General features: G+C 35.9%; 5 protein-coding genes and 1 pseudogene across 7 annotated transcripts; 2 read left to right on the top strand and 4 right to left on the bottom strand.

The window, feature by feature from the left end:
* Nucleotides 1-24,089: 24,089 nt before the first annotated feature.
* Nucleotides 24,090-29,140, bottom strand: LOC145568646 (uncharacterized). Its single transcript, XM_081628078.1, has 3 exons — nucleotides 28,949-29,140; nucleotides 26,734-27,603; nucleotides 24,090-26,086 (listed from the first exon to the last, which is right to left on the bottom strand). Exons 2-3 carry the CDS (start codon nucleotides 27,470-27,472, stop codon nucleotides 24,543-24,545), a joined length of 2,283 nt encoding a protein of 760 aa, XP_081484204.1. The 5' UTR covers nucleotides 27,473-27,603; nucleotides 28,949-29,140; the 3' UTR covers nucleotides 24,090-24,542.
* A 3,835-nt stretch (nucleotides 29,141-32,975) lies between these two features.
* Nucleotides 32,976-35,426, top strand: LOC145566358 (uncharacterized). Its single transcript, XM_081625802.1, has 3 exons — nucleotides 32,976-33,564; nucleotides 34,218-34,426; nucleotides 34,932-35,426. Exons 1-3 carry the CDS (start codon nucleotides 32,976-32,978, stop codon nucleotides 35,424-35,426), a joined length of 1,293 nt encoding a protein of 430 aa, XP_081481928.1.
* A 3,560-nt stretch (nucleotides 35,427-38,986) lies between these two features.
* LOC145566357 (uncharacterized) lies at nucleotides 38,987-40,286 on the bottom strand. Its single transcript, XM_081625801.1, has 2 exons — nucleotides 40,154-40,286; nucleotides 38,987-40,011 (listed from the first exon to the last, which is right to left on the bottom strand). The coding sequence occupies exons 1-2, from the start codon at nucleotides 40,284-40,286 to the stop codon at nucleotides 38,987-38,989; spliced, it is 1,158 nt and encodes a 385-aa protein (XP_081481927.1).
* Nucleotides 40,287-45,652: 5,366 nt separating this feature from the next.
* Nucleotides 45,653-51,205, top strand: LOC145568645 (thylakoid lumenal 17.9 kDa protein, chloroplastic-like). Its single transcript, XM_081628077.1, has 4 exons — nucleotides 45,653-46,076; nucleotides 46,171-46,285; nucleotides 50,433-50,502; nucleotides 50,779-51,205. The coding sequence occupies exons 1-4, from the start codon at nucleotides 45,772-45,774 to the stop codon at nucleotides 50,997-50,999; spliced, it is 711 nt and encodes a 236-aa protein (XP_081484203.1). The 5' UTR covers nucleotides 45,653-45,771; the 3' UTR covers nucleotides 51,000-51,205.
* A 581-nt stretch (nucleotides 51,206-51,786) lies between these two features.
* LOC145566356 (rust resistance kinase Lr10 pseudogene) lies at nucleotides 51,787-54,244 on the bottom strand (annotated as a pseudogene).
* Nucleotides 54,245-54,482: 238 nt separating this feature from the next.
* Nucleotides 54,483-68,813, bottom strand: LOC145567435 (SART-1 family protein DOT2-like). Of its 3 annotated transcripts, XM_081626707.1 has the most exons (14): nucleotides 68,629-68,813; nucleotides 67,906-68,039; nucleotides 64,669-65,639; nucleotides 64,346-64,487; nucleotides 64,183-64,237; nucleotides 63,862-63,975; nucleotides 63,660-63,756; nucleotides 63,060-63,126; nucleotides 62,884-62,943; nucleotides 62,157-62,772; nucleotides 60,831-61,240; nucleotides 59,868-60,088; nucleotides 59,472-59,556; nucleotides 54,483-54,811 (listed from the first exon to the last, which is right to left on the bottom strand). In XM_081626707.1, exons 3-14 carry the CDS (start codon nucleotides 65,580-65,582, stop codon nucleotides 54,737-54,739), a joined length of 2,856 nt encoding a protein of 951 aa, XP_081482833.1. In that variant the 5' UTR covers nucleotides 65,583-65,639; nucleotides 67,906-68,039; nucleotides 68,629-68,813; the 3' UTR covers nucleotides 54,483-54,736. The 3 variants fall into 3 exon arrangements, with proteins under 3 accessions (XP_081482833.1, XP_081482834.1, XP_081482835.1); XM_081626708.1 differs by lacking the exon at nucleotides 67,906-68,039; XM_081626709.1 differs by lacking the exon at nucleotides 68,629-68,813 and having other exon boundaries at nucleotides 67,781-67,908.
* Nucleotides 68,814-72,089: the final 3,276 nt, after the last annotated feature.

Raw genomic sequence — 72,089 nt, 5'->3', positions numbered from 1 at the left:
ATTAAACAAAGATTGGCGAACAGATTGGAAAATACTTGAGATTACATAGAAACTCTAATTTCCAAATTACAATGCTTGAAACTCCAAATTCACAACAAATAAAAACAAAAACGTGCTCTTATATTAAGAAAAAAGACTTACATAAGAGAAGGTAAAGAGCAAAGGTTATTAGAGCATCCTTAACAATGAACGATTAAAATTATTTGTGTTACTATTTGAATAAAATAATGTTTAAAAAAATGAATGAATTATGAACAGTTCCATAAACAATTGTGAATGGTTTGTTTTCCAAAAGGTTTATGAAATTTGTTTTTCTGACAAAAGTTCACTTTTGATGATTTCTTGTGGTCCAAAAGTGAGAATTTTTTATCAAAAAAAAGTGGTAAGGTAATCATTTTTTTTTTTTTCTGATGAGATGGTAAGGTTATTATATTGTAAAAGTATATATTTTAATTTTTAATAAAAGATAAATTGAAGTTGGGTAGATGAATAGTACCATGAACAATTTTTTTTTTTTTTTTTGGTTCATTGTTAAGAGGAGGAAGTTGAAAATTATTTGTTTGGTTGATGTATATGAGACAGAAAAGGTTTTTTTTTTTTTTTTTTTTTTTTTTTTTTTTTTTTTTTTTTTTTTGGTAGATAGTAACATGAACAATTTGTTTTTGGTTCCTGAATAAGGATGATCTTAGGGCCTGTTCTATTCAGCTTTATTTCAGTACAGTTTAGTTTAGTTCATAATCTCCTTCTCTCGTAAACAATTTGTAGGAGTTTATAGGTACTATGCAGCGGAAAATCATGAATCATATTCATAAAAGTACCTAATCCCAAGAACACATGCATAACACACAAGACACATAATTATACCTTTGAAGCATGAATTACACGTAGCAATTTGATTGACAAATCAGGGAGAGAATAGAGCCCCAAGCGTTGCTCCTCTACTTAGTACGCGAGCTTAGAACGAGCCATCCACCAATACTAGATTGGTCGAGTGATTGAGGAAAACCGCGATCACCACCTTTAATGGACTAAGCCGACCACCACGATCCACTACCACCACGAACCACCACACTGGCGCCGAGGGAGGAGAGAAAGCCGTGAGAGAGAGGAGAGTTTGAGAGGGATTAGTCTCGTGTTTGCTAATTAGGGTTTGATCACACTGATCAAATAATTGCATACTCTAGCAAACCCTAGGCACCTAGTCTATTTATAATCACATTATAATTAGACTAGGGTTAGGAAGCCCAAAACCCTCAACCTTACTCCTAATGGCCGACCATACTAGGGGATGAGGCCCATCATGGGCATCGTCCTCTCGTGCCAGATCTAGACCCTTTGTGTGATCTTATAGGATCCGTCCAATTAGGCTTTGGGTTATTTTACTAGCCCAAAGATCGTTAGTACTTCTAGCTATGATAAAACGACGACCCAAATGTCCGAATTTAATTATCTCCATAATTTGATCCATTTATATATCTAGTAATTGCACACGACGAAGACATAAATCCTTCAATCTCCCACTTGTCTGAGACAAGTGTGCAATATTCAATTTCCTTAAGTCAATATGTGTCGATTTGATAATATGATTGCATCACATGTCGAGATCGTATTAATCTACAAATTATTTCTTGAAATCTGATTTAGAATTACAAAACCAAATTATTATTGAGTAATGCATTTGAATGCGGCCACGTATTTTCTGAATTCTCCCTCTTCAAGCGGCCATGACACATTCCCTAATTTAATAGGTAGACTCAATCCAATCTTGTGGCAACAAGGCTCCTACTCAACTTTTGAAATAACCGGGAAACACACTTTATAATCTCCAGTTACGGGCAGACGTTTGAGTGTACCACAGTTAAATCAATCATTGAATGAAATCAATGTTCCACTCATGTCAAAGGAATCCACTAATATATCCGGAAGCTCTATACTTGAACTTCAAGGTAGGTCAATAGTTCGATCATGCATCATTCATGTATATCCAAGTGACTGACCGAGCATCACTATGCCCCTATAGCCCATGAAACTGCGCTATCCAATCAATCTTACATGTTAGTCCATTTATTGAAATCATTTATGTCCACTTTAATGATTTCGATCTAGGAACTTAAATAATATATGAATTTTGTTTACCTGTGGGGTTTCATTCACCAGGTCATCAACCTGATGAGCCCATCAATTCATAATTATTTTGGACATTTTATTTAATTTCCAAAACCATAATTAAATAAGAGAAATAATAATTTCTATTTAAACATAATTCTGCAAATTGATGCATTCCTTATGTAACATGTTTTCTCAAAACATATACAACTTGAATTACATAACTTGCTTCAAAGTCTTTAATATGACTCTCATATCTTAGTCTTTGGAAGGGGTTTAGTGATTTCTCACACTCATAATCACTACTAGAATAAGCTCATTTACCGATGGGAAATACCGATGGCCAGTAAAAGCCATCGGTAAAAACATAATTTACCGATGGTTTTTTCAAGTCATCGGTATTTTTAGAAATACCGATGACATAACCATCGGTATAATTTTTCCGATGGCTTTCTTCCATCGATAAAATATTACTTTTTTACCGATGGCTTTTAGCCATCGGTAAAAAATAAATACCAATGGCTTTTTTCCATCGGTATTTTACTAAAAAAAATTTTAAAAAAATAAATAATCCGGGTTTTTTACTCCCAAACCCTAGCAGCCAACTTTAGTTTTCTATCTCCCTCACCCGCCTCCTCCTCTCTCTCCTTCTCATCCTCACGTTTCTCCTTCTCCCTCCTCTCTTGTTTCTCCTCTCCTCTTTCTGTTCCTGTCTCCCTCTCCTCTCTTTCTCTCTCCTCTCATGTTTCTCCTCTCCTTCTCTCTTCTAGCAGTGAAATAAGTTTGTTTTTGTAGAAAAAACAAGTTTGCGAATGAAGTTTTCGAAGTTTATGTTGTTTTTGGTCAAATTCGACCATGAAAATTCCAGATCTGGAGTTTTCATGGTTGAATTTGACCATTAAAACCTAAATTCAGATGCAATAATTGAAGGTATGTTAATTTTCATTGATGTTTTGTGGGTTTATTTCGTGGGTCTTTTTAGTATTGATTATTGTGGTTGCATTTCGTTTTTTTTTTTTGGGTTGATTTGTTTAATTAAATTTCTAACATTTTCGTAGTATAGGTTTGTTTAATTTCGTATGTTCGTTTTTTACTTTAATTTTCGTTTATGTTTGATTTTTTGTTGATTTTTTGTGGTTGATTTTTGTGTGTTGATTTTTTGTTTATTTTTTGGGGTTTTTCGAGTGGTGATAGGTGGTGTTGAGTGGAATTATGGTGGTGGCGGTAGGTGATGCTGGGTTCTTGTGGTTTAGGGTTAGGTTGCGGTGGTGGTAGGTGGTGTATTGGTGTTGGGTTCTTGTGGTTTACGGTTGGGTTGCGGTAGTGGTGGGTTGGAGTGGTTTACGATGTGTTATGGTGGTGGTGGGTTGGAGTGGTTTACGAAGGGTTGCGGTGGTGGTGGTTCTGGGTGGTCGGGGATGTAGGCAGTAGGGCAGGGGGGAGTCGAGTGGGGTAGGGGTTTAATTTTTTTTATTTTTTGTAAAAAATTATCGGTAATCGAAAAATGCCGATGGCTTTTGACCATCGGTAAAAACCACCGATGGTTTTTGCCATCGGTATTTAAAAAAATTTCGATGGGTTGTTGCCATCGGTATCAAGTTTACCGATGGCTTTTCCGATGAATAGTTATCCGATGGCCAAATACCGATGGCAGCCATCGGTAATTGGAATGCCGATGGTATTTTAGCCAATTACCAATGGTTTTTGACCATCGGCATTTGGCTCATTTCTAGTAGTGAATAAAACTTTGCAGATCTTAACATTCCGCTTGTCATTGATCTCATAAATGAGGTGATATCTCATATCTATTTGTTTGGATTTGTGATGTGACCCTGACTCCTTTGTTTTGGCAAAGGTATCCTTTTAGTCACAGGACAGTTTGATCCAAACTTCGTCCTTAACTACTCTTAGTGTAGCTAAAACACATATTCTGACAATGAGTATGCGATTGTATTCTGCTTTGAACTCTTTCAAGCTTACTGTACCTCTCCATACAAACACAAAATGTATCTACATCAACATCTAAAGTCATCTTGCCTGTTTGGAAACTTGCATCCGTATAACCTTTTGAACACTTATTCACTTTTAACACCATTAGCTAGAAAAATTCCTTTAGTTCTTCTCAAGTACTCAAGGATTTGCTCTTTACAACTTTTAATATGCTTATTCTGAGTTTACTTGAAACTTGCTACACATGCACTAGTCATATGTAACATTTTGCTTTGTACATATCATGGCACATATAATGGACCCTTCTGCAGAAGCATAAGATACATTATCCATACAACTCAACTCTATTAGCTTTTGAAAGCACTGAGTTTTACTGAGCCTACTACCATGAAACATAGGAATACATCCTCTCTTAGAATCTTGCTTCATGAACTTGTCAAGAACCTTATCAACATAAGTCTCTTGATTCATTCCAATCATTCTTCAAGATTCACTTCATGGATCATGATTCCCAATATGTACTCAACATCTTTCATATTGAAACAACTCTCTAACCACTGCTTGACTTATTCACGCATTGATATGTCATTTCATATGAACTGTATGTCATCTACATATATGACTAAGAAGATTAATTGCTCCCACTAAACTTCTTGTCTCTACATGATTCCTTTTCGTTCTTTGAGGAAATCAAACTGTTTGATTGTCTAATCGAAACAAATATTCCAACTCCCTTATGCTTACTTCAATCCATAAATGAATTTCTGAGGTTTGCAAAAATTTCTAGGATTTCTGGATTTCAAAATTCTTAGGTTGTATCATATACATATCCTCCATTAAGAACATTTCAAGAAGGTGATTTTGATCTCCATTGCTAAACTTCGTAATTGAAATCAGCAATCACTAGGAGAATCCGAATAGGCTTACCCAATTTATAGGTTTGACCCTATTTGTAAGACTATAATTGACTAACATATCTTTACAGACATGGAGTCCATACTGGATTTCTTGGCTTTAAGCCATTTCTTGAGTTGGCACTAATCCAAAGCTTACTTGTAGGGCATGGATTCCAACCATTCCAATAGGAAAATTTTAGAATCCACCTTTTCTCAAAATTTCAACAAACTATTTGTTTTGATCCCAAGTAACCTACAATAGGTATGAGCAACAATAGAATTATTCTCTTCAACTCTTTAAAGCCTTTCATTCAAGTTGGGACGATAGAAGCCTTGCTACTGGAATTAGCTTGCTTCGTCACATGGTTTATCAAATTAACTGATTTCATATGCCTTCGTCTCTGATGTGATGTTATTCACATCCTTTTGTTGCTCGTCTCGAATCTTATCGAGATCTAACTTTACTCCCATTTGGCTTTGTAGGAAGAGATTTCTCTCTATAAAGACATTATCGCGAGCAACAAATACTTTGTTTCTACGCGATTGTAGGAATAATACCTCTTAGTTTCCATCAGAAAACCCATGAAGAACTATTGTCTGATTTAAGATCTATTATTTCATCTTTGTAAACATTTTACATTGATTTCATAAACCTTAATCCTGTTTAGAAAAGATAACTTTTGGAACATTTCCAAATCATAACTCTTATGACATCTTTTCTACTGCTTTGGTTAAGTTTTCTGTTTAGTATATTCGCAATTGTTCTTGTAAAGAGTATCCTCAAAACGATATTTGTAAATCATTAAATCTAATCCAGGATCGAACTATGGCAAGCAAAGTTTGATTCCTTCCTTATAAACATACATTGTAATGTTTCTGGATTGTGAACTAATTCAACAATCCCCTTTAGATGATCATTTACTTTTTGAGTTAAATATTTATCACAACAATCATATTGTGGTGTTAAATTGTTCATCTCAAACTGATTTTACATTTCATTTTGGAATTTTGAACATTTCAATGATTCCATGCTTTACTTCATAAAGTGTGTTTCCCGGTTATTTCAAAAGTTGAGTGGGAGCTTTGGTTGCCACAAGATTGGATTGAGTCTACCTATTAAATTAGGGAATGTGTCATGGCCGCTTGAAGAGGTAGAATTCAGAAAATATGTGGCCGCGTTCAAATGCATCGATATATTTACTTAAATCGTTAGTAAAAGCAATAAAATAGTTAAATCTCTTTGCTAATTCTTGAACTTATGGTCCACACACATCATATGTTTGTGTTCCAAAAGGTCATTAGCTCTTTTACCCTTTCAACTAAAAGGCGACTTGGTCATTTCACCTTATCAAGCATGACTTCTAATTCTCAAGTGATTCATAATCAATTGGAATAAGAGTCCATCCAATGTAACTTTGGATGTGCAAATGGTTTATGTGACCTAATCTTACTTTGTTATAAGCAAGTTTAATTTAATCATCTAAAGTTGTTTTTGTGATCTACTTATATCAATGTCATAAAGCAAAATAGCTCATATCTAGCAAAATGAAAACAATTTATTACCTTGGTCATGGATTAACACTTGTCCAAGCCAAGTAAAACCCAATCAGTTTTCAAACAGGAAAACTGAAATATTGTCTCATCAAAACTGGAAATTGTTCTAAAATCATGATAAACTAATCATAAAATAAAACTATGAAGCTATTTTTGGCCACTCGAACACTTCTAGTGCACCTTCAAGTTTCACTTCCATGCTAGCTTCACTTACTTGCAGTCCCTGCGCAACATTCATAATGTTAAGCACTGCAACTTGGTATCACATACCTAAGTGAAAGTTAAAATGTTTATAACATAATACCTGAGGTTGATGCTCCATTCTTTTTAAGGAAGTCAAGGTATTTCTGGCAATTGCGTTTCCAATGCCCCTTCTTCTTACAGTAAAAGCATTCGCTTTCACTTGCAGCTTTTGGTTTTGGATTCGCCTTAGGCTTCTCAGGAGCCTTGGCAACTTGCTTTCCCTTGCTCTTAGCACTAGCCTTTTGCCCCTTTTTCTTGAACCCCTTTCCCTTTTGAATCATAAGAACTGCCTTCTTAGGTTCCTAAGGGATTTGCTTTTCAGCACTAACCAGCATTGTGTGCAATTGATTCATAGTCTTTGCAGTCGCAGTCATGTTAAAATTCATGATAAACTGGTTAAAAATTTTTGGAAGTGAGTGGAGAATGATGTCTGTTGCCATCTCATCACTGTATGGGTGCCTCAGTTTCTCCATAATTTGAATAAGGCCGATCATTTTGAAAACATGATCATGAACTGTGGCACCCTTCTCCATCCTACAATCCAGAATCTCACGATGAAGTTCGTACCTTTCAACTCTTGCTTGTTTCTTAAACAAGGCTTTGAGTTCTTGCATGATTGTGTATGCATCCTGATCCTCAAAATGCTTTTGAAGACTAGGTTCCATGGTAGCAATCATCAAGCAAGTGATAGGCACAGCTCTATCATGAGCTTCCTTGTGCCTCTTGACTTCTGCCGTAGTTGCAGTTTCTGGAAGAGGTCCTGGCAATGGGGTGTCAATGACATCCTCTCTACCTTCAAATTTCAGAACGAGCCTTAACATTCTTTCCCAAGTGGAAAAGTTTTCTCCTGTCAACCTATCCTTCTCAAGGAATGGTCGAAGATTGTAAATGTTGCTGTCATTGTGATTACGGCTACCCATCTATGTCAAATAAGGCAAAGTTTAATAATTATGTTTAATTTAACATTAAAGTACCATATACGAATTAATTAGGTAACTTTAAAGCACTTTATTCAATATTAATTGATCCCAATTGAATTTTAAGTGATTCCAAGATCCTTTATTTGTGTAATAGTTGACCGGACTGAGGCCCTACCATCAAGCATTACATTTTCAAGGTGAGTAAACTCTTTATTGATTACAACTCTTGTAACTCTTGGTTAAATAATTAACCATCACATGCTTAATTATTACCCTTTGCTTCAAAGTTCTAAACTTTTTAGGTAACCTTGTTGAGCGTAACCAATTAAATATATAGAACGTGATCCACCCTAAATTACCTAAAATAACAAGTGACACTCTGCTAGGTCGACCAATCACTTACTATTAAAGGATTGTTGAGTATCTAATTGGAAAAACAATCTCAATATTACTGGGACCTAGATTCATTTATGTTGTGAATATTTAGTGAACTCTAGCGCATCATTAATCAACATAAATAGAATCTAACCATGCATAATCTACTAATGCAATAAAACATGACATAGTATGGCCCCTTAGTCCTAAGAAAACTAGTAATGAAAAGCTCCCACTTGAATCATCATGGATCTCCATCCACCTTGCTCCTTTGGGCCTTCACTTCATGAGCTTCTTTGGACTAACACTATTTAAATAACTAATCTATTTACTTTAAATAAGAAGTTACAAAAATACTTAACGGTACGCAGACCGTATTTAGATTACAAAAATATATCACGATGCGCAGATCGTATTTTAGAATCTATGGGCCATGCTAGTTTATATATACAGCAACACAATATCATATATATAAAAGTGCCATATATTAAATCACTCAACATGCTTGTCTAAACTACAACATCGAATGTTCATAATTAAGGCAACGCATTTCCTAAAATATCTTATATTTTAATCATAATTAGATAATATCGCATATTATTCATGACCAATCATAAAATATCATATATTTTAATTTAGGCATGAGATAGAATCAAATCTTATTTTAATATGGAAAGATTAATCATATTTAATCTTCCGTGATTATCCTAACAACTTTAGGAGATTCTATCCTAATTATTGGCCAATCAAATAATTTTAAAATCAATTATCCTAATCTAATTATGGGACGTTTCAAAAAAAAAAAAATCTAATTATGGGATAATCACATTATTTAAATCAATTATTATCCTTTTGAAATATGCTCAGAATATCCTAATCAATCTTATCCACAATTAACCACTTTAATTATGGATAATTACCAATTTAACAACTTTAAATATGGATAATATCAAATATAACAACTTTTGCAAGATTTGATTTTATCCTAAAATAAAAGATTTTATCCAAAATAAAAAGATTTTATCCCAAAATAGTTTTGTAATTATCTTGAAATGTTTTTCAAAATAGAACTTTTTTTTTTTTGAAAAATTCGTACTGTACGGCTGCTGGCCACCGTGGTTGGCTAGCCGGAGCTAGCCACGGTGGCTGGCTGCTTTGCAGCAGCCACTGCCGCAAGGCAGCAGCACCCATAGCAGTGGCAGCCACAGCAGCAGCGTGCAACGCTTGTACAGCTGCTACCCCAGCCACAGGACCGCCACCCTCCCCTTCCCCTCCCTCTTGGACCAACACCAGGTCGGCAGCCGCTCCTGCCGGCCTTAAAACAATTTTTTTTATTTTTTGATTTTTTTTTTATTTTTTGATTTTTAATTTAATTAAAATAACATTTATCAAAATTAAATCAAATCAGTCCAAAAAATTAAAATTAAATTAACATTCAACTTTAAAATTAGGGTTCATCATAAAATTAATCCCAATTTAATTCTAACTCTTAAAATTAAATCAATGATCATACATAAAAAATTTTTATGCATAAATCAATCCGATTAAAATTGTGAAACATAAAACAATTCGAATTAAATCAAAAATCAAGCACCAAAATCATATTTTAGGCTATAAATTTTCGAAAATCCGAAATTAGGGTTAGGGGTTTCGAACATTTTAGGGCTAAATTTCGGTCCTCTTCATGACTATTTGAGCATAATTAAATCGCATTTAATCAATTCCAAAAGTTTAATCACATTAAATATAACAATATTAATTACTCCCTCTTAATTGATTATAAAATTAACATGGACTTCAAATTAATTGTATTAATATGATCAAGCGCGTTCATGCAAGAGGCTAACTGATACCACTGTAGGAGTTTATAGGTACTACGCAGTGGAAAATCATGAATCATATTCATAAAAGTACCTAATCCCAAGAACACATGCATAACACAAAAGACACATAATCATACCTTTGAAGCATGAATTCCACGTAGCAATTTGATTGACAAATCAGGGAGAGAATAGAGCCCCAAGCGTTGCTCCTCTACTTAGTCCACGAGCTTCGAACGAGCCGTCCACCAATACTAGATTGGTCGAGTGATTGAGGAAAACCGCGATCACCACCTTTAATGGATTAAGCCGACCACCACGATCCACTACCACCACGAACCACCACACTGGCGCCGAGGGAGGAGAGAAAGCCGTGAGAGAGAGGAGAGTTTGAGAGGGGTTAGTCTCGTGTTTGCTAATTAGGGTTTGATCACACTGATCAGATAATTGCATACTCTAGCAAACCCTAGGCACCTAGTCTATTTATAATCACATTATAATTAGACTAGGGTTAGGAAGCCCAAAACCCTCAACCTTACTCCTCATGACCGACCATACTAGGGGATGAGGCCCATCATGGGCCTCGTCCTCTCGTGCCCGATCTAGACCCTTTGTGTGACCTTATAGGATCCGTCCAATTGGGCTATTTTACTAGCCCAAAGATCGCTAGTACCTCTAGTTATGATAAAACGACGACCCAAATTTCCGAACTTAATTATCTCCATAATTTGATCCATTTATATATCTAGTAATTGCACACGATGAAGACATAAATCCTTCACAATTCATTTCAGCCATATAAAGTTCAGTTCAGTTCAGTTCAACCTCAATCAATTCAGTTCAGTTCAGTTCAGTTGTTTTCAGTAATTCGGAACTGACCCTCAATTCTAAAAAAAAAAATACAAAAAATAAAATAAAACAATTCGTAAGAAACCCTCACCGCTTGTGTTTTGACTTTTGAGTAGGTGAAGCATAAAAAATGTTAAACTAACTAAAGTAATATGCAAGTTTGCAACGCACGGATTAAACTAAATTATATAACAGGATTACAATGTTATTTGATACAAGCAAAACGTGCTACTCCTAAATAGGCATCATAATTTAGTTTGAACCCGATGTTAATCTGATTTGATTCGAATCTGAAGAAAGATTAAATTCGAGCCAAATTCGAGAAAAAGTAATTTGAATCCAACTCTATTTAAAAAAAAAAAGACTCAACACTTATATTATTTTATTAGAGAATTTATGGTTTTGTAGGTCTTTGACATTGATTATGTATTTGGTTGCTATTACAAATCAGGTCGAATAAAAATTGAAAGAAAAATTCGATGTAGAATCATATTAGAGTCAAATGTGGGACTTTTAGTCGGTTCAATGTCGGATTATAAGAGACAATTGTCGGAGTCAAAAGAGAATAAAAAAAACTGATAGCTGGTAGGGTCAGAGTCAAATTATGCATAATTCGATCTGAATCTGATATGTTGTCATCACTACTCCTAATGTCTTGCTTAGTACTCCCTCCATTTGAAATACTTGCTCCACTTTTCATTTCCGGCCATTTTTAAATACTTGCTCCATTTCTTTATTTGGAAAGCTTTTACAATATTTAATTCATTTCTCTCAACTAGTGGACCCAACATAAATTATATTTTATTAATTTCATATTCTATCTCCTCTAATTCTCTCACCTACTTTTGCTTTTTTTATAATTTTTTATTCTTCCATCAACCCCACTACCTCCATATTTTATTACTTTCTCCAATTTCTCCTAAAACTTTTCACATGGAGAAATGGAGCAAGTATTTGAAAACGGAGGGAGTATAAAGTTATAGATGGTTGAGATTGAATATTTGGTGATTTTGCAAACATTGTGTTTCATATCTTTTTCGTTATGGCTTGGAATTAATATTATAATATATCATTGGAAAGATAATTTCAAGATCTATCCAGCCATATAAAATTTGGATAAAAAATATGAGGCACGAAAATAATATCTGAACATATTCCAATTCGCACTGAACAAGGACTCTAAAAAAGAGGAGTTTTATTCAATTTCAAATTCTTTGATCTTATCTTTTCAAAAAGGATAATTAAGATCTTTTAGAAACATATAGAAGCTTTTAATTAATCCTACTTAGTTTAGGAATGGGATTAAAGCCTTTGGACCCTCCACATGATCATTGGGTCGTAGGTAAAATCCGGTTTGGGCCCAATTTAGTATTTTGGCCATAACTTCCTCATGATTCATTGGAATTGGGCTTATAATATATCTTTGGAAAGTTCTTTTCAATCCCCATCCAAATACACAGTTATTGGACCCATATTATGGACCAAACTAAATTGGACTAGACGTTTTTCATAAATAGGGTACGAAAAGAAAGATTTTCAAAAACAGAAAGAAGTATTTTTATTAAAAATAGAGAGATTCACGAGACTCTTTCACATTTCACCTTGTTTGATAATCAATGACGTGAAAGGTATTCATCACCGGGTTTGGTTTTTGGGGAGACACAATCAGGTGTCTACAGAAGCCCCCACTTTGACTGAGTTTGGAGAAACATAAGTTCGAAAACAAAAGTCAAAGTAGCGATAGGGACGGAGAATTTAATGATTCGAAACGTTTTGCGATCCTAAATCATTCTTTTAACTCCGATACCTGCAAACTAGCGTTAATTAAACTAATAAAAGAGTTACGAAACGCGTATCTTGCACCGTCGAGTACACGTCTCTGGGGTAACCGATTTTTAGTGCTGCATTTTGTGACGATCTTCCTCAAGCCAGGTGAATATCACTAAAGACCGCTCCGCTTGTAGCCGTCTTCACCTTTTTTTTGCTCTAACAGTCCTTCACAAGCTAGGGAACACCGTCGAAGATTGCTCCGCTTGTAGCGATCTTCTGCTGTTTTGTGACCATCTTCCGCAAGCCAAGGAACATAGTCGGAGATAAATCCTCTTGTAGCCATCTCTTATTTTTGTGACAATTCTCCACAAGTTAGGGAACATCGTCGAAGGCGACTCTGCTTGTAGTCATCTTCACTTGTTTTTGACAACCCTCCACATCTTAGGGAACGTCGTCGAAGATCATTCTGCTTGTAACGATCCTTATTTTTGTTGTTGTGACAATCTTCCACATCCTAGGGAACATTGTCGAAGATCTGCTGCTACATCACGAGCTATTTTCTTGAATTATGGTGACAACCTTCACAATCATAGCGAACGCCGTCGAAGACCGCCTCATCACGAACCGTTCTTCTCAAATCTAGGTGACGACTTCCACAATCTTAGCGAAAGCCGTCGAAGATTGCCCATCTCGTGCTATCTTCTCAAATCAAATGATAACCTCCTCAATCATGGGGAAAGCTATCGAAGACCGCTTCATCTCGAACCGCCCTTCTCAAATCGAAGCGAGAGACTCTTTAATCTTAGAGCCTCCCGTCGAAGGCTTCTTTATCTTGAGCCTTCAAATCTTCTTGTCTTTACCCTTAGGAGTAATTGACCTTTCCATCTTTGGAAAAATCATTTTAAGAACCATATCTAAGATTCTTAAAGTCTTCAAATTGATTTATAAAAATCTTCCATCCTAGGAATTCTTTGTGATTATAATCAATCACTACCCAAATGTTCTTAATCTTTTTTTCAAATCTGCTTCATTTGATCGTCATCAGGCCGATCATCAATCAATTTGTAATCGAGCTGACTACTAATCAAAAGTGTAATTTTTCAAAGGTGTTCATTTAATCAAAATATGATCGTCATCAAGCCGATCATCAATCAAGACTGGAATTGGGCCGATTACCAATCGAACACCTATCGATTGCTCAAATGCTCATCAAAAGGCTCAAATGGATTAGTCACGGATCGACCAATCCAAATTAGAGACCATCGAAGGCTGACACGGGTGATTCAGAGCCATCGCGCAACGACAGGTATATCGCGCCGTTTCAAGAAGCTTCGTGCTGCGCCAAGGTGCATCGTGATGCGTTGGAGTGCATCGTGCTGTGTTGTTTACTTTGCAATGCGCTTGAATCCTAGTCAAAGCTTTTTTAGCTCGTTTAGCTTTGGACTTAGTGTACCTGCATCTATATTTTGGACTATAGGACTTTGCCCATGTTTTTCTTAGGGTTGATCAAAGGCTTGGTGCTATTCAATTCATTGTGTGAACTCGACTTAATGCGTTTTGACACATACGACTCAACATGACTCAAGGTGCAAGACTCCACTCGATGTGATATGACATGACATGACTTAATGTACATGACTCGTGTGTGCATTGTATTGTGATTGTGCTTGTGCGACTCGAAAATGCAGAAAAGCACAAATTTTCCGTCATTTTTGTGGAGGGTACCGACTTTCTCCCAAAAAAGAAAGACACGAAAAGGAAGAAGTGAAGTGTTTGAGAGTGCATGTTGAATGAGTTTAGTCAAATGTATGTGTTGATGTTATATCTCATGGTGCAAGGATTATAACATCCTAGGCTATCTCAATTGTTGACTCGAAGATGAAAGTATTTAGGTAACTTAGGCACGGAGGCTAAGTACTTCATACTTTATGATGCAATGATGATTATGATAATGAGTGATCTTGATATGACAAGGGGTGCTTCATCGTTGTGTAAAGATTTCGTGACAAAGGGTTCCTAAAGGAAGGATTATTTGGTCATGTATCTGTGATGTGTGTGAAAGTGATACTAAATTTAGGCCGCAAAAGCTAAGTGTACGGAAAAATATTTTGAAAAGAGTCAAACAATGGTGACTCTTAGGCTGGGTAAGCTAATGATGTAGGGATCAAGCCCCCAAGTCTAGCTCTAAATGGATAGGGATGAGCATTGGAAATCACTTGATATGATCATGTATGAATATGAATGTGAATGAATGCATGATTATTACGGCCGCACCCTAATGTGAGGTTGCCTACGTATCCGTTAGGAATCAGGCCGAACGTAGCTCTGGCCGAACCTCGCACAAGTGTGTGTATACCTCAAAGAGGTCTTTTGAAAGGTTGTAACGGGGTTAGGCTAAAGGTTAAAGAAGAAAAGATAAAGGCTCAAGACCCTTGATAAGCCCCCAAGGTGTGCAACCTTGCTTTTGAATCTTTGTATTTGTATGCTTGAGGTTTCCTCACTTTTGAACTCTCTTTTGTTTATATTTTTGCTCTCTCTTTTTTTCTTTTGCATTTTTTTTTATTTTGATAAGTGTGGGTAATCCCAATCATGCGGTCTATCACTCACTTGGCATTCATGTTTCTCAGGCACAGTACCGAGCGCTCGATAAGAGACGCAATCTGAGACGTGTTCTTATCAAAGATATTGGAATACTTGCCCTTTTACACACTATTTTTTTCTATTTTAATCTTTTGAAATTTTTATAACATCACTCAAGCTTTTGTATTTGAAAATTGCATAGATTGCACACTATCCCATCCCAAGGTTAGGTAGTTGTGGGTTGAAAAAAGAAAGGTCAATCGTTAGACGAGGCTCAAAGTGTTTTATCAAGAAAGGATTGTGTATTCGAAAGGGGTAAAGGTGATATGATATGGCTACAAGGGGTGCCTCAAATCATTAGTATAGCTTGTGCTTAGTCCGACGTGGATTTTTTTTTTTTTTTTTTTTTTTGTAATACAGTGCGATGATCATATGCAAGAAAAGAAATGCTCATTTTATTAAAAGGAAAAAAGAAAAAATCCTACAATATAAATCTAAGGGAAATAAAAAAAGGTGTCTATGCTAAACTGATTGGGGAAAGGAGGGAAAAAAAAAGGAGAGGAGGTCACGAAATCTTGCCGTTGAAGCCCGCCTTGTGTCTTGTGCTTTATCATCACTCGGTCTTCTTGTCAGCTGGAGGTATGGGAAGCTTGTTATTATCAATTAAATATTGGATGACCTCTTTTAGCTTCCAACAACTTTCGGTAGCATGATCCCTACCTTGATGGTACTTGCAGTGTTGATTTGGGTTCCAACTAGGCAACCTCTTTTCAGGTGCGGGATCTTGAATAGGTCCAATGGGAGTAATGAGTCCCTTGGCATGGGGTCGATCGAAGGCAGTATCATAGCTCATCCCAATAGGGGTGAACTCTTTCTTTAGTTTCTTTTTAGGTCCTTGATTATCCATGGCTAAGACTTCATTGAGGTCAAAGGTACTAACATTGTTACTAGAGTAGGTGTGTTCGGAAGAAAAAGGATTTTCGTTCTTCTTTCCTTTCCAGCCACCATTGTTACTATTGTTAAGAGCTTTTTGTTTTGCAAGGTCATCTTCAATGTCAATGCCTATGTTATAGACGGCCTTGAAAGTATTCAAGTTGTGTTGGTATTTCAAATGCTTTGAATACTTCTCTTAGAGGTTCTTGATGAACATTCTTACGGACTCCTTTTCGGTAGGAACCTCTACCATCCTAGAGGAAGTTTCCCTCCACTTATTGAAGAAAGAGGTGAAACCTTAATTTTCCTTTTGCTTTAGCATCTCAAGTTCCCTATGGTCATTTTCAACTTGAATGTTGCACTTATATCTATCAATGAAAGCGTTTGTTATAGAATCCTAAGAAGAGATTTTCTCTTTGTCAAGGGAGAAGAACCATTGTTGACAAACGGTTTCTAGAGATAATGAAAACAACGAGTGGAAAGCTTTCCTATCAATTCCCTTAATATTCATTATAGTTTCGAAAGCTCTTAAATGAAAATAAGGGTTGTCCGTTGGCTTGAATCTAGGGATGTCGTTGGCATTGAACTTCTACGGAAGAAGTTCCTCCACTGAGACCCTTTGTGAGCTAATCCCCTGAAATTTATAGTCATTGGAAATGTTGCTCAAGATTTCTTCCATTCGCTCAAGCTGTTGTTGCTTAGCAGGGTCATTGACTTGGAGAGCGAGAGTTTTGAACATCTCGGTCAAGTTAGTCATGTTTTGCCTTAGTTCATTAACTTCTTCTTGGGATACCATTTTCTTAGCTTTCCTTTTGTGTCGAATCGGTTTATCAAATAATAGTACTTGAATGAAAGTGTTGTCCTTGATTAACCACCCTTCTCTCCTTGACCAAGTGTTGTGGCGCAATAGAATTATCGCGTCGCAATAAAAAATAGTTTTTTTTGCAGATTTATAGAAGCGACGCGATAAAAACAGTTTTTTTTGCAAAATCTGCAAAAAAACTGTTTTTATTGCGCCTCGATAGTCCTATCGTGCCGCGTTAAAAGGAATTTTATTCCGATTGGAATTCTAAGATTGTATGCTTGATCACACCTTCTCTTGCAGGTTTAAAGGGAATTTGTACTTGAAATCACGCTTAATAAGAATTAATAATTTTATTTAGGCTAATGTGATTTTAATTCAAGTGATCTCCAATAATAGTTTTGTTTGTGCATTAATATTCAACCAACATAGATTAAACAGGTTTAGGATTAATATATTGATTGTATGTTAGTCAGAAAGCTCACATGAATATGAGAAGAATAAAGTAGAGGCCTATTTTTAGGGCAGGTTCAATCTCTTTTAGGTTGGATTTATACCTTCATCCCCAAATATCCAGTCATGATTAAGGACCACTATGGAGTTAGCGATCTCATGGATCGTGAAGGGGTGTAACCTTCACCCTGTGAACGGTTTACAAGTTCCTAAAACTTGTTGGCGACTCTTTTGCTCTAGCTTCCTTCCCTTTGGACGCCACCATACTTAAGTGTATGATCACAGTGGGGCTCAAGTGTGGGATGCTTGAAATATTCCCTACACTTTCACAATCATATTATACTAGTATTTCCCTCCTATATAAAGCATTGTGAATATCAAATTGGTAAAATTAAATCAAATTCATTCATGTGGGTTTAATAAACCAATACACAAAATACATAAATTCTCTCTTTCTCTCTCTCTCTAGATTTTCTGTCTCAACTTAATTGATTGCTTTTGTGAATAATTAACTAGGGGTTTTCTTCACATCCCGGGGTGTGAGGGCCTGGGGAGTTTGCTTTAGTTTCATTATTTAAGTTGTTCTCTTTAGTTTTTAACACTTCCTAGTTATGGAAGAGGATAATCACACTAAATCACCACCCTCAGACAAATCCGATGATGATATGGTTGAGGATCATATGGTTGAGGATCATATGAATGGTCATGTTACTTCAAAGCAATCTTTTGTGATGGTTGGGAAAGGTATAACTACACCGTCTATTTCCTTTAGGGAAGTTGTTGCTTCATCGTCTCAATGGTTTAGTGAAGCACGTAATATTGCTATCATAACTTTAGATTGGGAAAAACAAGTAGATGAGTTACCTAACACTGATCTTGCTGTGAAATTCACTTATCAAACCCTATCAAGGCTACGTGAGCCTTGGAAGCTCACACTGATGGGTCGTTGCTTAGGGTTGAATATAAGGCCCAACCTCATGGTTTCACGTGCACGTATCATGTGGAAGGCTAAGGGCTCTTTGGAGACAATTGATGTAGGGAATCATCTTTATCTCTTTCGCTTTTCTTTCCTGGATGATTATGAACGAGCTTTGTATGGAGGACCACGGTTTATATTGGATCATTACTTAGTTATCACTAAGTGAAAGCCTAATTTTAGATCGTCTACTAAAAACTTTGATGTCATGTTTGTTTGGATTAGGTTCCCTGAATTACCAGTTGAGTACTATGACAAGAAAGCCTTATTCCAAATTGCAAAAAAAGTTGGTATACCTATCCGTGTTGATTATGCAACCGATAAGCTATCTAGAGCTCGCTATGCAAGGGTTTGCATTGTGATAAACATGACCAATCCCCTCATTACAAAAGTTTGGGTAGGCGGTGGATGGCAACATACACTTACAATATGAGGATATTCATTCTCTTTGCTTTTCATGTGCTTAGAGGATTACAAACAAATGTCTAATGCAAATCACACTGATAAACTGCATGGATCAAGCCCACAAAAAGGTTTGGCACCTTCTATGGAGCCCACAAATATAATTGTGCATGAACATTCTCAGGGTGAACATGAGCAACCTACGCCAAATATTTCCAAAATCAATGTAGGGGCCCATATTGAGAAATCAGATGAATATTCTGATGGGTATAGCCCATGGACTTTAGTAATAGGATCCAAGAAATCAAAAGGCAAAGTACAACCCAATACTAAAAATAGCGCCAATACTCCAAGCTGGAAGAATAAAAACCAGAGCACAAAAATTCAAAATCAGAAGCAAATAAACTCCAGCATTAAATTTGCTCAGGGCTCAAGGCATTTATGGAAAGTTTTGGATGAAGTCATTTTGGGAGATGAACAGCTCCAAATTGCCACTATTGAACATTTATTACAACCTAATTCTAGCCAATGCAATAAAGCTAGTACTTCTCATTCACTCTCTAGTTTGAGCTCTGGTTGTACTTTCACAAAGCTAGTGTTAACTTCTTCATCTCAACACTTAGATACAGTGTTAGAGGAAAATCTAGTGAAAGATATTCTATTTTACACACTTCCTCTTCTCAAGTTTTTTTCCATAAAAGAAAACCTACTCTAGAATTAAATACCTTAACCACTGCTGTAACTCTTATATGCATTCCTGCTACAAAAATTTCTTCTACTGTCTTTTCATCATCTTTTTTGTTTTCTCAAAAGATTGTTAAAAATGAAAAACAAGAAAATAATTGTTCCGTCCTCCCTGACAAAGACTCAACCAGCATCATCTCAATCAACAAGGACATCACCTGTATGGAAACCAGTTCCATCACGACATCACCCAATCCCAACCCTACCACCAAACATAACACCTCCCCCAAACCCTTATCAAACATCACCTGCATTGATGAACCTAAATCAACTACCACCACAAACATCACCACCACAGTCACTAACTTACCCGTTCCAAGGCCCTGCTTTGATCCGAAATTGGACTTACAAAGCTCAACCCTCACTTCAGTCCCAACCATCCACTCTTGCCCTCTTTCCCCTAATCCCAACACCAATTTGCACCACCATATGAATTCCAACCACGGTTTCCCCTCAGATAACTTCAGCATTGACAGCCATGGATGCCTTGAGGAGAAAGGAGGAGGAGTTATATTTCGCATGCCATGGATTAGGTTAGGATTCATAAGCCTGATATAGTAATTCTGCTTGAAACTAAGTGAAATGCAGGTAAGGCATCTGATATTAGGAAGCAACTTGGTTTTCTTGAAAATAGAGTTATTCCAGCTCATGGTTTGAAGGGTGGAATTTGAGGTTTTTTGGAAGGCTACTTTGGATTTGGTGTTTTACACTGATGATGAACACAAATTTCATGCTCTTTTCAAGTTCCACAACCATCAGCTCGAAGTGCTAATTACGGGCTTGCATGCAACAAGTAGTGTAGTTAGGGAAAGACATGCATTATGGAATGATATGCAATCTCATCTCCCTCCAACTACTACACCTTGGTTGGTTGTTGAAGACATGAATGAGGTTACCTCTCAAGGGGAGAAGCAGGGAAGATGAGCTTGTAGAGCTTCACAGTGTAGGGACTTTAACAATTTTACAAATGAGGCTAGTCTCATGGACTTGGGTGTTGTTGGTAACCAATACACTTGGGAGAATTCAAGGTTTAGAAGGCTTTTGATCAGGGAACATCTTGATCGTGCTATTGCCAATGCAACTTTTGTGGAAATCTTTCCTAAGGTAAAGGTTACTAACCTTGTTAGAACATATTCTGATCATAATCCCATTTTGATTAGTTTATGTGATGATTCTATCAAAGGCCCTTTTTCTTTTAGACGTAAGGAAGTCTGGTTACAACATGATAGTTTCAAAGATTTTTTCATTTTTAATTGGAAGAATTCCAATCAAAATCTTCCTTTTCTTGTTGGTAGATCTAAGTTTATATGTAGCATCCCTCTTTAGAATTCAAATGTTTTTGGGAATTTACATTAAAAAAAAAAAAAGTGTTCTTAGCTTGAATAAATGGCATTCAACTTTCCTTATCTAAAAGATATTCCAGATTTCTTGTTAATTTGGAGTATGATCTTATTCATGAGTTGAATTTTATTTATAAGATGGAAAGAGTAATCTGGACACAAAAAGCTGGAATAAATTGGAGAAAGTTTGGGGATTATAATACCAAATATTTTCACATTTTACCTAAGGTAAAGAAAAGTAGAGGGGAAATTGCTGCTTTAAATCATTCTTTTGGTACTTTGATCAGTGATCAATTGCTTTTGAAAACTCTAGCCAGGAGTCATTTTACCTCTCTTTTTAGCAATGGACCTTCTATGCCTTGTTCTCACATTATAACCTTACCTGATTCAGAACTGTCCTTACTAGCTTCTATTCCAAGTTATGATGAAGTTAGGTTAAATTTGTTTAGAATGGACCCTATTAAGAGTCCTGGCCTAATGGTATACAACCCTTCTTCTACCAACAGTTTTAGGAGGATCTTGGAAGTTCTATTCATGAGTTTGTTGTTCAAGTCTTTACTGATTCTCACATTCCTGATGACGTCAGTCATTCCTACATTTCTCTAATCCTTAAAAAGGATCATCCAATTTCAATGTCTGAGTTTAGGCCTATAGGACTTTGCAATACCATCTATAAGCTTGTAACCAAAATAATATCTTCTAGGCTTAGGAATGTGTTGCACCGTGTTATTAGCGCTTTCCATCCAACTTCATCAAAAATAGATGCATGGGTGATAACATCATTCTCATTAAGGAAGTTGCTCATCTTTTTCACAAAAGTAAAAAAAGGCAAAAATTTGATGGCTTTAAAGCTTGACTTAGCCAAAGCTTGTGATAGCTTAGAATGGTCTTTCATCACTAATACTCTTTCCTGTTTTGGTTTTCCTCCTTCAATAATTAAGCTGGTAATGCATTGTGTCTCTTCCACACAAATTTCTGTTCTTTGGAATGGTAAAATCACTGACATTTTCAAACAATCTAGAGGAATTAGGCAGGGGGATCCACTCTCTTTTTACCTCTTTGTCTTATGTATGGAAAGATTGTCTGTTTTAATCGAGTATAGTGTGAGAAAAGGAGATTGGAAGCCTCAAAATTTCGATACACTATAGCCTTTCTCACCTCTTTTATGCAGATGATGTGTTTCTTTTTGGAGCAGCAAATATCAATAACCTTAACTCTATGATGAGTACCCTAGATGAATTTGGAGTTTTGTTTTTTTTGGTCTAAAGGTTAATGACATTAAATCTAGTATTATTTTTCCAGCTAAAATGGATTATAATATTAGACATCAGCTTGTTAATTTATGCAATTTCAAGTCTAGTTTTTCTTTTGGCAAATATTTGGGAATTAACATTTGTCCTATTAAACTGAAGAAAGGGAATTACTGGGAGTTAGTTTCAAAAACTTTGGATAAAATCAAGGGTTAGCAAGCTAAGTTGCTAAATATGGCTGGTAGATGCACCTTAATCAAGTCTATTTTAAGCTCTTATCCTGTTCATGCTATGCAGCATAGTCTTTTGCCTATCTCTATCTTGAATGATATTGAAAATCATTGCAAGAGATTTCTTTGGAATAGAACTGACTCAATTAGGTATACTCCTAGAACCAAATGGAATAATGTCACCATTCCAATTTCAATGGGGGGTTTGGCATTGAGATCATTAAAAGACTGGAATCTTTCTTTCATGGATAAATTAGGCTGGACCTATTTGACTAAACCTGATAAGCTTTGGGTGAAAATCCTGAAAGATAAGTATGCTAGCAGATCTAACTTGCAAAATTGTTTCCCAAATTCTTCTCAATCTTCAATGTAGAGGGATATTTTAAAGGGTAAGGATATGTTGTTAAAGGGCATCATCATTAGAATTGGCAATGGCGAGGATACTTCTTTGTAGTATCATCATTGGGTTGGGGAAGCCCCTCTTTAGAAAAACATTCCAACTGATATACCTCAATCGAAGTGCCATTGGAGAGTTTCTAACATCATAAGAAATGGGAAATGGTACATTGATGATATCAAGTATCTATTTCCAGATCATATTTGCACTTTAATCTTATGTACTCCTATCTCCACTTTTGATCCCATTTCTTCTCTAGATCAAATTAGATGGAAACATCATGTGTATGGGCTTTTCACCATGAAAACATCCTACTTTATTTCCAAATTAAGATCCTTCCCCTTTCTCTCTCCCATTTGCTTTTAGCTGGAAGTCATTTTGGAAGCTTAAGGTGCCATTCAAGTACAAAATGTTTATGTGGAACTATATTCACTCAATAATACCATCTGCTTCTCTCCTTGCTTCCAAATTCCCAGGGTTTGATTCCACTTGTTCAAGTTGTTTGTCAAATGATGAAACTTACATTCATCTTTTCAAAGATTGCCATACCTCTGGGATTCTCTGAAAGATGATTTTCTAAAAGATTAAGCCACCTCCCACCTTCAATTATTCCAATTTTATGAATTCATAATGGAATGATTGGTTGATATATAACTTCTCTCAAACTCCAAATTGAAGTCTATATTTATCATGGGTTTATGACATCTTTGGAAGCTGAGGAATGGATTTATTTTTAATGATGAGGTCTATAATTACAACTATGTGTTCAACAGATTCATTATAGGTTATCAAATCAACTCCTTTGTTTGGAGGATGCAAGGGAAAGAATTCAGATGGTGCAGATCCTTCAATTGTCAAGCCTCCTTGCTGGCGCCTACCAAGGGATGGATGGATTAAGCTTAACACAGATGCTGCTTAGATTTTTCCCGAGGAAGGTGGTGGAGGAGGAGTTTTCAGAAATGAAAAGGGAGAATGGTACTTTGGCTACTCCAGTAAATACAATGCTCCAAATGCTTTAGGTGCAAAGCTGTATGCTTCAAGAAAAGGACTTAACTTTGCTCGAGCGATGCCTCTGCAATATCCAGAAATGCAACATCTTTCTACTCAGACGCCAACGGATCTATAACATCCTTCTTATACATCCACCAAATATAAAATTGTCCATGCCTCAGCCATAAGGAGTCCACACTTGAAACATCCTTATACATCCACCTACTATAAAATTGTCCATGCCTTAGCCATAAGGAGTCCACACTTGAACTTAGAGTAAAGTCTTGGTAGAATTGAACGAGAAAGTGGACGATACATTCGCAACCAATTGAAAAGATTATATGAAATTATTTAGTCAAATTACAACTTCTGATGTCTTGATTTCCTAATTACACCTGTGCTTTGAATTAAGATCGATCTTTCAGATTTATGCTTTTAGTTTAGTATTATAGAAGAGAGAAAGCAAGTGAGACATAATTGTATGCTGTTAGCTGCAATATGAAACTTAGTAAAACAAAATGGCAATGTGAATCAGAAAAGTCTGTAATTGCAAGGGTAGAAACAGCAAAGATTAGCAGCGTAAAAAAATAAAGAATTGCTTTCACGGACAGCTCCCAAAAATTAGTATCTTGAGTTTTACTTTCTGGACTACCCTGATACTAAATTAGAAGGTTGAACTTTTCGAGTTTCTGTACCTATAAGAAAAAAGACCTGTTTGCCTGTGATAACTGAAGCTGTACACTACACAATTGATCCCCTTTGGGTCAGTCTCAAAAAAATGATCACGCCATTGATTCCGTCGAGCAAAAAAGTGAAGAAAGAAGACTAGCTTCTGCACAAAAACTTCCACAGCAATGTCTCAACTTCCTTCAAATCTTCAGCAAAAAAGATTTCTCAACCAATATTATGTTCAGAATACTACGATAAACCAGCACGATGCTTCTGTTTTTATCCAAAGTCTATCAAATTGAAGCACCCACCTGAACACTTACCCCATCTTCCATCTTCCGTGCTTCACTTGTTGCAATGTTACTCCAACTCACTTCTTTCGGATCAGGTACACCAATTCTGGCAATTTTCTCAGTATTTTCCTTCCTCACCTCCTCTGTAACTTCTGTCGCTACCTCTAGTAGTTCCACTGGAGTAGCAGCTGGGTCAAGCTCCCAGCAACCCTTGGGGGCAGTAGGAGATTCTTGACCAGTAAGCAAGAATGAAGGAACTTGATGGGAAAATCTGAACATTTCTTCTCGTGGAATCATCCTGACATGATCCTGATCCATGTATTTGCGGAACACAGTCTTGAAACCAGTAACCTTCACCAGTGGAGTGACTGTTGCTCCTATTTCCGGGTTGTAATCATCAAGGACTTCCACCATGTCATATTGGTGTATTACCTCATCAGGGGTATGCTCATTCCACTCAGGTGACCAATTTCGGTACAGAGCCCAAACATCTCCCTTACTAGGATATATACGGATTACCCCCCTTGCACCTTTTGTCCACTTTACTCTATGTGAGAAAGAGTTAACACTTTTGTTGAGTTCATACCTACCTACTCTAAAATCGCCATTAGTTTTGTAGAAGCCACAGCCAACCCAGTTTAAGGCCCCAAATTCAGAGGTGCTTTTAGAGTTAAGCCAACTAATGCGCATCTTGAATGGCTTCCTCGAGATCACACTATGAATTATGGCATAGTACCGGGGCATACCATCTTCATTGTCATAAGCAGCCCAAACTTGACTGTCACCAAAAGATTTTTCAGTTCGATCGCTGTCAAAATCATGGAAATCTGGATCTGGAACAGTCATAGACAATGGCACATTCTCATTTGCCTCGGGGTCAATTTCAGAACTGGAGGGTGAAGAGGTCTTGAGGTTTACATCTGTATGCTTGTCTCGTGCAAATATGTCAGACTTGCTTCCAACAGTTCTTGCTCCATTTACATCAGGATTAGACCGAGTTTTAGAGCTAGATGCTTTCTCTTTTGTTTCTTTTGGACCACATTCCTTGATTAAAGCCTTCAGTTTGACATCCATGTTCTTCCATTCATTCAGCTTTTTGCGAATTTCGTTCTTTGCTTTTTCCATCAACATATTACGAGTCTCAAGTAGTGACAACTCTCTTGAGACATCTGGCAATCTAGTCCCAAAGGAAGATACCTTCTCTGTTTGAGTGATACCATTCTGACATCCATTTGGATTCCCAAAGTTAAAAGCTGCGGTTCCCCTCAATAGTACATCATTTTTTGCAGTTCCACTGTCATTCATCTTATGTTCACTTGATCGTCTTCTTCTTTTAGGCTTTTCACCCTTCCCTGAAGAACAGGCTCCATTAGCTTCACCAGCATTAGCCTTAAAGGCATTGGTTTTACTCTTGATTACTGCCTCCATGGTAGCACTCACTTGTGAAGTTTCATGCACTCTCTTTGAATTCCCACGTGGTATCTGCATACCATTCATGGCTTGTGCAGCTGAGGAAGCTGCTGCTGGCATGCTTCCTGCATTTCCTGAAGTATTTTCACAATTGCTAAGTTACTTATTTTCTCAATTTAGGACGAAGACAGAAAGAAAAACTAAAGAACTAGTAACTACAGTTAGGCATCAGCTTGGTTTGCCATAGATTAAAGCAAAGAACATACAAATTTCATCCAGAAAACAGTACTGAAACTCAACTAACCAAAGGCTAGGAAGACAGAAAGAAAAACTAGAGAACTAGTGATTACAGTTAGGAATTTGCTTAATTTACCACAGATTATGGCAAGGAACATACAAATTTCATACAGAAAATAGAACACCTGAAACTCAACTAAAAAAAAACACACAATTTCACATTCAGTTGCAAACAAAAGAAGCCTCCTCAATTGAATAGGCAAACTGAGTATTTCTTAATTCTGACCACCCTTTGCCCATACAAGACAAGATCCTTGTTAGAGGCGTTGAGTTGAATATATATATATATATATATATATATATATATATATATATATATATATATATATATATATATATATATATATATATATATAGACGTACAGTGTGGAAATGTACTAATGTTACAATGTAAACTAATAGAACACTTGCGCAGCTCTTGGCATAATAATTCGGTCTCTCTACGCATTAAATAGTTTAAAGCCAAGCAGAATCATATTCATACCTGAGGCAAAAGGGTAGTTAGAAGTGTCTTGGGGCAATTGAGCAGCCTGTGATGCATTAGAATTTGTCTCCGGAGGTGGGATTTGTATTGCCAGAAAGGGATCCTTGCAGTTGTAGCACTCAAGCTTTTTGTTGAGGTAGAAAAGAACATACTCAAATTGCATTTTGCAACTAGTACACATAGTCCAAAATGTATTACGTTGTGGTGGACGTACTGAATTTAAATGGGGATTTGGGGCATTCTGACTCATATTAAAATTACCATTGTTGGCAGATCGGTGAAGACTGTCACTACCAACTGATTTGGAAGGCCTTTTTGGTACAACTTTCTCAAACACCCTTTTTGCACTTCTCTTTTGATCATATACTGTTCTCCTGGCTTTGTCAGACAACAAACTCCAAGCTTCTGAAAGAATTTTAAATGCTCCCTCTGCACCAACTGATTTGTTTTTGTCAGGGTGGAGAGTAAGGGCAAGTTTCCTATACTGTTTTCTCACTGTTTCATCATCACTTGATGGTTCAACACCAAGTACTCCGTACCAATCAACTTCCCCATTAATTTTTCGCTCAGCAGAGAGGTAAATGTTTAGAGTTGCCAGCAATGGTTGAAGGCCCTCCAGTCCAGGAAACAAATTATGAGCCTTCATTGCAAATTTCCTAGCTCCCATTAAATCCTTTGCCTCAAACTTTTTCTCAGCAATTAGTTTAGCCTTAGCAGCCTCATCTTTGTTACATTCCATAACTACAGTCCTCGTATCAACTTTTATAGTTTAGATCCTTCCTCACAATAAAGTCACGGAATCAAAAGACTGACTTCTCCTGATGCTATTGTGTGTATAATAACTAAGTGTCTTCTATCACCAAGAAGTTCCTGTATAAGAGATCACAACAAAGTTAAAAATTGAAAACTAGATGAGATAAGACATTCTTACCTCTCTATCGCATCAACTAATCACGCACATAGTTGTAAGCATTAATAAAAAAAATAAAAAAAATAAAAATAAAAAAAAAAGAGAAAAAAAAAAGAGAGAAAGAGATGAAAAGAAAGAATGGAAACAGCATTCCTCTATAGCGAGAGACAGAAGGCTATTTGGGAGAAAAGGGCCGTGTTACTGGTGTGGTTGATGAATTTGCAAGGGTTCGCTAAAGGGTTTAATCTCAAAAAGCTCTACAAGTCAAGAGTGCAATACTAACCAACATCATCCAACAAGACAGGCATAGACAGAGTAGATCAAAAGACTGCAACTCTGCAAGAATATCAAAAAGTTTCTACTGCCAAACTTTCACATAACTACCATGCCCTTAACATCGCATCGTTTCTTGCATCCAAGTCTAAACATGTTTAAGTTGAGAAAACAGGTTTGGACACCAAATTTCTACAATTACAAGGAAAAATTCAGGGAGATCACTACACCAGCTAGTTTGACATGTATTCAACTTCCAGTTCGGACCCATCATATAGGTCCCTATTCATTGCATAAATCACCTAATAATAAAATAATTTATTTATTACTTCAAACTAAGTATCAGAAAAAGGCATGACGAACTGATTTCTGCAATCTATTTCTCAATACACAAAACAAAATGAACAATGATGTCACTGTAAGACACTAAAACAACTTAAAACAGCAAATTTCACCATACATTATATTTTAAACTACAATTGAGGCCACAAACAAATTTAACACAAAAATGGATAAGATTACATTGATCCTAGCTATAATCTTCACTTCCAAAAGAGATTTAGTTCCCGATTGGATCGCCTCGTTAACAGCTTCACCCTCGACGATTCTTCCTAGCAACTAACTCCTCATCTCACACCTCAAACCCATTAATACTAGATCAGAACACAACAAACTAAGCAGACCCATCTTCCTATAACCATAATTTATGGCCTCAAATACAAAATTCGCAAACACAAACAGCAGAAACTTCAAATTTTATCAGCACAAATTGCAACAACAAAATCTCACACTTACTCAGCTCAAATCAAACTATACAAAATCAAAATTTTAAACAGACCCTTTAGCGCCAGATCTATAAAATTGAAATCCCAGTAAAAGTTTATACTAAATTCACGCAATTATAGCAGAAACAGTAAGCAAAATTTGACTAGCATTGAAGTTCACTAATCAATCAAACCCTAATTACAATTTTAAGATGAAATGAAACAGTAACAAATTAAAAATTAATAATTAAAATTTTCGATAACTTACCCATATTTAGGAATTTTGATCATCAATAATAAATACCCATTTTTTCTCCAAAGTATGTAGATGAAGATCTTAATTTTTTTTTCACCGTAAAATTACGACTTCTGAGAAAATACACAAACCCTAAAGAAATTATTTACAGGAATATCCAAAATAATTTTATTAAAATTGGACCCGTGATATTCATTATATTTAAAGGTATTTTGTTAGCCTAAACCACATTATTTATTTATGAGATGGGTTAAAACCCTAACCATGGTTAAATTTTAACTCGGGTTAATAAATTGCACATGTCAAGTTGGCTAAAAATGTAAAAAAAAAAATCACTAGGAATTTTTCTCAATCACAATTTTCTTGCCTTATAAATAATTATAAAGTACCTTTTCTCTAATTTTGGAACATAAAGGTGACCCAAAAAATAATAAATAGAAGTATTACATAATTCTCTAAGAGGAAAAAAAAAATTACTCTATAGTAAATATACGTCAATACATTATACTAGTATATGTTAAATCTTCATTTGTCAACAATTTTTAGATCAAGAAAGTATTTGTCACCAATGAAGATGACCAAGATGTAATTCAATTAAGCAACCACACATTAGAGCATATGTAAATGCATTTTTTTTTTCATACGGTAAGATATGAGGGGTGCCTCTCCTGCCACAGGAGGGGTGGGGTGAAAATCGAACCCAGTTCACTCCTGGTCTCCTAGGGGAGATAGAGGGACAAACCGTCCCTCAACTCCATGATCCTCAAGTCAAATCCCATCTTAACAAAGGAATAGAGCATCAAAAATGCAAATAATCCTCAATGCTCATAACATCACAATTCACAAAAGCTATTTGGCTAGGTGAAGCAAATACTAATTTATTTTTTTAAGATGAAGGACTAAGGAGACATATGATGATTATGATTTATGACCCACATAATTAAAAGTTCTTTAAAAATTAAAACTAAATATTGTCTTGGGTGATTATGGGAAGAAATAGTGTCTATCTAAAATTCTCAATAGATATGTCTTTATTATTTCACCAAAACATATTGACTAGTGGAGTCTAAAATTAAATCACCAACATTAGAGTGCAAGTCATGATATTAATTTAAAATTAAAGTATACTATTAACATAAAAGGCAAATAAGCTCAAACTGTAAAAAAAAAAAAAAAAAAAAAAAAAAAAGGAACGTTAACCAAACAGTTGTGATTGGTAATCTTTTTTTTTTTTTTTTTTTTTTTTTTCCCTACTCAAACAAATTATGAAACATAATCACATATTGTATACGAAGTACAAGGTAAGACAATCACACAAATTATCTATGGCTCATTCAACAGATTTAACAACATACTTGGTCAATGTTTCATTATTGCATGATACACAAAGCAGATAGACAACAGGTTCATTGTGCACATTTGATTGCATGCAATAGATAGATAACGATTTCATCTGTGCACATTTTAATTTTGCATCATATGGACTTTTACACTTTTTATATGCTCTTCCTTGACTATCTATTGTAATTTATATATAATGAATATATAATATTGTCATGTGAAATTTTGACTTGTTAAAAACGTCTTAATTTGTACTTTCAAAAATTGCAACATACACATCTCTGCCGTCACATTCATCCTATGCACGTGAAAATGTTTTACAACCCAACTTTATGTACCATATAACAAAGCAAACCTTATTGTTGTTTGGTAGAATTTGCCCTTATATAATAAGATACATACTATTACACACAAGTTTAAAAACTCAAACATAATAGAATAATGATACATGTACAGTTCTCAACTTTATACGTCATATGATGTAATATCCAACAAATACTAGGAGTATTAAGTTATTAACAGCTTAACACTCATAAAACTTAAAAATTAACCCAACAATAAATAATTACATGTATAATACTATACTTGATTTAAAATTGATTAACAATTGTATTGTTCATACAACCACCTGAGACATTACATTGCTCGGATCCATAAACTAATATTACGTATATATTTGATTTTAAGGAAAAAAAAAACATAGAGATTATTACAATGAAAAAAAAAAAAAATATATATATATATATATATATATATATATATATATATATATATATATATATATATATAGCTAAATGATCGGTTAGACTACGAGATAGTGATACTTAACATTCCAACTTTTCATCAATTGTCACGTACCGTTACATGTATTTTAACTTTTTGCCAAGTGTCGTGTCATATAGGCGACAACTATGCATAAACATGTTACGTTATATGCCAGTAAGTGATATCAAATAGTAATTTTAGGATAAAAAAAGTGATTGTAGAGTTTTATTTTTGATAAACTTCTAATCTTTTTACGTGATATTTTAAACTAATACGGAGTAATAACTATTTAATCCGTGCAACGCATTAGACTAAACTAGTACGAAGAACATAGCAAAATGAAGGGATTTTAACAATATAACGTAACATTATAAACACTTTATCTATGCATATAATCATGTAAGAAACTGTGATTAATTAAAATTTTATTCTTTTATATTTGTAACTCCAATACTTTCATATATTATTATATTTTAGGAAAAAAAAATTGACCAAATATCATTAAATTATGGTTATTATTTATGCCCATTAGGTGTAATACATAATTTTAAATACTTTTTGGTTTATAAAAAGAAAATTGATACTAATTATATATCATTGAATTTTTAAAACACTCATATGGTCTAACATGAAGTTTTAAATCCTTTAATATACTTATTTGTCTAATAGACTCTTTCTTTATATTTCATGTTTCATTTCGTTATATTCGCATAATAAAAAGATAATAAATATGTTATATATGTATTTTATCTATGTTATTTTTAATACAATTTTTATTTCTTTTATTGACTAAATGTAATGTAATAACCATGCATGGCACAAGACCTAATTTATTTTATTATTTTTAAAAAAATAAAAATAAACTTGTATGTAGAGATTGATAGAATGACACAATAATACTTCCTCACTCAGTCCCTAAATGATCAGTCGGTTTCTCATATTTCACGGTAATTAAGGAAATTTGAGTTTTTATATATTGGAAATAAACTTATGTTATATTTTCCGAAATTATTTATGACGACATTATATCCTATGAACTTAATTTTTTTTTTTTCTGTATATGTTTTATTCAACATCTACCAGATACCAATAATTGAATACACCAAATTGTTTATCTTAAGATTGTACGATCTATTTCATTATAGAATTTTCGCAAAAAGTCAGAGTTGTGGGCTAGAATTGAAGGGATACAAGCTGAGTTATCGAAGGGTAGGCAAAGACATCTTGTTAAGCTTGAAGCTAAATTGAGAAGGGAGATGGAGGATGTTCTCAATGATGAAGAAATGCTATGGTTTCAAAAGTCTAAAATGGATGCAATTTGCGATGATGATCGTAACACACGATATTTTCACCTCTCTACAGTGATTCGTAGAAGGAGAAACCGTATTGAGACAATCCAGAATGTGCATGGAGATTGGGTGGGGGATCCAACCAAAGTTCGAAATATTGTCCACGATTATTAGCAGGGACTATTTCGTGCTGAAAATAATGAGGAGGTGGATGTTCGTCTTTTGTGGGATTATTTCCCAGAGATTGCTCCTGATGATTTTAAGAAATTAATGCGGCCGGTGATGTGGAAGTGTATAAGGCACTGGGGCCCGACGGATTTTAACCATTATTTTTCCAGCAGTTTTGGGATCTTGTTCAACCTAATGTTGTAGCTTTGGTAAAAGATGTTCTAGAGGGAAGGGAATTTCCTTAGGGACTTAATGATGCCTTTCTCGTTCTCATCCCTAAAATGGAGGTTTCGGAAAAAGCACACCATTCTTGGGCTATTGGGTTGTGCAACATAGTGTACTAAATAGTGACCAAGGTAATTGTAAATCGGCTTAAACCAATTTTTCCTTCATTGATCTCACTAACACAGTGTAGCTTTGTTCCTAAAAGGCAAATCACGGATAATGTGATAATTGTTCAAGAAATGCTTCATACGATGCGTCATAAGCAAGAGAAAGTTGTTATGGCGGTGAAGATAGATTTCGAGAAGGCTTATGATAGATTGAGGTGGGACTTTATCAAAGATTCACTCAAGAAGCTTCATTTGCCTTACCACTTGGTCGAAATAGTTATGACCTGTGTTAATTCGGCTAAGTTGCAAATTCTGTGGAATGGAGAACCTTTGGATGTCTTTAAGCCATCTAAGGGTATTCGTCAAGGAGATTCATTATCTCCATACTTATATGTGATTTGCATGGAGATATTGACACATTTGATTGAACGAGAGGTGAAATTGGGAAGTTGGAAGCCGGTTTTTACAAGTCGAAAAAGTCCTCCAGTTTCGAATCTTGCGTTTTCCGACGACTTGATTTTGTTTTGTGAAGCGAGTGTTGACCAAGCAAGAGTGATGCAGGATTGTTTGGATAAATTTTGTAAGGCATCGGGAAGCAAGGTGAGCATCGACAAGTCTCGGGTTTACTTCTCTGGCAACACAAATTTGGATGTTCGAGATGCAGTGTGTAATTGTCTTGGGATGGAAGTCACTAAAGACTTTGGAAAGTACCTCGGTGTCCCTACTATTAATGGTAGGACCTCGAAGTGAGAATATCAATACTTGGTTGATAAAATCAACGACAAGCTTGCTGGATGGAAGACCAAAACATTATCTATTGTGGGTCGTGCCACATTAATTCAGTCCACTCTGAATTCAATCCCGTGTTATCCAATGCAGTCCCCGAAACTACGTAGGTCGACATTTGATGAAATTGATCGCAAGACTAGAAGCTTCTTGTGGGGAGGCTGTGAGGGAAAGAGAAAGATACTTATGGTGGAGTGGGATAAAGTGGCGAAGCCAAAGTGTGAAGGAGGGCTGGGAATAAAAGCAATGCGCAATACTAACACTGCTTTCCTCGCTAATTGGGTTGGAGACTCTTAGCGAAGCCAAACGCTTTATGGCCGAGAATCCTTCGAGCGAAGTATTGTGATAATCGATGTGATTTAGATATGTTCAAGGAGAAAGCTAATACGTCAAATGCTTGGAGAGGCATTATGAGTAGTATGGATGTGGTGAGAAAGGGGATTAATATGGCGGTGGTAAATGGGAGTAGGACGTTTTTCACGCACCACCGTTGGACAACAAAAGACCCTCTACTCTCTTATGCTAGTCTAGAGCCTCCAATTGATATTTAGGACCTGACCGTGGGTAAGCTATGGTATTCAAATTTGGGTTGGATGACAGAAAGCTTTGTGGATTACCTCCCTGAGAATACGCTTGGGGAGATTACAACACATGAAGTAATTGAGGATGAAGAGGCGGTGGATTCGATTTATGGGGATGGGAATCCTTTAGGTGGTTTCTCCTTGAAGTCAACTATAGAGATTATTAAAAATGAAGAAGTGACTAGTATTGAGGAGATAAAAGGATGGAAGTTGATTTGGCTTGTGAAAGTACCTCAAAGAATGAGGTTTTTTATTTGGCTTGCTATTTAGGAGCATTTAATGAAAAATTTGAATCGTTTTCTTAGGACTCTTACGGATGATCCTTGATGCCTTGTTTATGGAGAAATGGAAGAAACTATGGAGCACATTGTTTGTTATTGTCCTACAACGAAGTTGGTCAGGAGAAAAATCAATATTTAGCAGCATTTGGTGCAAAATAGTTTGACTTGGAAATAATGGATACTCAAGAATATTGAAGAAGGAAATGACGGTATATGTAATGAATGGCCTCGATATATTTTTTGTCATTAATTATTTGTTGGTAGCTTTGGAGATGGCGTAACAAGAGATGCTTTCATGAGCACCCGTATATTCTTATAGACCAAGCTAGCTTCCTTACTCACGACTGGGAATGATAAGAGAAGCCATGGATCGTGAAAATGGAGGTGCAGGGACTACTGTTCGAAACAAGAAGGAGGTGTATGTTCGATGGGTGTGTCCTGGTGTTGGCTAGGTTAAATTGAATACAGATGGGGCAGTAAAAGGGAACCCAGGAAAGGCGGGTGCAGGTGGAGTAATTCGTGGTTGCGATGGGGAGCTGTTCGATCTTTTTGCCATGAATTGTGGGGTTTGTACTCGCACCAAGGCTGAGCTCATGGCTGTCTTGAGGGGTTTGATGGTTGCTTGGGATGGGAGTCATAGAAAACTAGAGCTCTCGGTGGACTCTGAGGTGGTGGTTCGTTTGTTGGTGGGGGAAACTCCTACTAACTCTCCATATATTCATATCATTAGAAGATGCAAGGCACTTATTTCTCGAAAAGATTGGGAAGTCTCTATTTCTCATTGCTATAGAGAGGCTAATCGGGTGGTGGATTGGCTTGCTAACTATAGTGTTTCTTCGACGGATAAGTTGGTGATGTTTGAGGTGGTCCCTTTGGATCTTCGTGTTGTTTTATTAGAGGAGTTGAGTGGGGTGGCTTGGGCTCGGCAAGTCCCAGACAAGCCTTAGTCTTAGTGCTGTAGTTTAGTAGTTTTTCTTTTCGCATTTTTATTTCTTTCTCTGTTTTGTGTTTTCTTTGGGGCTTGTCCCCTAGAATTGCCTAATATTTTTTTTTGAAACCATAGAATTTCCTAATAATTCTTATGCCAAATAATTTTAATAATATATTACAAATTTATATTGAGTAAATTTTAATTTATTTATATATGTATTGATTAAAAATTCGAGCATGTCTGGGGAATTACCTAGGGGTCGTTTGGTTCGTTAAATCGGAATAAAGTGGTATGAAATATCATACTAGGGAGTAAGGGTGATCATTGGGCGGGCTAGGCCGGGGCCAAAAAAATCAGCCTATTTTTCAGTCCGAAAATTATGTGCACAAACCCGCCAAACTAGCTAGCCATGTAGGCTTTCGGGGCGGGCCAAAAAAACAACTAAAAGTGCATATATAAAATCATATTCCCAAGCCCACCCAAAAAGTTTTAAAAATCGACTGAGCCGGAAAATTTTACCCAAAACCCGCCTAGAATCGCTCCGAGCTCACTTTGGTTAGCTCTACTAGGGAGGAATGGATTCTAAACCCCATACTTGTCTAAACTTTTTTGGTTTAGTATTTGATATAAAATTCTAGGGGGATGGGGTGGAATTAGAATCCCTTGGTATGAGATTCCATACCTAAACTAGCCTTTTACCCCTGATGCGCGGGTTATTGCTGAGGTTATTTTTATATATATGTATGCATTTCAATAGTTGAAACTATTAATATAAAGCACAAAGTAATTGTTTCATGACCATTAAGGTGAATGAAATTCACAGCTAAAACTTGAAGGAAAAAAAAGAGTAATGGTGGAACTGTGGAAGAAGATCGATGAAGGAATTTAGTTAGGTATATACATGAATACCGTGGGATATGAAATGACATACTAGTTTAAGTTATACTTTAAGTTTAAGAGATAAAAAGACTATTTTTATTATATTTCATATGTTTATGTCATGTGTACTAATTAGTTCAGCTTTATTTTATTATGGTGGAAATGAAACACTTTATTTTCTTACTCAAATTTGCAAGTTTTCAGAATGCATAAAGACTTTAAAATTATAAAATATATTTATTTTAATTTTTATATTAAAATGGGAATACAAAAAAGGAAAGATTAAGGGAGGTGACATGTTGCATATGAGTGATTTGTGATGACATGTAGCATATGAATAATTTGTTGTTTGTGTTTTTAAATACTAAACTAGTGTGTGGCTCGCGCGATGCCCCGGGTTGCTAGTTTAATTGTATTTGTTTAATTTGCTAATCAAATTCGGTTAGATAGTAAGACTTGTTGGTTTCGAGTTTAAGTCTTGCTATAAACATTTTTTAGTTGTCGAACTCAATTATTACATAATGGAAACAAATAGTATCATAAGACACAAATTAACTTATCTAAGTTAACTATAATTTTGTTGGACAAAAAAACAAAACTAATAAATGGCTAAGATGGTAAGACTCTTAACTTAAGACTTGTTGGTCTTGAGTTCTAGTCTTGTTATAAGCATTTTTTATATGCAAACCTAATACATGTGAAAGTAACATGTCATGTTTATAGTGACATGTGGCGCATATTGCTGACATGTCGAACTTAAAAAAGGTGACACGTGGAACATATTCTGTTTTAGGAACGCTTTTTAATATATAATAAGTATAGATATAGACTAGCCTTCTGACCTGTGCAATGCATAGGTTGTTAATAGATATACAATATAATTTTTTTTTTTGTTTAATATATTTTAATTGGAAAAGAAATAGTTTATAGAGGAGAATAAAGGGTGACTATTAAATGTAATTGTAGTTTGTAGAAGATATTAAGGTGTATTTTTTTTTTTTTTTGAAGTAGAAGATATTAAGTTGGGGGAAAGTAAACCAAACAACATTCATATACGTATTGAATTAAAGGTAGTTTTTTTTTTCTTTTTTTTTTAATGAGAAAGGGGATTAAAAGAAAGAAAGGTTAAATCAGGTGACATGTGGCATTAGTGAAAAATAAAGTTTACATGTGTCATGTGACACGATAAACATGATCAGGGGCGGACCTTTGTTACGGCGGGTTGGGGCCAGGCCCCCTTTAATTTTTCTAAATTGTTGGTTATAAGTAATATGATGTCCAAGACCATCTCCAATGGTGAGACTCAACTTTGAGTATTAAAATACAAAATAAGTTATTTTTTTACCTCCAATGGTGATACCCAATCCACTTCTCAATTTAGCAACTCATGTGAAGTCTAATTTTGCAATGGTAAGACTCTATGAGAAATTAGACTTCACATGAGTTGCTAAATTGAGAAAAGTGGGTTGGGTATCACCATTAGAGGTAAAAACTAACTCATTTTGTATTTCAATACTCAAAGTTGAGTGTCACTAATGGAGATGGTTAAATAATTACATTTAAAAAGTTATGATGTAATGATTAAGTATTGTTATTTTTGAGCAAAAGATTGGAGGATCAAACCTTGGCCTAATACCCGCCACTAAATGATGGTTTGTGTTTTTAAATAATAGAAAAAATTATCATGATTAATCCCAACTTTGTCTCATCTGCCAATATTAATCCATACTTTGAATTAACTTTTGTTAATCCGAACTTTATATTCCATCTGCTAATAACACTCCCAAGTGACCGGTGATCGGTTGAGGAGGTAATTTTTTTTTAAAATTTAATATACACGTGTCAGCATGTGATTAGTAAAAAATAAATTAAAAAAAAAACCTCCAACCCAGCCAACAAACCTGACTGCCCCCAGCCACCCACGACCAACCCCCTGCCATCCATGGCCAGCCCGCCCCCATCCCCCCAGTGCCGGCCACAATGCCCAAACCCCTTCCCCATCCCTTGGTGTCAGCGCTTCCCTATCATCCTCTATGAGCATAGTTTTTGTTTTTAATTGGAGAATAAAATTAAAACTGCTATTGTTGGCTTCTTGGTGGGCAAAACTGGCGATTCGGTGTGTTGCGGTGTCTGAGTTGCTGGCTGCTGCGTGTGTGGCGGTTGTAGGTTGTTGCGAGTTGGTGGTTGTTGTGGTGCAATGGCTGATTTTCTACTATTGTTGGCGGAGTTACAGTCTAGCTTTGTTGAGTGCGCGAAATGCAGGGGTGGTATAGATATATAATGAAGAATGAGATAAAGTTGGGATTAATCATGACAATTTTTCCTAAATAATAAATAGATATAGATATAGAAGTATACATATAGATGGAAGTATAGATGTAGATAGAAGTATAGATTTGCCTGAGCAAAAAACTAACAAAATGGATGGAATTGATTGTAACTCCATTGCAATCCAATCTTTTTTTTACAGTGGGTAAATACAAGCAAAATAAAATCACCCATGTTTCCTGCATTCTGTTGCAAGTACATGGGATTCCCGGACCAATTGACGTTGAACTTTGATACATAGAACACAGCTCCTTGTCTCCGCCGCTTCCTTAATGTCTATAATGACCTGTCTAAGCTCCTCCTAAGCTTCATCCGGATTTTTAAGGGTCTGCACTACTATTTCTGAATCAGTTTTGATAACAATGTTCATTACATGAGCTTGATTTGTCTTAAAGCTTGCAACACTACTATTCCTTCTGCTTGTGTTGGTGTCAGAGCAAAAACTCTAGTCGCTTCCTGCATATGAACACCTTGTGACCCCTCTGCTACCCAGGCTGTTGCTGCCTTCCACTCTCCTTTGGCACTGTTGTACTTTTCCTTCCAAGATGCATCCACACAAACAAATAGCGAGTAGCCAGTAGAGAAATTTCCTGATTTCCAGATCAAGAACTTCGTTTGGTGCTTATGATCATGAACTGTCGCCACTTCCTGTGAAGATCTGTTTTCCACTGTCGCTTTCCATCTTGAGACGTGTGACTGTGCTAACTCTAGAATCGACTTGGGGTTAGCACTCACGCCTTTAAAAGTGATATCATTTCTATGTAGCCAAATAGCCCATAAGATGGCTATGAACCAGGCTAGTAGAGAATGATCTTCATGATATCTCTTATCAAGGAATAAGAACCAGTCAATCACCCAATTCCTGCAAGTAATAGAACAGTTGTTAGAGGTGTTGATGCCAAGAGGAGAGGCTGGCGATATCCTTCTTGAGATGTCACAGAATCCGAACAGGTGGTTTGTGTTTTCGTCTTGAGAAGTGCACAGGGGGCATTGTTTTCCTATATTGATGCCTTTCTTCTCTAGGTTGTCCTTTGTTGGAGTAATATTCTGAGCTACTTTCCAGATAAAAATTTTCCACTTTGGGAGTTGATCACTCCTCCATAACTCTTTCCAAAACTTCTCCTCTCTTTGTGACTCCATAAGGACTGCTCCTTTGTTCCTTATAAACCAATATCCTGTTTTAAAGCTGTAAATCCCTTTCTTGTCTCTATTCCAAGAAAATTCATCCTCTTGGTTCCTTGTTGTGATGTGAGTTGCCAGGATATCCTTTGTTGTTTCTTCTTCGAACATCTTCCAAATAAGGCCAGCATTCCATTTCCTACTAGGAATAATTAACTCAGAGACTCTCTGAATATTTTGGAATTCGATTGAATTCTTTCTCTGCCCCTTCCTTTCTATTAGCCCAAATATCGTGATCAATCATTGTGGACTGACCGTTTCCAATCCTTTTCCCAATTCCTTCCTTATGCTCTTGAAGTGCCCTAACCAAACTTCTTGCTGCTCATGACCCTTTTTGAATCTTCTTTCCTGACAGACCAACAGATATAAGGTCTTTCCCATATCTTGCTCTAAAAACTTTACCGGCGAGGAGGTTTGGTTTAGTATATAATCTCCAGCTTTGCTTCATCAGTAGGCTCTTATTGATTGCAGAGATGTCCTTTATCCCCATACCTCCTGAGTTTTTATGAGCAAAGAGCACTTCTTTACCTCTCCAATAGATTGGTCTACCTTCTGAAGTTGAGGACCACCAGAATTTTAGAATTGTAGCATTAATCTTCCGAGTAATGATCCTTGGGCACCAGTATAGGGACAGGACATGATGTGCTTACATCACCAGGACTCCATTAATTAGGATTGCTTTGCCAGCCTGAGATAAGTGGCAAAATTTCCAAGAAGAGATTTTTTTCCTTATTTTTTCCATCGGGTGCTAGAACTTGGTGCTTGATCTACCATCCACATCCATAGGGCAACCAAGATAGGTGCCTAGCTCCTTGCAGCTCTTCACTCTAAGGGGTTGTCTAAGCAAACGAACAAACCTGGAAGGGTATTAGGACTGAAAATAATAAAAGATTTGTGAGCATTTACCACTTCTCCTGAGATCAAGCAGAAATCATCCAAGACTTCCTTAATCAGTCTACAAGAAGAAGGAGTAGCTTTGAAACAAAGGAGTGCATCATCTGCAAAGAATAGGTGATTGATCTGAGGCGCACTTCTTGTTACTTTGATTCCCTAAAAATGTCCTGCTTCTTGTAACACAACCAACTTCCTGGATAGGACCTCCATCACCAAAATATATAAATATGGTGATAGTGGATCTCCCACTCTTAAGCCTGCTTTTGGCTTGAAATTATTGCCTGGCTCTCTGTTAAGTAGGATATGATATGAAACTGAGGAGATGCACTGGAAAATCCAATTTATCCATTTTCCAAGGAACTCCATTTGGACAAGGATTCTTCTAATCAGCTCCCAAATCACTTTATCATAGGCCTTGCTAAGGACAATCTTCATGATACCTTCAAATCTGCCTCCCTTCCTTTTGCTTTTGACTCTATAGAGGATCCCATGTGCTACAAAGTTGTTATCCACCATAAGTCTCCCTGGGACAAAGGCATTCTGGAAATCACCGATCAAGTCCGGGAGAATGGACTTTAGTCTGTTCACCATGCATTTCGAGATGATCTTGTATAAGGAGTTGCATAGGCTTATCGGTCTGAAGTCCTTCACTCGCTTTGGTTGAGTCTTCTTTGAGATTAAAGTTATGAAAGTCATATTTGTCTCTGATAGCATTCTTCCAGAAGAAAAGAAATGTTGAACACCCTTGATCACATCCCCTTTGATAGTATCCCAATGTTCTTGGAAGAAGAGAGGAGGGATTCCATCTGGGCCGAGAGATTTCAAGGGATGTGGGGCAAAAGTTGCCTTTTTAATTTCATCTTCCATAAAAGGCCGGTTTAAGCTTAGAAGGTGGGCCTCTGTTAGTTTTGGTAGACCCGATATCCAGTCTTCCATCTTGCTATTCGTTTCTTGGGCCTAGGCCTGTGAGGGTCCATCTTTGAATAGATCCATGAAGTAATTTTGGAATTTGGCTTGAATCTCCTTGCAATCTGTTATCCATTGACCATCCTCCTCTAATGCTCTAATATCAGCCTTTAGTTGTCTTTCCTTCACACTTTTATAGAAGAAGGCCGTTGACTTATCCCCTAAGGCATCCCACCTAGACTTCGCTCGTTGTCTCCAATACCACCACCTTAAGTTTGCTTCCTCTTCCAAGGCTTTTCTTCACTGTATCTCCATCCCTAGGTTGGTTAAGTCACTCGAAGCATCATGTGGTTGAATTTCATCGAGAGAATCCTTAAATTCCTTCCAATCAATGCTAAATTGGGTCTTGTTTCCGGTTAAGCACCACCCCTTACTTCTTTTAAGCAGTTTTTCAGTTTTCTTTGTACTGTGAAGAGAGGGGAACCTTGTATATGTTTCATCCAAGACCCGTTGATTAACTCATGTATTTCTTTCATTTTAATGCACCATGCTTCCATTTTGTAAGGAGTTTTCTTATATGATGATGTAGGCGTGGTTTCTAAAATTAATGGTGTGTGGTCGGAAAACATTATAGGTAAGTTCCAGACCCTTGCATTTGGAAAGGAGAATCTCCATGAGCTATTGGCATATGCACGATCAAGTTGCTCATAAATTGGGGATTGTACTCGATTGTTACACCAGGTGAATCTATTACCTACAACCTGTATCTCCGAAAGTTTATTGGTTATCTTTCACTCATAAAAGCGTTCACTTCCTGGGATAAGGGTACGACCCCCTATCTTCTGAGCACTAGACTCGATTTGGTTAAAGTCCCTTATCAGCACAAACCGGCCTTGGAACCTGATCATTAAGTCCTGTAAACTAAACCAAACTTCATCCCTAAGCGTGAGGTAAGGGGAACCATAAACACAAGCAAGGTAATAGTTAACGTCTCCTGCTACTGATATATTACATAAAATAACATTCGACGAGACTGCTACAATATCAATAGTCACCTTATCCGACCAACAAATAATTATAACCCCTTTGTTGGCTAAAGCATCTACCCCCGTACTACTTCTAAAACCCATCCTATTGAAAAAAGAGGTTAGAGAACTAACACTACACTTAGTTTCACTTAAGAAAATACAATCTACGTTAAACCTAGCCGTAATATTCTTAATAATAGGGAAGATTAGGGAGTTGTGATCGCTTGCTCCCCTGCAGTTCCAGCTCAAACAATTCATTTTCCATCTGAAGGTTGTGGGCCAGCCGCGCCTTCATACTCATGCACATCCAACTCCTTGCTTGTGATCTCATCATCCGATCCCATGACATTTTCCTTTGCAGAAATCTTTAGCACTTGGATTCTCACTTGCAGGTTCTTGTTCTCCTCCACTTGCTCGAACTTCTCCCAAAGGTCATCCTCCTTACTTAGCCCAAACTTGCACCTCTTGCTACTTCCCCTGCTGCTTTCCAAGTCTTCCCCGGCACTCTTACCAACCAGTCTTGAGTCCTCATCCATAGTTGGTCGCTTGTGAGCATTGCCCTTGCAACATCCTTTCTGTCCTAAGTTCTTCATCACTCCTGAGTTCCACTTTTTCTTTCTAGATCAACACTTCTTCAGAAAACCTCCTCCCCTTCCTTTTTTTATATAGCATTTTCCTCTGTTCATGTGAGTAATATTCAAGCTCAAAGTCTGACAACTCTTATCTCTATATTCTCCACGAGAATCGGCTCCATAGAAGCTGAGGAAATGGAAGACGGCGCCGTGTTGAAAGAGTCAACTGACGCCAGGGAATCAGGGCTTGATTTTTCCGGGGAGTTAGGGGAGATGGAGAATTTCGAGGAGCTTGACGAAGATGCTACCATTGGCCCTTTCAGCTTAGGCCAACAGTGAGCAGGGTTTTCAGAAGCAGCCTTGGTAGCTATTTTCACCCCTTTTGCATAAGAATCAGCCATAATAGAGCTTAGATAAACATAAGAATGGGTGGCTTGGGACTTACGGTAGGTTTCCAACTCAGATGGGTTAGCCATTAGGATGGGAAAAGAGAACTCAATCTCCCTAATGATTGGGTCAACAAGGATAGCTTTTGGTCTAAAGGGGTCAAGGAGAGGGTTTTTAGTGTAAACTCTGTCTGTGGGGCATAAAAGGACACGAAAATCCTCTTCTACTTCCATTTTTGTAGTTGACATGGTTGGAAAAGTAAAATCAGTTGGTGGTTGGGCTTGAAGTGGAAGTGTATAGTGATAAGTGAGAGTGGTGGGGTTTTTATGCTTAAAAAACGGGGGAAATCCATTATAACTCAGAGAATAAATGGGAATAACAGGGGAGTTTAAGCATTGGAAGTCATTAAAATTATTAGGTAAGGGGAAGTAAATGATAGATTTTGAAAACTTGAGGTATAAAAGGGGAGAGAATAAGGAAGGGAGAGAAAGAGACTCAGATGAAGGGAACCACCATTTTGTGTCTCGAGGCCGCTTATGTGTCAACTCCCCAGAAGAAATGATAAGTGAACGGTCAACTAGAGGGAGGGGGTTGAGCGTTGACATTAAAGACACTGCTGCTAGAGAAGGTTGAAAAGGGGTACCTGGTTCCACATGGCGTGACTTAAACAGTGAACAATTTTGACTGGAAGCTATTCCCTCAGGTTGAACGAGGTTTGACATCTTTATCTGAACCGAACCGAGGTCAGAGTTATCAGAATTCGAATCTCCAGAAAACCTCCAGGCCGCTCTCCGTTTGCTCTCCTCAGTTGTTCCTGAGTCCGACCTTCTACACCAAGTTGTTGCATACTTCCTTTTGATTCCTTCACTCTTCTGAATAGGTTGCATGATCGATTTCCACACGAGTACTCTGTTTTGTTGGGATTGTAGGCTTGGGATGATAATAGGCTAGATATCAGACAGACCCCTTCTAGCTCTTATTGAGGCTATTTGAGATTTGCCATTATTGGATGTATCCCCTGCTGTGAATTTGGAGTGAACTTGAACTCCTACAGCTTCATTACCTTTCCTTCTCTTCGGAGAAACCTGTTCTGGGTTTTGTACATTGGGAGGGAGTTCACTCACAAACATTCAATGTCAGGAAGACCCATTAGCTTCTTTGAATACAATGGAATTGGTGATCTCGCAAGAAGCAGATCATAATGCATCCCACATAAGCCCCTGATTCTGTAACTCATTTCCCTGTGAGCTAGGTTTTGTGGAGTTTTGCAATGAGGTTGTCTATGGCCAATTCTGCCACAAGCATGAAAGAAGATAAACACTTCCTCGTATCGTAGAGTGATCCAGATGGCTTTGGAGGAAGAAACTTCATAGAAAAAACCTAGTACCAGAGGTTTATCCACAGGTACTGCAACCTTTGCTCTCATTAGACTATGAGGTCTATCATCCAGAGAAGGTTGATCAAACCTTATAATTCTACCCATTCTTTCTAGGATCCTTCTAGCTACTTGTGGTTGGCACTCTCTTTTGGGTAATCCTTCCACTTTTACCCATATGGATGATTCTGAGAAGTCCATTTCCATAAGATTTGATTCCATTATCCATCCTTTGAAGATAACTAAAGCTCCTTTGTACGAAGCTGAACCCATCGACATAAGATTATCTCTGTCCTCCCATGAAGTACAAAAGAAGAAGAAGAAAAGGTTCTTCTCATGGCTTGTTTTTTGCACTATGATAGCTCTATCAGTTTTCCAGAAGTTATCCACCCAAGTTTGGAGTTGAATTTCACTAAACACTCTGTCGTCTATTACTTTGGCTACTACTACTAGAAGATATTTATCCACATCTTTCGGATAATCATAGCTTTCTGCCGATTCCCACTCTTGTTAGACCTAGTTGATTACAATTAGAGGTCATAATTGGGAAAGGAGTAAACTAAGGAAGCGATAGTAGGCTAAGGAGAAACTAAGAGTAGGAATGCTTCTCTATTAGAGAGTAGAGAGAAATAACACTCTCCGTTTTTTAGAGAGAGAAAAAAGTTTAATTATTTACGATCCAATCTATTCCAAAAATTCCAACCAAACAACCACCTAGTGTATGCTAAACAGTAAATTGAGCACATATTGTCCTTGAAATTGGCGCTTAATAATGCAACAAAATCACAAGAATCCCAAAAGATTAAGACCAAGATGAGCTTCTACTCAATCACTCATCTTCTCCCACTCCCACCTCCTCAACTCTCACTCTCCACCACCACCTCTCCCAACCCCACCTCCGCCACCACCACCACCACTACCACCGCCACTTCAACCGTAAATTCGAAACCCAGTATTCTAAGCGATATAGTGGCACTCTCTCTTTCTCTCTCCTTCACTCTTTGTTCTCCATTACCTTCATTAGCTCTTCCTTCGTTGAGTTCTAAATCATCCCCTTTTCCCTCTCCTACCACTCCCTTTTCTCAGTCCAAAAACTTGCCTATTGGGTTGGAAAATGGGTAATTTACTAATTATTGATTTATTCTCTCATTCCCATTTTTATATTTTTATTGAATTTTGTTTTGTTTGGTATAATTAGTTTTGTAATTGCAGAAAAATAAGAGGTTGCCCTTCGATTAATCCTGGATGTGTTACTACCAACCCCAAATCTTCCAATTTTGAGTTTCCATGGCAGATTCCTTTGGATTCTACAAAAAATGCTGTTCAGGTATGATTTGGGATTGAAAATAGGAGCAGAAATATTTTGATTTGTTAAAGGTAGTCATAATGTGGTTAGTTTATTGTTGTTTTCTTATCAATTGTACGAAATAATATACAAGTAGTTCATTTTTTCACTATACGTTCCATTTTAGAGGCATTCACTATCCGTTCCATTTTAGAGGCAACGAATGGGGTTATGACCATTTAGCCATTTTGGGGTTTGTAATTCAAATCAATAATTTAGGAAAGAATTTGGAATGAAAAATTAGTAAGATTGAAAGAACTTGTTTAATTTGTTAAAGTTTTGACTCAATCAAAGTTCTATTAAAATATGTTGCCTGATAGGGTCTTAGACATGCATGGTGGCAAGACATAATGCTTGAAAGGATCAGAAACAATACCTTTGAGGACATAGCGATTAGCATAATTTACAGTTTGCGACTTCAATATCAATGAGTCAGTGTTGTTGATAATGGATAAAGATTTGTTAAATAGGTAGAACTAGTATAGTACCCTGCAAATTGCACGGTTTTGAAAGTTGATATATTATATATGCTGAAATTTGAAACTAAAATTAGCTTAATGTTAGTTATGGTTTTTATTATGTTAGTACCCGTGCAAATTTACATTGATATGTACCCATTTTATCATGGTATTGTGTATATGAATTTTAATTAAATGTTGCATTAAATAAATTTAAATTTGGAGATATTAAAAGGTTTATGACCTTTACACATTTTACCTTTTAAATACGGATGGCTCATGCTCATTTATATATATTATATATTACCTTTCAGAAACATTTGTAAGTGACTAGTTAACACACAATGACACAAGTAACCCCTGACCACAACCGAGTAACCTCTAACCAAGTAAACACTGACCAACCGAGTAACCCCTCGCTGAGTAAACCATGACTAACTGTAACCCCCGATGTACCGAGTAACCCCTAACTGAGTAATCCATGACTAACCGATGAGTAACCCATGATCTACCGAGTAACCCCTGACGGAGTAACCTCTAACTAAATAACCCAACCAATCTTATTAAGAAAATGTGGCTTAAGTGATTTTGTAGCACTTAACATATGAAAGTTTATGATTACCTTTAAAATGTGTACTTTAGGTTCAATGAACATAATTACACTTTCTCGCTATCCTATGTTACAATGTAGTCACAAAATTATATACTATCAATTATCTCATCATTTCTAATATATCTAATAAAATTTTCACGGTTTTAGAAAAATAAATTGCACTGTTTTAAAAAGGAAAAATTGACGAAAATAATCCCAACTTTGCCTCATTCGCTCGAAATAATCCCAACTTTTGTTTATTTTTTAAATAATCCGAACTTTAATATCAATTTGTTTTCAATGGTCCTAAGTGACCTTTAACCTATTGAACAGGTAAATTTTTTAAAAAATAAGTTTAATATACATGTGTCACTACATAATTGGTCAAAATAAGTTTAATTTTTAATTTAGTTACCAATTAAATCTTAACTAATATTTTTAACTACCTATTTTACAAAAAAAAAAAAAAAAAAAAAAAAAAAAAAAAAAAAAAAAAAAAAAAAGCACCACCAGGTACAGCGCCAACCACCTCCCCGGCCCCCACCCACCGCCCAGCCAAGGCATCCCGTCACCCCCACCACGCCCAGACCCACTCATCTGCCCGCCCCCGCTGTCGCCCTTCCCCCTAAACCACCATAAGCCCACTACAAAATCCCTTTTTTCCCACCAAAATCCTTAAGAAAAAAAACCTTCCCCCACCGCTTAAACTGCCCATCGCCCCTCCCCTAACCCTCGAAACCCCTTTTCGTTAGGTTTCCGAGGATGGGCGAGGTGAAAATCGGGGTTTTTTGCTGCGGGGTAGGTTTTTTCTGGGGGGAGGGGGGTAAGGGGAAGGGCATGCAGCGCCGTTGACGGTCGGCGTGGGGGAGCTGTGGGTCTTGGGTAGGGGGCCCTAGCCGCGGCGGGAGTGCGGTGCCAGAGGGTGGCTGGAGCTGCCGGGGAGGTGGTGCAGTGGTCTTTAGTTCATCAATTGAATTTTATTTAATTTTAAATATTTTTTATATATTTTTTTAAATCTGTTTTTTCTTTTTCTTTTATTTTTTGACCAATTAAGTCATGACACGTGTTAAATAACTTGTTATAACAAGTTGGATTACCGGTTGGGACCATTCGAAGCAAATTGGTATTAAAGTCCGGATTATTAAAACATAATCAAAAGTTGGGATTATTTGAGTGAATTGGGCAAAGTTAGGATTACTTTCGTCAATTTTTCCTTTTAAAAATTCTTATACTGTATATATTTTTAAAATACATCATCAATAATGATGAAGTGCAAACCCACGACCCATTGTTAAAAAATACATGCTCATAGTGCAATTAAGAATTTTCACGGCTTAAGATCATGAGTCTTAAGATCAAATATTGCTATTCAAAAAAAAAAAAAAAAATCTTAAGATCAAATATTAAGATCATCAGGATAATAAAAATATTTAGATGTATAATATTAAAAGGAAGTATAATCAGAGATTATATCCTGATTTTACATGCATTATCATAAGTAGACCTGGTTATTGGGCGGGTCGGGTCAGGGTCGGTTGCGGGTCAGGGTCAAAGAGGGTCACATTTTATAGGGTCAATATAGGGTCGGGCCAATGCGGGTCGCGGGCCGATAATGGGCGGGCCTACAAAATATCAATTAAAATAAATATTGGACAAAGCCATTATTAAATACATATGAATACAAATTAATCTATATAATTATTTTTACATTATGTATTTTCTTTATCAACTAAATATGTTGGCCCTATATTGACCCTACCCAATAATACATATGAAAAATATGTTGGCCCTATATTGACCCTACCCAATAAGACTCTGTCCATTAATAGCCCTGTCCATTAAAAGCCCTATAAGCTTGGCCTTGACCCTATTATCATTGGGCTACCCTGTCCAATAACCACCTCTAATCATAAGAAGGAAGTAGGTATATTATGGTAATAGGTAAATGAGTATAAAATATATATTATTTTATAACATATAATCTTTGATTTTGTTGCTATATTTAGGAGTGAAAAATGAAGCGGGAAAATTTTTAACAATAGCTCGACACGTGTCAAAGTGTAGTTAGAGTGGAGCTTCGAGTGCCCTCTGTTTTAGTATTTATATAGATAGATTATAAAACTAATGGCTATATTGACTCATAGGGGTAGAATGATGCTCTTATTTATGTTGGAACAAAAACTAATATCCATGATTGAGTGAGTTCAATTATTTAAAGTGCATCTTGCAGCTCGTCTACAGTTGATCTGAAATTTGGTTGTCAAGGAATTATTTAACAGGATAGATTTTAAGAAGCAAGAATTCTAGAAAGTATAATTCAAGATTTATCTTTCTAATTTTTTTGTATAGAAACTCTAAGAAATTATGGAGCATAAAACAATTTTACTGACCAGATAACTCTAAAATCAAAAGTAAAAGCTTTTGGTTATTGAGCGCTTAGTAATCAGATTATCAGAACGTGAGGCTGAAAAGTTCAGGTACGTTTTAATAAATTTAAAACAGGGTAAATAAGTTAAGGAATATAATAAGCTAAGGAAATTTCTAAAAATTTAGATAACGCAAATAAGTTAAGGGTTATGTAGTTCATAAAAGTGAATCAGGGTCATGAAAGTTCTGGAAATATGTTACTCTAAAATAATTGTTATAACTGATGACGAACAAGATATCAATCATATTAGTATACCACCATTGATTATATTAAAGCTGAACTTAGTTAACACCGGAGTATATTATAAAACATATCTTATAATTATACTGGTAGGCGTGACCCAGCTTGGAGTGAAAATTTTAGGAGAGGAGGTAGTTCTATTCCAATCTTCACTCCCAGTGTTAACTAAATTACTAGTACATCTTGTACTTGTATGCGATTTGCTACCTTAGGCCAGAATGTACCACATTCATGGAAAGTGCTGCTCATTTAAATTTAAATTGAAACTGCTAGTCATAACTCCCATCAGTTTGCTTCTTTTGTAAAGAAGAAACCAGCTTGTTATCTTTTATCCTATTTTATTCTGTGCTCCCAGAGTTCCAATCTCATCTCATAGAGTTCACAATTTTTTGTTTTAAAAAACTGGTGCAGAAATTGCAAGAAGCAATATTGAGTACACAGAAAAATGCTGAAATACAAGTTGTGGAAGACACACCTAATGGTAATTGTTGTATTCTATTTACCTCATCTTTGCAAATAGTTTTTTATTTTATCTTTTGGTTACTCTCTTATATGTATCTAATTGGATTAGCATATTTGGATTGTGATTGAGAACATTGCAAGAGAAACAATATCTGCACATGTTACAGACTTTTTAATGGAAAAGGCTGATATACTTATTTTACATCATGCTAGTTCTAATAATGAGAACTGACAAAGAAGTAATTCAACCCCTTAGTTTAGACAGTTATAGCTAATAGTGAACCATGACACCCAGGACAATACCTTCGAGCTGTGGTTGATGGAGGATTTGGGCGAGATGTGATGGAGTTCTTGGTGAAAGGAGATGTTGTAGCCTATCGCTGTATGGCCACCAAGGTAACGTACATCTACCCCTTTACAACAGCTTTTGGGGACTCAAAAGGTCAGCAAGAGAGAATGAATAAAATTGTAGAACAGTTAGGTTGGTATGTTCCCAATTTGGACTTGATGAATTGAATTCACTGATCTATTGAATTTGTCAAAAGAAACATGCTGATTGATTTCAACATTGATCCAGCTTCAGCAAATGTCATTTCTAGTCACTCATAGTTTACATAATTTCTCTGGTTATATGTAATTTTTCATTTTTACCAGGGATAGTTGTAAATCGTGCGAAATACTAAAAAGTTTAACCTGATTTCTGTGCATTGTTTCTCTACCAACCCTTTTGTATCATACAACGAAAAATTATTTACATATTAATGGAATCATACGGGGTAATTGAATTGGATTCTGTTCCAACTCTGTTGATTTTGTACAAATAATGATTGACACGAATATAGTGCCTTCAACTCTCGTTCTAGATCCTTGGAGCTGTTAATCTGTGATCATTTGGAGAATGTTAACTTAGCATTTTAGCCCCTTGTAGTCTTCGGCTCTATTCTTTTGAACTTATTTTTCAAATTTTTTTGTTCATTTCAGCTCAACTCCATTATTTTCAGTTTTACTCATCTCTATTATTATGTTCAGTTTAGTTCAATTCTATTCAGTCCAAAAGAATGGAGCCGTATACCCTTGGTAATGGCAGAAATTGTAGTAGTCTGATTACACAATCATCAAAGCAACATCTAAGATCCAACTCATGAAACATTGGCACACATTTTATTCAGACATTGAATCTTATAAAGGATATATTATAGGAATATAAGGTATAGCAAACTGAAAAATACAGTAAGGTATGAAAGTTTAGTGTCAAATCATAAGACGATGATGCAATTGTCATCCATAGATTGTTTAGTGTCCACTGTCCAGTATGCATTTTACCTCATAAGGTATTTGCTTCTTTCTCCATGTTTTCTATTGAAACCCACATTGTAGGACTTGTTGGTTCCATTGAATGATTCCAAGCTATAAGTGGAGGAAGAGATTCATCACTATTTTGAATTGATGTTGATCCATTCGAATAGTCTTTACTTCCAAGTTCCATGTCTTGAAGATGCTCAAATGGATTTGGGGGTGTATCAATTTCTATTCCTCCCTCCAACCATTTAACCACAAGGCTCATCAACGGTCGAGCCTTGGGTAAGTATTGGGCACACCATAGAGCAACTTTCACCATTCTCTCTGCCTTTTCACGGTCTTTTTCTTGAATTTAACTAGTAGAGAACATATCCGACAACTCATCTTTGTTAAACTTTTCATAAGTCCATCTTGGAAGCCACTCTTGGCTACATCCACTAAGATTAGTGTCATGGTTTTTTCTCCTCCCAATAATCTCAAAGAGTAGCATTCCGAAGCTGTACACATCACATCGATGGGTAACCGTGTAAGGAGTCCACAATTCTGGAGCAGCATAACCCGGTGTTCCTCTATAGCCGGATAACACAACATGTGTAATATCGCTATTACAAAGTGTTGCTAGTCCGAAATCAGCCACCTTTGGATTTAAATTAATGTCAAGAAGCACATTTCCGGGCTTAATATCGTAATGAATGATCCTCTTTTGACAATCCTCATGCAAGTATGCAAGGCCCTTAGCAGTTCCTATAGCAATGTCATGTAACTTTGACCATGGATAGTTTTTCTGAGCTCAGTGAGCAGCAACTTATCGAGTGACCCGAACTCCATGTACTCGTATATTAAAGCTCTCATGGTGCTATTAGAACAAAAGCCATAGAGCCTGACTAAATTTCTATGGTAAGTTAGCCCAATGGTGCCAACTTCTGCCATAAATTGCTCTGAAGCAGTCTTACTTGTATTGTTGTTAAGAACTTTGACCGCAATTCGTACTCCACTTGGGAACTTTCCTTTGTACACAACTCCAAATTCTCCGGAGCCTAGCACCTTCGAAACATAAAGTATAATACTTTAAATGCTCATGAATTAAAGAAAAGCGATGTAATTAAAACTTAGTCCATGTTTAATTTCAGATTAATTATCGCATATCAGATTAGAGAAACTAAGTTTAAAACATACTTTTTTTCATTTTATGAGCGATTTTTATTGCTGAATATCTTTAATTTCAATGAAAAAAATTATGAAATTACATTTTAATAAAATACAAATTATTACGAAAAAATCGACCCATATACTATTTTCGACGTTTAAAAAAGATCGACCCATATTAAATACATTTCATTTATAACTTGATTTTTTTTTAATTAATTGGTTGTGGATTGATGGCATGACTCTAAGTAAGAAAATCTTTACCTTAAATTATGCAATTATGACTCGTGCTTTCTTAATAAAAAATCAAAAAAGTTAAATAAGGTAAACTAATTATGAATTATATTGTACTTTAATGTTAGATTCCAAATATATTTCTTTTCTTATTTTATGTGATTGATTCAATATGGGACTAGGGATGTCAATGGGGCGGGGCGGGGCGGATGTTGGCCTTCCCATCCCCATCCCCACCTAACATTTTTATCCCCATCCCCATCCCCATCCCCGCGGCGGGTCTAATATTCATCCCCATCCCCACCTCGGCGGGTACAACTCCAAAACCATCCCCGCCCCACCCCCCACTTGGATATCCATCCCCGCCTAATCCCCACCAAATACCCGCCTAATCCCCACCTAAGACCCACCAAATTTCCGTGTCTTAAATACACAATCCTACATAATTAATACGGATTATAATATTAAAAAAAAAATTCTTAATATTACACACATTTTTGTTTATAATATAAGTGTAGTACAAAATATTATAATTAATATTTATTTCACGTAATTATTTTATAAAATAATATAAAAGTATATAGATGTGGGTATGAGGTGGGGATGGGGCGGGTACGAAGTGGGGCGGGTGGGGCGGGCGGGGATGGGGTGGGTACAACTTAAAATCCACCCCCGCCCCATCACCCATGGCGGGTATCGTTTTCATCCCCATCCCCGCCCCACCACCCGCCAAACCAAGACCCATCCCCGCCCCATTGGGGCGGGGATGGGGCGGGTCTCCTACTTGACCCGCCCCACTGACATCCCTATATGGGACTAACATTATGAAACGGAGGGAGTAGTAGATAGAAATTGAACCATGCACCTGCTAAACTAAGATCTGCACATTTACCACTTAGCCACAACTCTTATACTAGACATTTTTAACCTGATCAAAGTTTGTATCGTTATAGATTTCTCGTCTCACCAAGTGTTATTATACACTTTCACAAGGCTTCAGCTACTACTTGGCCAAAAATTTCGACTATTGACCTCAAGAAGTAAAGGATAGAAAGAAAAGACGAGCCTACTTTCAACTGCATTTCTACACGGTAAACACAGCTAAAGCGCCATAACAAACTCAAGAGTTGAAATAACCAAAGAAATTCCAAGCTTAATGTGCCTTAGGAACATAATCTGAAGACAGCAAACAATAATTGAGCAATACCAAAGATTTGCTCAAATTATCATTTGGTTGACTAATTACAAATGATAATATATATAAATGATTTGCACAAGGCATATATAAAAAAATCAGACAAAATTAAAAGGCACAAGTCATCTTCAGAACCAATTAACTTGCCATTAAACATCAAAATTCAAAACCTTATCACCCAAAACTAGATCGTAACATGATCACCCAAAACTAGATCGTGCTATCGTTTCTATATACAGTACAAATCAGAACATGATAAAAAAAAATCTTCACTAGCCCTATTATGATGGATTTAAAGTGGAGCCTTTCCAATTTGAAAACCTCCAAAGTAAAAATTACAGTTTTTCAATCATTGGACAAAAAAAAAAAAAAAAAAAAATCAAGTTCTAGGCTTCTTTGGCATCCCATTTGATCTAGGTTCAGCTTTCCGCTTGATTCCCAAAAAGTGCTCTACCTGAAAGACACAATTAAACTTAAAAATTGGCAATGCACAATTTCTTTTTTTTCCTTTTTTTAAAAAGGGACAAACACAAATACATCACAACGCTTTATAAAGTGACCCACAAAGCTCACAAATTCACAATCAATGTTGCCTATACAGTTCAATATATAAACACTCCTATATGAGTACAAAATACATGCCTGACAACTTATGCCCTGTTTGGAAAGTGGTAATGGTTGCCCTGTTTTGGAAAGTGGTAATGGTCTAATGGACATGAATTTGTACATATATCTATATCAGAAATTGAATTTGTTTACATGATAACTAATAATAGTTTATCAAACGCTTCTCTCTCTAAAAACTCTCTCCCTTCTCTCTAAAAACTCTCTCCCTTCTCTCTAAAACAGAGTCCTCCTTCAAGCTTGCCCCTGCCGCCGAAGGCCAGAGCACCGTTGCTCAATTAAGGTCATCGACAAGCAATTCTTGACAGCCTCGGGACCAACTAGGTCCGGTCCTTTGCTAAGCTAACCCAAACTTTAGAATTTTCCCAAAGAAAAATTGGGGTTAGGGTTTGTTTTTTCAAATTTGGGGAATTTTATGGTCTTATTCTCGTAGACCATCCCCACATCTAAGGACTAGCGAATTGGCTATAAAACTATGGTTACCCCAAGTAGTACAGGTGCAGCGGCGCATCAGTCGGGCCAGGGTCTTCCTTCAATTCATTCTTTTGCCAGTGCTTCTGGTATGGCTAGTTTCAGCTATGGAGTTGCTTTTGGTGGTTTAAGTTTGCCTTTATTTATAGTTTTAATGGATAACTTTGAATAACTTAGGGGGGTTTTGTGCATTTCTCGTGTTGAAGAGGATGATATCTCTTCTCATAACCTTGAGCTTTTATTTTGGTATTCTGAATGATATCTCTTCTCATAACCTTGAGCTTTTATTGTGGTCTGCAGTTTTGTGGTATGATACTTCTAATGTGAAAGCTTACTTTAGAAGGGCGATGGTAGCTTTAGAGCTCAATAAACCCGACTTAGCTTTCATGGATCTTGCACAAGCGATTAAGATTGATCCCAATAACAGAGTGTTTCAACAAAAACTCAAGGAGGTGTCGATGTTGTCGTCTCTGTTGGGTTGGACTCCGGGTTTTGTTGATGGGGCACTCGCAGTTACAAGAGAGGATGAAATGTTTCGAGATTATGCTAATTTTGGGAAGGAAGAAGAAAAGAGGAAGTTAAGGAAGAATGGGAAAAGAATGGAAGGAGATGGTGGTGGAGATGGTTGTGTTCGTAGGTGTATTGGCGTAAAAGATGTCACTTAAATGAAAAAGGATGTTGTTGCATATCTTTGAATTCGGAGGAGGGTAAGGTTAACCCTATCGATCAAGATCAAAGGCCCAACGTTATTAATAACAATTCTGGTTTGAAGTCAACTTCAGAAACAAAAAACCCAAATCTTACGGGGTCAAAGTTATCGGTTTTGTAACTGAAAACGTATTGATTCCTATTTACATCTCACTCTAACAATGTATGGAGCAACTTCTAAGAGACGAACACTACACTACTATTGCTCTTCGAGGAAGAACTTTATTAGCATTCGAGTACTTGATCCTCCAAAGAAAAAGAATTGTGTTGAAACTCCAGAAGTTTTTACACCAATGGAGATTAGTTAATAGTCAACCCCCCCCCCCCCCCCCCCCCCCCCCCGTTAAAAGGGCATGATAGGTGTGAAACAACTCCAATTTTGACACAAGAAGATTTGACCATAGGTATGGTTAATCAAGTGTCATCGTGTGAAACATCGGTGCCCCTTCTAGTTGCTCCAGTCCGCTCTCATATGAAGGGTGTTGCGAGCCCTAACAAATCCTCTCAGAATGTAATGATATTGGTTTCCTCCCGTCGTACCAAAGCTAGAAGGAAAGTGATTCTCTAAGAAGTGTAACTTCCTCTGTTTTTACTAAATCTTTGTTTTGCAGGTTGGGTGGCTCTAAAAGGAGAGCGTCCTACACCGTCGAATAATTCTGGTTTTTGAATAGAAAGTTGTTGTATGGTTCTACCCCTAACGTTCTATTGTGTAATTTAGTTTATGATTAATTTAGAATTTTGTTGTTGTAAAAAGAAAAAAAAAATAGTTTTACCCCCAAATTACTTTTCTTCACAAATTTTCATGACCATCCATTACCATTGAGTGGCATGGGGTGAAAATGGACATTTATGAAGGAAAAATAAAAGTTTAGGAACGAGATTGCATTACTATGGACATTAAGATGTGTTATAATGCTTGCCAAATTACATTTACATTCTTCCATTACCACTACTTATAAACTAAAAAAATACCGTTAATTTTTATTACAATGTCGTAATTATCTTAGGCCACTTCAAGAGAAAAATAAATACATAACAAAATATTAGGCTATGCTTACAAATGGGCATGAGATGTTAACAGGATCTAGCAAACAAGTTAATTTATAATGTGGATATGGATGCACTTTTTTAAGACGAACAGCAAATGCAAGTATTCTAGCATTGGTCTTTCAAAAAATTATTCTAGTATTGGAAAGATGTTTAAAGATTGTCATGTCTAGATGTCCCAACACTTAGGTCGCGAGCATCCCATAACAAAATGACCAATGACCCATTTTACAAGTCCAATCACTGCAAGTCTCTTACCAAACACCCTACTTTATATGAGAAGACTCTCCATGTTATAAAGTTTTACTCATATGTTCTAAATTTTACACCAGGTGTTCTAGATTTTTATTCACATGTTCTAAATCTTAGATGAGTTGAATCATATGTTCAAACTTATTACACATGTAAGTTGTCATAAATTTTAAATCGTGTATTCTAAGATCTTAGATGAGTTGAATCATATGTTCAAAATTATTACACAAATGTAAGCTGTCAATTCTGGTAAACGGGTCGGGTTTGGGTCGGGTTAACTCGAATCGGGTCAATTCGGGTTAATGTCGTAACCTATGCGGGTGGGGTTAAGGTTGAGTCATGCTTGAGTCGGGTCACGTCGAGTCATACATCTTATCAGGTTTAGGTCGGGCTAATAACAGGTCGGGTTACATTCGGATCAGGTGAATAATAGGTTTAATTCGGGTTTTCACGGGTTAAAACGGGTTAGGGTCATTCTAGGGTTCGAGTCGGGTTCGGTTCAAGTCAATATTTTGCAAGTTATAATCAAGTCGGGTCATTCTCGGGTTAAAGTTGGTTTCGGTTTAAGTCAATAATTTGCGGGTTATATTCAGGTCGGGTCAATTCCAAGTCGAGTCATTCTTGGATTCAAGTCGGGTTTAATTCAAGTCAATAATTTGGGAGTTCAATTCAAGTAAAGACAAAATACTTTCAATATTAACATAGAGTAGTATTATGCTTTTAGCCTTACGAAGTTATGACTTTACAAGTAGATTATAATATACTCCATAGATAGCATATATCTTTATTTAGCTAGTCAATATCTACAATAACAAAGATGTATAAAATAATAAGTCGAGTTGATTTTGGGTCGGGTTAATAACAAGTCGTGTTGATTTCGGGTCGGATTTGTAACAAATCGGGTTGAATTTCGAGTCAAGCCACGTCGGGTTAAATTTGGGTCAGGTTAGGAACAGGTCGGGTTGAATTCAGGTCGGGTTAGTAACAAGTCGAGTTAAATTCGGGTTTTGACGGGTTTGGGTCATTTTCGGTTCCGGTCGGGTTCGGTTCATATCAATAATTTACGGGTTATATTCGGGTCGGGTCATCTCCAGGTGGGTTCATATTCGGGTTCGGGTCTTAAATAGTCGGGTTAACTCGGCTCTAGGGTCGGTTTCAGGTCGGGTCAGATCGTGTTCGGGTCACCTTTTTTCCGGGTTTAGACGGGTTTGTTAATAATCAAATTCGGGTCGGTATTTCGGGTCGGGTAGAGCTAGATTCATATGTTCTAGATTTTAAATCATATGTTTTAAATTTTAGTCGTATATTCTAATTTTACACATATATCTAAATTTCAAATCAGGTTTTCTAAAATTTTACTAACATGTTTAATCTTTAATCAGACAAGTTTTCTAAATTTTACTTGCATGTTTAGAACTTAAATCAGATATTCTAAGTTACTACTTACGCACATTTTCTTAATTTTACTCATATGTACTAAATTTTGAATCATATGTTCTAAATTTTGAATCATATTTTTCCATGTGAAAGCACTTTCTTATGTTAGAGCACACTCTATGTTCCAAACTTTTAGTTGTAAGTTTTAAATCTGTTTAGATCGTGTGCTCTTAGACTTTTAATCATATGTTCTAGAATTTAAATCAAATATTCTAAATTTTTACTCGTATGTTCTAAGCTTTTATTCACACGTTCTAAATTTTACCGTTCTAAATTTTAAATCAGGTATTCTAAATTCTTACTTACATGTTCTAAATCTTAAATTAGATGTTCCAAAATTTACTCATATGTTCTAAACTATAGTTTGCTGATTTTTTTACTCCCGTGCTCTAATTCTCAAATCAGATGTTCTAAATTATTACTCACACATACCTTCTTAATTTTGATTTTTGAATCATGTATTCTAAATTTTTATCATATGTATGTTCTAAATTTAGATCTATTCTCATACATGTATTGTAATCTCACATAAGGACCTATCCTCACATAAAGCAACAAGCAAAATGAGAGCTAACCTTTTTATCACCAAGCATAGGTGTCAAGCTTCCAGGGACATCCTTCTCAACAGTTGCAAAGCCACTCCTAGGATCACTAGTTTGCCTGAGTAAAGGTGGCAACAGGACACAGAGTTAGTCGAATAATAGCCTTGATTTAATAAATATATTTTAAAAAGTATTCCAGAGAGAACAAAGAGGCATCAAACAGATGATAGATAATAAGCAAAAACTGTAACTGCCTAAGATAATATAACATAGCAAATACAGAAAAAGCAAAGTACGAATATCTTCTTCACAGTTGTAATAATTGCAAATGTTTTCAAGAAGTGCATCACACTTTTCTTTTTTGGTCATTGAGGGTCACTTTCTCAAAGCTAAGTACAGATATACAAGTAAAAAAAGCAAAGTACTAACCCAGGTTTAACATTCCCACTGAGAACAAGATAGGGTGTTTTCAATTGAGCTTGAGCCTCTCTCATTCTATCCACAGACTGTGGAATCACATCTGTGGAAGTCATCTGCTTCTGCTTCAGTTCATCGTGGTACTGTTTCATCCGCTTTTCCTGTTTCATTTTCCCAGGCCCTTTTCCATGAAATTTATGAGAAAGCAAGCGAAAGGCTTGTTTTGGAGTTAGCTGCAAAACAAAATACAAAGGATCTAAGAATGTTTCAAAGCTAACATATTTAAAGCTCAAGTCTGCACCCTAAACTAAATACAATGCAGATACATTAATTAACAAAAATAATGTAAAGACTAATGCACAAATATATCAAGTGCACCCCCACGCATCTTCATCTCTTAATTCACTCGGACAGATATATAATTGTCTAGAAAATTCCACAAATCAATACCATCTAATTTATAATAAATAATGAAATTAATTAATTAATTAAAATTTTAAAACTTAAAAAAAATAATAAAAAAAAAAATTGCCAGGAACTTTTCATAATTAACTTCAGCAACAGCAAGAGTGTGGTAACATCATCAATATAGGGGAAGAAAGTCATTGACTTTCTTTCAGACAATGGGCATAGTAAATACAAGTAATTCAATCACGCTTAACCAAGTTAGAGCACTATATTCCAATTCAAATAACAAATGTCCAACAGACTAACACTAAAGCCTGGACAGCATGATATGCCAATATTTCAAAATTAGTCCAGAACTCCAGAAACTACAAGTGTTTCCTGAAAAAAAAAGGCAAATTCACCACTTTTGGATTCAAATCCACCCTCATACCTAATCCTCGTCACAAGTGACATGCAAAATATTGTTTTCAAAACAAAAACTTGAATAAATAAACTGTGGGGCCTTAAATTGCAAGAAAGTACAAAAATTACTAAACAAAAGACAAGAGTACAAGAGAATCAACTTACAACTCTGCCGAATTCATCCAAACGCTCCAGATTTATCTCCTTAGGAACTTCATCAACCAGCTTACCCTTTTTCTTGTCCATACGTATCTGCTTAGGTCCTTCTTCTTCATGGATGCCAACCAACTTACTCTTTTTTTTGTCCATGTTTCTTCCACCCCATTCGATAGTTTCTTTGAGTGTGCCTCGTTCTTTAAGCATCTTAAGCACACCAGACAACCCTTTACCAACAGGAGCTTCATGAAGTGTCTCATCTGGAACTACATCCTCTTCATCTTCACTCTTGAGCTGTTCATCCTTTCCGGAATCCACAACCTCTGACCAACCACTAGTCTCATCTTTTTTCTCCTCAACAGCTTTTAGCACTTCATCTTCCTCCCTAAATACATCTTCATCGTATGGCCTTTGAGCCTCTGCATATGCAGATAAGCAAGTTAAGATGAGAAATAATTAGCCAAGTCATGTGTCTTTTTTACCACCTTCTTAACAGTAGTCAACAACTTTCAGATTTAGATCTTAAAACCAAAAAATTTAATGGCTATCAAACAATATAGTTCAAAATATCCTAAACAGTATAAATTCACATTTTAGACAAACATGCAAGAAGAATGGTTGGACAGTGACCATAGAAACTGATATTCTTAAAATCATAAAAGTGAACAGGAAATAGGGATAAGCTACGTTATGCAGGTTCAGTTATTAACATAGAATACAGATATAGATCTAGTTGTCATCCTCAAATCATTTTATGAAAATTCTGAGTATGTAGTTATAGACTTATAGTCCAAGCTGAAGGTTTAACGTCCATACCGCTTTCATAATGTCAAGGATTCAACATAGGCACTAGGGTTGAAATGACTAACATATTAATGGGCTTATGAATTTGTATAGTTGCGCAACTATACAAAGTTTCAGTTCATCTAAGGCATACAAATCTAGAGAAAGAGCTAGCAGCCTGGCACATACATATACACTTTATCTACCATTAGAACATCTATCCTGCACATCTTACGAAAGAAAAATTAAATCAACAATCTTTCAAGTAGTTTGATTGTTTTTAGGCCTGCAAACTGCAAAAAAATTGATAAGGCATCACACGTTGCATACCACATTACAGGAACTACATCACAGCTATATAATCCACACAAAAAAAAAAAAAAAAAAAAAAAAAAAAAAAAAAGTATTTCGGTTTAAGTTATGAATTTTAAGTACCATATGCTCGATTTATTAATCTCTCTGGTTGCCTATTTTTCTTTTCTTTTTTTTCCAGATGATTTTTTGAAGAAGGTTAAGTGTTCGCATTGAGATAAAAGAGGTAAAGGAACAAACCTTCATTTAGCTGAAGACCCCAGACAAACTCCTCCATCTCAGTAAAGATAACCTTATTATCTGAACCATCCTCGAGAGCTGAATTTTGGACATCTGTAGCCTGATTGTTGATACCTAAAGATGCAAGACGTGCAACTGCCTCTGGCCCAAAAAGGGCTTTCTCATTTTGTTTTTTTAAAGCTAGTTTTCTAGTTCTTTCCAACGACAACTGCAAATCCTCAGCATCATCTGCAAAAACAAGGGTATCATCTTCCTCCTCAGCAGAAGTAACAACTTGCTCCATGCGGAGAGCCCTAGATGCTTCATCCGCTTTTGAAAATGCAGTTTGGTAGGCACTCTTTCGCCTCTCAGCCTCATTTCTTTCTTCTTCCTCTTTAGCAGCCTGTCTTTTGCTATCACTACGTGAACCAAGATCTGAAGCACCCAAACCAGTAACCCTTGCCTCTGCTTCAAGAGCGTCTAAGTCAAGTTTCTCCCTTTTACGCAAAGATTTCTTTTTCTTGGGTTTCTTGAACTTAAGCATTTCCTCAGGGGTAAAGTAATCTGATGATATCTTTACAGATGCATTCAGATCCTCAGCTTGATTGTTTGTAGGACCCTGAAGCCTTCTACGAAGCTGATAAGTGAAGATAAAGTAAAGTAAATGATATGCACGAGAAAGGTTCAGACTCGGACATGGATATTTTCTCTTAAAGGCATCCAAATTTAGCTAAATATTTGCTCTTACCTCTTCCAACTTCTTTTCTGCTTCACCAGTGAACCGCCCAGCGGCATCTAAAACAACCCCCTGGAAAAAGAATCCAATAAAAGCAAAGTTAACAAGCAAAAAATAAAATAAAAATAAAAAAACTATGACACATTTGACCAAATTGAATACATGGCTTCTTCAATCATTGAAATTACCTCCTCCACAGCTGGATCATCATACTGTGAAAGCATCTTCTTCTCTTCCACAGGCTCATCATTGAACCTAGACAATAAAATAAAAATCAGTCAGTCATCATACACACAAAGAAATTATTTCACCAACAAACACTTAAAAGTTAAAAGCATGTCCTATTAATTAAAAAAACACTGCACGTGATTTTTTGCTAGAAGTATGATCAACATTTATAGATAGAAGTCATCCCTATCCTTATATTTTAGACCAAAAAATTATTGTTATTGGGACATTTTACAGCATTCTGCAAACAAGAAAGTGGCTGAAATAATCAGAACCAGAAACTCTCTCTCTTGACAACACCACTTTCATAAGCCCCACTCCCACGGATATTCTTCTAGCTCTCATTTCATAAGAATATCGATTGTAAATTGTGCTTTAACTAGACTTATAATAACAATAGACCATCATTGTATCAATGTGTCTTATGTGACATACTGACATGCCATTTGTGGCTCATATGAATAACAAGCTCTGTGATATGGGGCAATTTGATCGAAATCTCAATGTGAATAAGTTGGGAGGCGCGCGGCAGGGGGGGCGTGGGGGGGGGGGATACTCACTTGTCGACATATATGCCGGAAGTCTTCTTTGCTGCTTTGTAAGCTTCAGCCCTCCGCTTCTGCTCACCAATTTCCACATTTTCAAGCATATCAACATCTGGTATCACCAAAGATATTAGATAAAATCCTGATGCCTTGTCACGGTATTGAATTAGAGCACACAAAATAACTGTCACACTGACACTTGTCACAACGAACATACCTTCATTCAGGTCACCATTGGCAATTATGTCCTGGTCTTTAAGGGTCAAAACAACTGAGCCTCCTTCAAGAACTTTGTCAACCCCATGTAGAACCTTGACTCCTGCCAAAGAATCTGCAGAAGAATGTTCAGAAAACAAAACTAGAATAGACACATAAGCCTTTTTTAAAAACAAAGTAAATCAACCATCAGAAGAAAAAACATATTCACAGCATCAGAAGTAAAACATATTCACAGACCAATAAAAAAAATTTAAAAAAAAAAAAAAAAAAAAAAACCCTAGAAACAAGAAGTAAGCCTAATGCATTATAGATTACATACCTGTAATCTCTTTAGCTTTATTGTCAACTTCATAGTCATCTTCATCCAGATTATCCTGACAGATACAAACAAAAGTATAGAATCATAACTATCAGGACGATCAGACAGTGACAAAGAAAAAAGAGCAAGTAACAAAGCAAGGGCAAAACTCATAGAAAGGAACCTGCTCCTCAAATATCTTAGACCTCCGCAAAGCTTTCTCCTTTTCCAAATTACTCTTCTCCTCAAGTTTACGACTTCTATGTACCCATGATAAAATTTCAGAAGTGCCTTCAGATTTCTTTTTCAGTCTTTCTTCTTTCATCCTAGTAGATAAAACAAAGTTAATAAAAACAAGGAATATATGTAACTGAGGTCACCTAATATTGAAGCCAGATTCTATCTCATTAACTTGTCAAGGTTCAAAAGCTACTGAAAGTTCATCGTTTCCTTAAACTGAGCCAAATAGAATCATACAAATATAATCATATAAATGCTTACACTAACCTTAAGATGCGCTCTGCAACTTCCATTCGAGACTGACTTGGATCCACTGATGAATGTGTGACATAATCCCCTTGCTTGATGGGACCTATGCCTTCCTCGCCAGAAGGTGTGGTTTCCAGCTCAATGGACGCCCTCTCCTTGTTGCAATCACCAGCTTTTTTAGTCTTAGTGTCTCTTCCACCATCCTTACTGTGATCTTGATCCTCTCGTCCTCTTCTGCCACCTTTTTCTTTGTCCCTGGATCGCTCCTTTTCATAATCTATCTCTCTCTCTCTTTCTCTACTAATATCCTTCACTTGCTCCCTTTCTACCATATCTCTACCTTTGTTCTTTTCATGATCTCTTTCTCTCTCTCGGTCTCTAGTCCTCTCTCTCTCCTTATCTCTATCCCTATCTTTTGCTTTCTCCTTATCCCTCTCCTCCTTTTCCTTGCTCTTTTCTTTTCCTCTATCCTTCTCCCGTCCTCTCTCTGGTTCATTATCTCGGTCTCTTTCACGATCTTTTTTTCTCCCTCGATCCTTTTCATCTCTATCTCTATCAAGATCTTTCACTCTATGCTTATCCCTGTCATTATCCTTCTCCCTGCCTTTATCTTTAGTCCTATCCTCTTCCTTCTCTTCTTTCCTCTTTTCCTTGACAGAAATTCTTTCTTTTTCCAAATCCTTTTCAGTTTCTTTTTCTTTCAACTCATCCTTTAGCTTTGAACGATCTCTGTCTTTGCTTCTGTAATCCTTATCCTCTCTCCGGCTTTTCTTCTTATCCTTGCTTCTGTGTTTTGTCGATTCTCTAGATCTATCTTTATCATTTTCTTCTGAATCATCAAAAGCACCTTTAGTAGACTCTCTTACGGGAGAGCCAGCTCGATACCTTTCTTCACTTCTATCATGCCTTGATCCAAATCGGTCAGCATCCATGAAGATAATAATCAAAATATTGAGCTCACGTCACAAAGAAAATTACCAATTTGCAACCTAAATTTAGAAGGAAAAAAAAAAAGTTTACCATAAGCATAGCTGATTCTAAACTGAGAAAATTTGAGTTTGAATTTTTATACCAATATATATGTAAATTGGATAACATTTTACGCACAATATGAAAAACTATAATCTACATACATTAAAAAATCATGAAATATACTTTCAAACAAGATACATTGCATATGTTTTGATCCAACATTCCAATTTATGCACACATGCTTATAAAAACTACATTCAATTTAACTACGTCTAATGAGAGCATAATAAGGAGTGCCAACTGAAATAATTTATTTTAATTTGTGTGCCATAAGCTGTGGTTGAAGTAAGCAGAATAAAACATGAAGATTGAACAATTTTCATTTATGATTTATGTTGATTGTTGAATAAAAAAAAACTTATAAATAAATTACGACTGTTGGACACTGTTATGCAAGGAGAGTTTGGAACTTTAGATATCCCTAATGCATATTTATTCCTTCTTACCGGGGCCAAAAAAAAGCAAAAAATATTTCATGTGAAGATTGTGAACACAACAAGCATACCAAATAAGAAAACAGTGCAATTAATATAAAACTTCCCAAAAAGGAAAATGGTGCAATAACCAATGTATAATAAAGCTCAAGGCGCACTACAGCGAGAGGGGTTCTGCTGCGCCTTATCAAGTGAGGCGCACTATATGGGCAGTTACAAAATTTTGGCTGAAGTGCGCCTTGGGTGCGCCTCGAGCGCTTTTTGTGCGCCTAAACCAAAATGCCTCGCCCACACCAAAATAAGCGCTAACCTTGATCGCCTTGCGCCTAGGCGCGCCTTTTCAAATACTGGCAATAACACACACACACAAGGGTTGGGGGGGGGGGGGGGGGAGGGGGGAAGTATTACAAACCGTGCATTGCGAACAACAAAGGCAACACATGGGTTCACTAAATATGATGATGTTTTCCTCTTCCTCCATTTTTTTATTTAACATCTCTCTACTCTATTCAAGCATCATGTACCCACATTCTCTCACCTCAATTGAGAATTAAAGATCTCAAAATGGAAGAACGAGTTCTTTTGTTGGCCCCTCTATCTAAAAGGACGTAACCAGTCTAAATTCTTCACTCGCATCGCACCATTACTTTTGAGCTGTAACGCAGTTGATGCACTCTGCCTCACGGTTTTATGTTTGTCATTCTTTGTCGATTCTTCCCCTCTTATATCGGGCTTTATATTCTCTATGACGTCAACCATAAGTTTGATTACATCGCCTTCGGTTCGAGCTGGGTGATGAAAAGTTTTATATACAATAGCACGAACCTCAACAAACGATACCCACTGCCTTACATTTTATTCACTTATATTCGAGAAAATAATGCCCGGTAGAAATGGGAAGTTATCAGCGGGGAGGAGTATAGTTTAGCTTAAAACTAATACCCTAATTATAACTTTCTTTGTTTTTTATAATTGCATCATTTGGATTTTTACACTATTCACAAGCTCCACTTTAATCATCTTTTGTTATTTATATACATAAGGATGATTACGGTCAAGCGGAATCTTGTCAAATCTGTCTCATTAAATGCTTTAAAATTCACTTTTTATAATATTTACCCAGTATATTTAAAGAGATTAACAGAATGTTTGTGCGTTGGTGAATGTGAAACTTCAAATGATGCAACTGGATAAGAATGGAGGAAGCACTAATTAAGGTTCAATTTACCAAAGAGCTATCACCAATCATTCTTATAACCACCACTAAACATAAAACAAATACACAACTTAATTCCAAAAAATTGTTCACCATCACACAAATAGAAGTATTCTGCAATTAAAAGAAAAAAAGAAGTGACCATATAACACAAACAATCAAATAACAAATAATAACCAAACTTAGGTACAAAAAACATAGATTAGTCCTTGGATTGCAACTTGTAAAATTGGTCAGCATTATAATAAAGAGCTATAATAGTATAATATCAAAAACATCTATTTCGTACACTGCATTATTGTCATAACCCAATCATTTTAATTCCAGTTGTGAATACCCACTAAATAAACACAAGCTTCTTCTCAAGTGACATAAAGCCCAAATTAGCAAAACATAATGAAACATAGGATGATCATTAAACAACGCAAGTTACTATTCGTTTACTAACCTCACAATGCAAATTGCTATTACATCTACATCCACGATTTTCAATCATAAAGTAAAATTAAATATTTGCAATTTGTAAGAGGAAGAGGAAGAGAATAGATGAGCCTAAGAATAGGAAGAAAATACCAAAGGCTTCTCCTAAATTTCCCTTTCCATTGCCACAGCCCACCCCTCACCACAAGACCAACACCAGCATCTACGCACAGCAGGTCCACAACACCATGTCCGCAAGCATGGTAAACATGAACAATTGAACATCCCTAAAATTGGAAATAGCCCACACATTGCAGCATTATAAACATGAACAATTGAACATCCCTAAAATTGCTCGAATCTAACATTTCATGTAAAGTGTAAACTAATTCCAGAAAATAAGAAACAAAAAAAATAAGCACGAAATTCAGAAAATAAGCAATAAAAATTATGCTCAGGGAAGTTTAACTATCAAACTAGCAAATCTAAGATAACAAATAAACTAGAAGAAACAATAATTTGATAGAAACAATCAGATACAAAATCGAAATTCCCAACAAACCTATTCTTGAAACCAGCATTTTGCAATACAACTTTTGAAAGCGAATAAACTCCAAAGTCCGAAACAAGAGAATTGACATCAGTAATATCAACTCAGGAAAAATATCATATCACAAAACAAATTTGAATATTGAAACCATACAAAATCGTAATTCCCAACAAATACTAGTAAAAAATCAGATAAAAAAAAACGAAATCAACACAAATACTAGAAGGAGATTCACAAAGACTAGAAAAAATCAGACAAGAAAACCGAAATTCACAACAAATATTAAAATAAATTTGACAAGTAAACAATGAATTCGAAATACATACCGGAGATTTTCCGAGCAAATGCGAGTAGAAGGAGAAGAGATCTGGGCGTAACTCTTGTGAATGAGATCTGGGCGTAACGGTGGCCACCGGCCGGTGAGCGGTGGCTATGAAAGGCTGAGCGTAGAGAGAGAAGGGGAGGAATTTAGGGTTTTTACTTTATTGAGAGATTGAAAGTGAGTAAGGTCTTTTTTAAAAAAAAAAACACCAGTATATCCAATTTCAATATTTACCCTTTAAATTATCGAATATCCGATATCCGAAAAATATCGAATATCTAAAAATTAAAAATCCAATATCAGAAATTGTATCGAATATCCGATTTTTTGGATCAGATAAACGATCCGAAATGAAAACTCAGATTGGATATCCTAAAATTCGGATCATTTACGGATCGGATTCTCGGATAGTTTTATATAGGCCTAATGCTACCTGTTATAAATTTTTATATAAAATTTATTTTTATAATTTTTACATTTATAAAAAAATGGATAAATATAAATAAGAATTATGCACCTTGTACAAAAATATTTTTAACTAAATGAAAGCCCGTGCGATGCACAATTTTTTTATATTTTGTTTTGAATATTTATTGTGATTTCTTAATCTCTAACAAATTGTTAACATAAATTTCACATAAATGTTTAAATAGGGTAAAGTTTTTCTTGCGTTATAAGTTTTAATTTTTTTTTTTTATGAAAATGTCATGTCATTCATTGGATATATTTAGATAAAATCATTAATATTAAAAGATAATTTTTTAAAAAAAAATAAAAATAAAAAATTATATGCTAATATCTAAAGATATTATTCAGTTTTTTTTTTTAAAAGATAATTTTTTTTTAAATCCTAGTACTTAAATATTAAATCTCACAAAAAGATAATATTATTAATTAAACCATATAATATTTTGATTAATTTGTTTGCTAGAAAAGGAATAGTTTTTATTATTCATTAGTTGTAGTACTTAAATGTTAAATCTCACAAAAAGATAATATTATTAATTAAACCATATAATATTTTGATTAATTTTCTTGCTAGAAAATGAATAGTTTTTATTATTCATTAGTTTTAGTTATGTGAAAATTGCATTTTTAATTAATAAATAAATCATAAATATGGTATGATCGGTATCTCATTTGTCAAAAAATTGTTCCAATCCGAAAGGGATCGGACTATGTTTCTACTAATAAATATTTTGATAAGAACATTATTAAAAAATATACACAAACACATGTAACAAAAATTATTAGATACACACACACACACACACACATATATATATATATATAAGAAGTATTATAATTTAAAATTAATCAAAAAAAACATATATACCTTTTATCGTTTATTTCAATAGAATCACCAACTTCATCCTAATTCCTAGAACAACAGTATTCTAGAAAAACTGAATCATTATTTTGTTGTCATTAACAACGTGATATTGTTTCTTATTTGGAACGATTGAAAAGTAACTAACGGAGTAAACTCTTCCTTCAATCAACTTTGCACGACAATGTCAAGTTACTTCCGATTTTTTTAGGTTAATTTTGGGTTTTTTTTAGAACTTGTGGTTTATATGGTAATAATGTGAGCTATGGGTTAATTTGGTGTTTCTGGTGGTGGTGGGTTGTTGTTTTGACGTTTTGTGTAGTTTCTGGTGGTGGTAGGTGGTGGCTGAAGTAGATCTGCTGTAGCTGGGGTGGAGGGTTTTCCTTTTTTTTTTTTTTTTTGCGACAAAATTTAAAACTGTCGTTGAAATTAGTAAAACCGTCGTAATTATTTTTTACGACAGTCAAGCTGTCGTAAATTTGGAATTTTGCGACTTATCGGATTACGACAAACCCATTGTGACAGATGATTATCGTAACTAATTTTTGCGACAGTTTTAGTTATTTTTTGCGACAAATTTTGGCTGTTGCTAATTTGCTAATTTCTTGTAGTGCACTTTTCTCATTTATTTCACAAATCTCTCAACAAAAATAATGCATTACAAATATCTCGTGTATAATAACTAACCAAAACCCCTATATCAACAATAAGTAATCATTTTCAATAATCGGGTAACCTTTAGATCACTAAGTAACCCCTGTATCACATTAGTAGAAAAAACCAATTTGAAAGCGGTTCAAACCCCCAAAAGGGAAGCGATTTTGAATCGCATCCGCTTGGGGGGCTTCCCTTTAGGCTTTGGAAAAGGAAGCGATTCAAACCGCTTCCCTTTTTGGGTGAAAGGGAAGCGGTTTTGGCGCCAAACCGCTTCCCTTTTGGATTTTACCAATATTATGATAAAGGTAATGGGAAGCGGTTTTGGCGCCAAACCGCTTCCCTTTTGAATTATATTTTTTTTATTTTTTTATAATAATAATATAATAATTATATTAGTGACCTGTGACAATAATAATAATATTACTGGTTAATAATAATATATATTAATTATTATTAATATTAATATTAATATTATTATTAATTAGTATTATTAATTAATATTAAATACAACAAAAATACAAATAACATGTAATTATCATAAATATCAAAATGAGTAACATCATTAATATATTTAATTAAAAGTATTATGTCAGTACACCAATATATATATAAAGATAACACTCACAAATACTTCGTACTAATTAATTATAAGTAATTAACGTTAATAATTGACATAATAATGTTTAAAAACATAACTAATAAAATAATGTTCACAAGTAATCTAAACTAGATCGAGCTCACTAGATGCCATCAAATGTCACGAAAAAAGCCCGCATGTCGCGAATTTCATTGATTTCTTTGCTTGTTAACGGGCCTTCCCTATGAATCTTGCAAACCTTTGGAAAAAAAATCAACCAACCATTATTATATATCAATATATCATGCGTATCACATGAAAAAGTTAAAAAATGTTTGTCACAAATTTCAAAGGCTATATATATATATATATAGGCTTGTTTCTTTCACAAACTTGTATGTCATGCATTGACAAATCACATCAAAAGTGCATTTCATTAAGTTTTATGGTGCATTATATCCAAAATGACCCAAATAAGGCGTATATGACTTCTACTATGGCCGTTTTGTACATTTCTTATCAAATGAAGTATTTCTTTCTCATAACATGTCAATATTACCTAGTCTTAAGTGTCACATGTTTTAAATCACATGAATATAGCAATTTACTAAGTTTTAGGACGCATTACATCCAAAATGGCCCAAATAAGGCCTATATGACTTCTACTTTTCCCACTTTCTACATTTCTTATCAAATGAAGTATTTCTTTCTCATAACATGTCAATATTACGTAGTCTAAGGTGTGTAAGGTTTGAAATCACATGAAAATAGCATGTTACTAAGTTTTAGGACGCATTATATCCAAAATGGCCCAAGAAAGGCCTATACAACTTCTACTTTGCCCATTTTCTACATTTCTTATCAAATGAAGTATTTCTTTCTCATAACATGTCAATATTAC

This window comes from Chenopodium album, chromosome 11 (genome assembly GCF_948465745.1).
Source record: "Chenopodium album chromosome 11, dcCheAlbu1.1, whole genome shotgun sequence".
Lineage (NCBI taxonomy): Eukaryota > Viridiplantae > Streptophyta > Magnoliopsida > Caryophyllales > Amaranthaceae > Chenopodium > Chenopodium album.
The sequence above is the reverse complement of the archived record's forward strand: the minus strand, read 5'-3'. Positions and strand labels throughout refer to the sequence as shown.

Coding starts and splice junctions, on each gene's coding strand:
- LOC145568646 (XM_081628078.1), bottom strand. CDS start 27,472: ATGGAATGTAACAAAGATGAGGCTGCTAAGGCTAAACTAATTGCTGAG. Junction 26,087..26,733: donor TAACTACCCTTTTGCCTCAG/GTATGAATATGA, acceptor AAAATACTTCAG/GAAATGCAGGAAGCATGCCA.
- LOC145566358 (XM_081625802.1), top strand. CDS start 32,976: ATGCGTCATAAGCAAGAGAAAGTTGTTATGGCGGTGAAGATAGATTTC. Junction 33,565..34,217: donor CGGTGTCCCTACTATTAATG/GTAGGACCTCGA, acceptor GTTGGATGACAG/AAAGCTTTGTGGATTACCTC. Junction 34,427..34,931: donor AGTTGATTTGGCTTGTGAAA/GTACCTCAAAGA, acceptor GGTGTTGGCTAG/GTTAAATTGAATACAGATGG.
- LOC145566357 (XM_081625801.1), bottom strand. CDS start 40,286: ATGGGGATAAAGGACATCTCTGCAATCAATAAGAGCCTACTGATGAAG. Junction 40,012..40,153: donor GAAAGACCTTATATCTGTTG/GTCTGTCAGGAA, acceptor TTGGGCTAATAG/AAAGGAAGGGGCAGAGAAAG.
- LOC145568645 (XM_081628077.1), top strand. CDS start 45,772: ATGAGCTTCTACTCAATCACTCATCTTCTCCCACTCCCACCTCCTCAA. Junction 46,077..46,170: donor CCTATTGGGTTGGAAAATGG/GTAATTTACTAA, acceptor TTGTAATTGCAG/AAAAATAAGAGGTTGCCCTT. Junction 46,286..50,432: donor CTACAAAAAATGCTGTTCAG/GTATGATTTGGG, acceptor AAACTGGTGCAG/AAATTGCAAGAAGCAATATT.
- LOC145567435 (XM_081626707.1), bottom strand. CDS start 65,582: ATGGATGCTGACCGATTTGGATCAAGGCATGATAGAAGTGAAGAAAGG. Junction 64,238..64,345: donor CTAAGATATTTGAGGAGCAG/GTTCCTTTCTAT, acceptor TGTATCTGTCAG/GATAATCTGGATGAAGATGA. Junction 63,127..63,659: donor TCCGGCATATATGTCGACAA/GTGAGTATCCCC, acceptor TTTATTGTCTAG/GTTCAATGATGAGCCTGTGG.